The sequence below is a fragment of the Esox lucius genome, chromosome 16 (assembly GCF_011004845.1).
Source record: "Esox lucius isolate fEsoLuc1 chromosome 16, fEsoLuc1.pri, whole genome shotgun sequence".
In the NCBI taxonomy this organism is placed as follows: Eukaryota; Metazoa; Chordata; class Actinopteri; order Esociformes; family Esocidae; genus Esox; species Esox lucius.
The window spans coordinates 4,151,828-4,223,916 of record NC_047584.1 but is presented as its reverse complement, the minus strand read 5'-3'; the positions used below and the strand labels follow the sequence as shown (position 1 = coordinate 4,223,916).

At 40.7% G+C, this 72,089-nt stretch overlaps 3 protein-coding genes across 6 annotated transcripts; all 3 read right to left on the bottom strand.

Annotated features, from left to right (window-relative positions):
* Positions 1-25,896: 25,896 nt before the first annotated feature.
* On the bottom strand, positions 25,897-37,346 carry slc25a6 (solute carrier family 25 member 6). Its single transcript, XM_010905690.4, has 4 exons — positions 37,125-37,346; positions 35,479-35,965; positions 34,903-35,043; positions 25,897-27,317 (listed from the first exon to the last, which is right to left on the bottom strand). The coding sequence occupies exons 1-4, from the start codon at positions 37,233-37,235 to the stop codon at positions 27,157-27,159; spliced, it is 900 nt and encodes a 299-aa protein (XP_010903992.1). The 5' UTR covers positions 37,236-37,346; the 3' UTR covers positions 25,897-27,156.
* A 2,197-nt stretch (positions 37,347-39,543) lies between these two features.
* Positions 39,544-48,872, bottom strand: asmtl (acetylserotonin O-methyltransferase-like). Of its 3 annotated transcripts, none has more exons than XM_010905691.4 (15): positions 48,791-48,872; positions 48,082-48,190; positions 47,810-47,941; positions 47,641-47,688; positions 47,479-47,543; positions 47,313-47,377; positions 47,103-47,211; positions 46,152-46,455; positions 45,196-45,435; positions 44,765-44,933; positions 42,490-42,674; positions 41,648-41,780; positions 41,370-41,510; positions 41,136-41,258; positions 39,544-40,888 (listed from the first exon to the last, which is right to left on the bottom strand). In XM_010905691.4, the coding sequence occupies exons 2-15, from the start codon at positions 48,175-48,177 to the stop codon at positions 40,668-40,670; spliced, it is 2,031 nt and encodes a 676-aa protein (XP_010903993.2). In that variant the 5' UTR covers positions 48,178-48,190; positions 48,791-48,872; the 3' UTR covers positions 39,544-40,667. The 3 variants fall into 3 exon arrangements, with proteins under 3 accessions (XP_010903993.2, XP_010903994.2, XP_019910041.2); XM_010905692.4 differs by having other exon boundaries at positions 48,775-48,864; XM_020054482.3 differs by lacking the exons at positions 47,641-47,688; positions 47,810-47,941; positions 48,082-48,190; positions 48,791-48,872 and having other exon boundaries at positions 47,103-47,213; positions 47,314-47,377; positions 47,479-47,513.
* Positions 48,873-62,026: 13,154 nt separating this feature from the next.
* Positions 62,027-71,475, bottom strand: upf3a (UPF3A regulator of nonsense mediated mRNA decay). 2 transcript variants are annotated; one of them, XM_010905695.5, is made up of 11 exons: positions 71,194-71,475; positions 70,466-70,572; positions 69,774-69,880; positions 69,066-69,164; positions 68,750-68,860; positions 68,598-68,653; positions 68,060-68,218; positions 65,822-65,946; positions 64,834-65,137; positions 64,585-64,662; positions 62,027-63,781 (listed from the first exon to the last, which is right to left on the bottom strand). In XM_010905695.5, exons 1-11 carry the CDS (start codon positions 71,332-71,334, stop codon positions 63,608-63,610), a joined length of 1,461 nt encoding a protein of 486 aa, XP_010903997.1. In that variant the 5' UTR covers positions 71,335-71,475; the 3' UTR covers positions 62,027-63,607. The 2 variants fall into 2 exon arrangements, with proteins under 2 accessions (XP_010903997.1, XP_010903995.1); XM_010905693.3 differs by having other exon boundaries at positions 64,822-65,137; positions 71,194-71,473.
* Between the last annotated feature and the right edge of the window lie 614 nt (positions 71,476-72,089).

Genomic DNA, 72,089 nt, shown 5'->3' with positions numbered 1-72,089 from the left:
CTCCGCCGGTTTCCCCATCTCCTGCTCCTCCGCCGGCTCTTCCGCCGGCTCTGGACCCTCCGCCGCCTCCCCCGGCTCCTGCTCCTCCGCCGGCTCCTATTCCCCCGCCGGCTCCCCCGTCTCCTACTCCTCCGCCGGCTCTCCCACCGGCTCCGGACCCTCCGCCGCCTCCCCCGGCTCCTGCTCCTCCGCCGGCTCCTATTCCCCCGCCGGCTCCCCCGTCTCCTGCTCCTCCGCCGGCTCTTCCGCCGGCTCCTGACCCTCCGCCGGTTTCCCCGTCTCCTATTCCTCCACCGGCTCCCCCGGCTCCTGCTCCTCCGCCGGCTGTCGACCCTCCGCCGGTTCCCCCGGCTCCTGCTTCTCCGCCGGCTGTCGACCCGCCGCCGGCTCTCCTGCCGGTTCCTGTCCCTCCGCCGGCTCTCCCGTCTCCTGACCCTCTGCCTCCCTTGCCTGTCCCTGCGGCTCCGCCTCCCCGGCCTGTGCCGGCGGCTCCGGGCGCTGAGCCTCCGCCGGTCCGGGTGTGGTCGTCCCGGTCTTGCGGTCGGGAGCCCGCGCCTTTGGGGGGGGGTACTGTCACGTCCTGGCTGTGCCCCTAGCCATCTCTGCGCTGGGCTCGGGGCATAGCCAGGACAGGACAGGAGGTGGCCTTTAGCCACCTCTACTCCTTTTTTTGGTTTCCCCAATTGGAGGCAGGTGTTAGTCATTGCCTTCAATTGGGGACCCTATTTAAGTTTAGTTTGTAGGCCCCAAGGCGTGGTTCATTTTGGTTTTGTTTATCCTGTGTAAGGAATACCCACGTCACTGGTTGCTGCTTTTTGTTTTGTTGGAGTCCTGCATTCTTTATTTTGTATTAAATGGATTACCTTACCTACCTCTACTCTGCGCCTGTGTCCTCTTCATCCCACAACCGTGACACCATGGCTCAGTATCTAGCCTGCTCAGTGCATCCACGTGAGAGCTAACAAACTCATTGACTATTTATGCACAGACCCTAATTGCAATTTAAAAAGCCACAGGTGTGAGAAATTCACCTTTTAAAAAGACATAAGTCTATAATACAGCATACAAAAATCTGACATAATTTCATGCTGCAATACTCTGAAGTCTCGCATCCCCGCACACACACACGGGCTCACAAACACACTCACACACACTACTAGTTCGTAATCATCGTTGCCTGTTAAAGAGTTCTACCAATTAGTAGACAATTTTCTCGCATTAATCCCTGTTGTACAATCTGATAAGAGGCATTTACAAATGTTTTGTTTAGCAGAAATAACCAATCTTATGCTGTCAACGAATCAGCGTTGTTCATGCAAATTTAAACTCCACCTTCTGGGTATGTTTGTAACTTTTTGCCATATAATGAAACTCGGAGGTTAATGCTGACCTAAAATACCCATTCTTATTTCACGAATAATCATTTATTTTTTATTTTTTATCAGTTTTATTTGAACACAATTTTTAACCCATAACAGGATCAACCAAGCCATTATGTCTGCCCAACCTAGGTTTCATTTTCCTTGAGGGTACTAATATTACCCACAAGATGTGTATATTAAGTAGTACTATGGTGGATTACAAACCTTGTGTAACATGGGGGATGTTTATCAACCTGAATGTATTACAGTTATTTTTCTATTTTTTGTGGGCAGAAACTGCAAAATAGTAAATCTCTAACCCCTCTTTATATCTTACACAGGAAATTCTGTACTAAAATGGCACAAACCCATGTTACACAAGCATTATAAAACATGAAAAGTTATAGATCAACAGTTGTACACACTTAGAACTTGTCATAAAATGGATTGCCTGTAGGATTAAATATTCCAGAACCCTGGCGCCCTTTTGTTGAACAGCAAACATAATATCTGAGGAATATAACATTCCCAGAACTCTGGAGCCCTATTGTTAAATATCAAAGCCACCATAAATTACATACCACACACCCCCATACCACATTTCATACCCCAGACATGCATAAGTCATAAAGGAAGTTACAACCCCTAACATACGTCACACAGGAAGTACCACCCCGGAACACACGTCATACAGGAAGTCCCACCCCTGCATAAATCACACCTACCAAACCGGACATCCTGCCCACAAGCCGGAAGTCCCGCCTACTGTCAATCAATCGTCCAAAAGAGACACAATATGTCCTATATTAACTACTACCAAGGTCCAGTTCCAACATTTACATGCCCCCTGTAGGCGCTTCCAAGGTGGACAGGGTTCTGTGACATTTTCTGTGACTTGTGCCACAGTTGACCTTCTGTCAGTTCGGACCAGACAGGATAACGTAGGTTGCCCTCACACATCGATGAGCCTTGGGCACCACAAACCTTGCCATTTCAGAGACACTCTGACCCAGTTGTCTGGCCATAACAATTTGGCCCTCGTCAAAATCGCTCAGATCTTTTCTCCTGCCCCTTTTTCCTGCATCCAAACGTTGACTACGATAACTGTTTGTTTGCTAATCATCTAATCTTCCCAGACCTTGACATGTGCCCTTGTTAGGATATGATTAGTCTTGCAAGGCCTATTTTTTTAGTAGTCCTGAAGCCTTTGTTGGCACAGTGAAATGGCACCACTTGATTCAAACGCCATTATTCAGCAACTGTCACATCGGAATGGCCGTTGATGTGGTCCACACTGACTTTGATGGGGTTTTATTTGGCGATTTTGCTGTCATCTTCACTTATCTATCGACTTTTGCACTGAAGGCAATATTCTCATGAGCACCTGTATAAGCCCCTCCAAATTAATGGATTTGATTGGGTTAACGTGTTTTGAGACATTACAGAAAAAACCTTTCCCCACCCCTTTGCAACAAATATTTTATTCCCCAGGCCTAATAGGCTAGGAGATGATCAACTTTATTCACTTCATCTGTGAGTGGTCATAATGTTTTGGCATATTAGTGTATAGCTAAACAATGCAACTCTTTCCATTATAAACGTGAGCAAGCACTCATTCAAGTTCTAAAGCTGATGTGCTAGCCTATCAAATGATGCAACACGGTTGTTATTGTCATCTTGACTATTTTACCACAGTTTCACAGCCTCAAACAAGGACATCAAACAAACAGTTGCAGTGAAAAGTGAAAACCTACCAATTCAGGGGATTTTCTTTATTGTTGCAATTTGCGGAATAATAGTGAAAACATAAAAACTATGAAAGAAATACATGGAATGATGTAGATGCATAGATTTATATTTTGGATTCTTCAAAGTAGCCACCCTTTGTCTTGTTGACAGCTTTGCATACTCAGGGTTTTTCCTGCATTCAAAACTCAAAGGTGACTGCCTTCTCAAAATCTTGCACCACCTCTGTGTGTCTGCATGGTAAAACATGAAAAAAGCGCTCATATATAAAATACCAGCGAGATTCTGCAGAGAAGAAGGAGGAAACTTATTCCATATTGGCGGTGTTTCCAGATGGGGAGGTGTCCCAGAAATTGTTTTCATTTTTAATGGGCTTGGGTGGGTCGATTTTACAGCGTTTTTTTTTGTCCATAGGAGATTTGGCAGCTTTTTTATAAAGAGTTTGTGAGACAAATGATGACTGGACAAAAAAACTCAGATTAGGGTATGTACTGTCAGCAAACATTACATGCAAAACACTGTAAAAAATATACAATTAACATATTTAAGTCACTAACAATATAAATGTATGAACGTAAAGACACTGGATCAGCACAAGCAGCAGAGCCTTGTACAGCTGAAGGGAGTCGAGAGAGGGTGATAAATGATCTGGATAGACAAAAACTTTGCTGGCTACAAACTTCTGTAGCTATTTTATAGTAAGTTTAAAGTAAAACTGTTTACGGTTATAAAATATTGCGACTATTTCTGGTGGATTTTCGAAGTATGCATCCATACATGCTTTTTGGGGTAATATAGGCTTTATCAAAACCCCTTGGGCAGTAAAAGAGTAGGGCTTTCCATGATTCTGTTGTCTTTTCACTTGACGAAAAAGTCAGTTATCGTCACCTAAACTGATATCAATGACATTCACGAATGAAAGACAAACAAATGTTTTTGTGCCATGAAACGAAACAGCTTTGGCAGTGTAATTTTCAGTCTTGCTAGCAATTGCTAAATTCTTATTCTTAGTTAGTAGATACTAGTAAGCCTATTACTGGCTGATAAGATATTAAGACGGCCAGTGGCAAAAGCCATATAGTTCATAGATGCTATTTGTAGTGGAGGTAGACTTAAAACAAAGGTGACAGTTTAAAACAAAGGTGTCTAGCGAAATATTCAAACTCGAGATGCTATACCAACACTTGGGAAATGTATACTTTTCTGGTTTAGTGGTTAAAGATACAGCCTCTCATGCGGAAACAAGGCTTACCTGGTTCCTTTTCTGATTTTAAGTAATTCCTAGATTCTCGAACAAACAGAGCCAGTGGTTTTAACACTCAGTGGCTGAATATTTTTGGGTCGCTCCAACATAATACAAAAGGAATGATATGCTCTGTAAGCTGGAAACATTGTGGAGCCAATGTGATTGGGGGCTTAGTAAAACAGCCAAGAAGAAAATATAGGCTGGATGCACTTAAATCCCCAAAAATGAGAGGCTAAATACCTACACTATTATTCAAAAGTTTGGGGTCACTTAAAAATGTTTTTGTCCATTAAAATACATTTTTGATCAAAAATATGTGTATTTCTACGAGTAGATGTGTCTGTAAATGTAAATGACTATTATAGCTGGAAACAGATGATTTTCAATGGATTATCTACCTTGGCATACAGAGGCCTATTATCAGCAACCTAATCCAAGTTTATTATCAACTAATCCAAGTTTATCATTTTAAAAGGCTAATTTATCATTAGAAAAACCTTTTGTGATTATGGTAGCATCACTGAAAACTGTCGTGTTGATTAAAGTAGCAAACAAACTGCGTTTAGACCAGTTCATTATCTTCAGCTTCAGCATTTCAGGGTTCAATTACAGGCTCAAAATTGCCAGAAACGAATAACTTTCTTCTGAAACTCGTCAGGCTTTTCTTGTTCTGAGAAATTGAGGCTATTCCATTCAAGAAATTACCAAGAAACTGAAGATCTCATACAACGATGTGTTGTACTCCCTTCACAGAACAGTGCAAACTGGATCTAACCAGATTAGAAAGAGAAGCATTAGGCCCTGGTGCACAACTGATTAAGAGGACATACAATACATTAGAGTGTTTAGTTTGAGAAACAGACAACTCACTAGTCCTTAAATGGCAGCTTCATTAAATAGTACCCACAAAATATTAGTCTCCATGGTAATTGTGAAAATGTGACTTAGGGATGCTGGCCTTCTAGGCAGATTTCTTCCTCTGTCCACTGTGTCTGTTCTTTTGCCCATCTTAATCTTTTCTTTTTATTGGCTATTCTGAGATATGGCTTTTTCTGTGCAACTCTGCAAAGAAAAAGCCTTGGGATGGCGTGTCACTGCAGAATGATATTACAGTGTTAATGCTGTTATTAGTAGTATTGTATACACCATACAATGAAAGTAAGTTACCCCAAAGAACTGAACATAACGCCAAGACATCATAGAGTATATTTCAACATTGTTTTTCAAATGGTTAAACCAAGGTGTGGCATTTCCTGTCTGAAATTAAATGTGATTGGGATGGCTCCCACAACAGTCTCAATAATTCCTTATCTAGTATGGTGGTTTATTGAAGTCGGTCAGGGTAGTCACTCAGTCTGCTGCTATGCTGGTCGTCTCAGCATGCAGTTGTTATACCCATCCAACACCTAGACTCCATCGGTTTGGTTTAGTTTCCGTCTGTGTGGGAATTGGTACAGTGTACCTTGTCCATTACCATAGGTATTAACATGAATAATATTAGTGTTCATGTTTTTATTAGTTGTATTGTATACATAACCATGCAATGGTGGTTTCTCCAAAGAAACATAATCTAATGCCCAGACATCGTATGTGAATTGTTGTGCACTTGTTTCTCTAGTAAATGGTTAAATCAAGACGTGGCATTTCCTGTCTGAAATATATTATTAATAGTGTTTATTAGGATGTTAGAATGTTGATGTGTTTCAAAGGAGGTTAGTCAAGGCTAGACAGACAGTATACCATTAGGGTCTCCTGAAAATATTTGATGCCTAGCCGTTCTACTGAAAAATCCCCCCAGCTTTTCTGACTCACCAATAAAGTCACACAACATCACGCAGGGGGCTATCTGTGTCCCGTCAGCATCAGATAGTTCAGTGAACATCTCAACAGTACCTAGAATCTGTCCACAGTATTTGAATAAAGAGAGGGGGAAATCCTAAATGATAGCTATCTCTTTGTAGGCTGACAGCAATACACACTGCTCAAAAAAGGGAACACATAATCCTCACAATATAACACCAAATCAATTATACTTCAGGCATATCTATCTGTCCAGTTAGAAAGCATAAGTGATTGGGAATCAATGTCATCTATTTTGGTGCAAATGAAAGTGACAACAGGTGCACTGCAGAGGCAACAGCAAGACAACCCCCAAAAAAGAAATGGTTCTGCAGGTGGTGGCCACAGACAATTGCTGTCTCCTTATCCTTGCTGACTGATTCTTCTCTTTTGCATTTTGCACTCACTACTGGTAGAATGAGGCAGTACCTGCAACCCATTTAGGTTGCTTAGGTAGTCCAGCTCCTCCAGGATGGCACATCCATACATACTGTTGCAAGAAGGTTCTTCTGTGTCTCCCAGTACAGTTTCAAGAGCATGGAGGAGATACCAGGAGAGCTGGACAGGGCTGTAGAAGGGCATTTACCCAGCAGCAGAACAGGTATCTGCTTCTTTGTGTGAGGAGGAACAGGAGGAGCACTGCCAAAGCCCTCCAAAATGACCTCCAGCGGGCTGCTGGTGTGTGTGTCTGACCAAACTGTCAGAAACAGACTCCATGAGGGGGTCATGAGGGCCTGACGTCCTATAGTGGGACCTGTGCTCACAGCCCAGCACCATGCAGCTCGATTGGAATTCGCCGGAGAACACCAGAATTGGCAGGTCCGCCATTGGCGCCCCATTTTCTCCACAGGTTCACACTGAGCACATGTGACAGACATGAAAGAGTCTGGAAAGCCGTGGTGAACGTTATGCTGCCTGCAACATCATCCAGCATGACCAGTTTGGCAGTGGGTCAGTGATGGTCTGGGGAGGCATATCCTTGGATGGTCGCACAGATGTCTACGTGCTTGCCAATGGTACTCTGACTGCCGGTAGGTACTGTGATGAAATCCTCAGACCCATCGTCTGACCTTACGCTTGTGCAGTGGGCCCTGGGTTCCTCCTGGTGCAGGACAATGCCCAGCCTCATGTGGCCAGAGTGCATAGGCAGTTCCTGGATGAAGATGGCCTTGATGCCATTGACTGGCCCTTATGTTCCCCAGACCTGAATACAGTTGAAAACCTCTTGGACGTTATGTAGCAGTGCACTTGACACCGCCAAGTAACACCACAGACTGTCCAGGAGCTCACTGATGCCCTGATCCAGGTCTGGGAGGGGATCTCCCAGGACACCATCCGGCGTCTCATCAGGAGCATGCCTAGACGTTGTCAGGAGTGCATACAGGGAAGTGGGGGCCATACACACTACTGAGTCACATTGTGAGTTGCCGTGATTAAATTCACTCAGGTTGGAACAGCCTGTGATTTCAACTGTCTAATTAGATTTTAGGTGTGAGTTTGAATCCAGCCCTCAATCGGTTGGTGATTTTGGTTTCCATTGATCATTGTTACAACATTTTGTTCTCAACGAATTACACAATGTACAGTAAAGATTTTGATCTTTAATATATTTCCTTCATCAAGACCCGGTGTGTGATTTAAGTGTTCCCTTTGTTTGAGAAGTGTATATAAATATAGCTATAAATCGCAAAATGTCAATGTGGTCTGGAAATATTGTTCTCAAGCATGTGGCACTTCACCTCTATGTATATATCCATCATAGGTTGAGCGGTTGGTAATAAAATCGCATGGGAAAGAATACATAAAATTAAAGACATAGCCAGCTTTTGTTCCAGAAAGCTCTAACACACCTGTCTGAAATAATCAACTAATCACAGACAGAACAGGTCAACGTGGGGAGGGGAATGAAAGGGAGTAGTCGAAGGAAGATACCGGAGAGAATAGGCAAAGTCTTTTGAATCCAGAATTCCTCTCCTCCTTCGACTGCATGAGTCCTCTGGGAAGAGATTGGAGCCTATGGAGAGCGAGGTAAGACGGGCCCTGTCAGGAACAAAGCTCCAGATTCACATGATATGTTTAGCTAAAAGGGTGAAAGAGAAAATTAATCAAAGCTTTGGCGGGATCAAAGACAGAGCAACAATAAAGTCATGCCAGTTGCCGTGGGACCAGCAGGAGATGCATATCATTTATAAGTTGTTCTCTGGCTCCACGTCTGATGTGAGGGGAATTGATTGCTATTGTTTCACGAAGTGTAGAGTAGAAATCATAAGGGGGTTAAGAGCGGGGGTCACTGTTTCACAGCTAGAGAGAGAGCTACGTTGTCAGTTTTAAGAACAGAATATTTATTATCATGCCTGAGGGTCACACTACTCTAACACTCTTCCCTTAGAACAAAGACAACAAAAACAGATTCACAGATGCACTTTGTGGCCAACAACTATCTAATCAACAGAAATCACATAGGCTAAATTGTGTCTTTTTGTTTTGTGGCACAAAATGACACAAGATGTCATTTTGAAAATAAATTCACAGCATGTTAAGACTTGGTAAACAAACAAATGCTGTTCATCCACCTGTATATTTGATTTGTTGCTTCTTATTTTATTTCACTTTTTTGAGATCAGATTATAATCATTGTCATGGGAACAGTAACGTTATGACAACACATGTTCAGTGTATTTCCACAGGTGTCAACCACATCTCAGACCACAGGTTCCTCTTAGCAGAAAATATAGACGTTCAGTAAAACATTAACCAAAATCAAAAAAACAAGTCATACTGTTTCCTGTCATTCAGTAACTGGAAAGGACTATTTTTATTAAATATCCAGAAAAAGACAATGATGTTAGTCATTATTTGGTTACATTAGAAATGTAGTAGTTTTCTAGTTATAGTAAACAATTGAAATGTTTTGTATGTTAATGTGTGATTAAGAAACATATCCATAAAACACAATTTAGCCGGCCTCCTGAGTAGCAATGCGTCCTTAAGTTGTGCCATGATTAACCAGGCTCATCACAGGTCACAGAATAACAACCATCCCAGGAAGTCCCTAAAAGGGCTTGGCAAATTGCCCTTTGACATGCCTATTGACATCTCTCCATAACAATCCTTTTAGTAAGTAGGGCGCATGAAAGCCAGTTGTGGTTGTAAGCCAGTGAATTACTTTCCTCCAAGCATAGTGGTTGCTACTTACTTCAGGGGTTGAAAGAGCAGTGTGAAAAGAAGCAAAACAGCTTGGATAATATGCTGGAGTTTGTCTCAACCTTTGACTCTCCTGTGTACGCTGGAATGGGTCAAGACCATAAGCCCGATTTGGATATCACAATATTGGGAGTAAAATTTGTAAATCTGAAGGGGAAGTATTTAATTTAAAGTTTGGGAAAAATTACTATCCTGTTTATACTAAAATGTAACTATTTTAGTTTGCCATACAGTGCATTTGACAGCAATTTGTCAGTACACAAAACAACAAAAGATAACATTGGTGATTATATTGAAAGCGTAAAAGTGAGTAAAAAAAAAGGCTTGTTTGATTGATGTGGCAGTGAACATGTCACAGTGTATAGTCTGCTGGAGCATGTGAGTGTGTGTGTGTGTGTGTGTGAAGATAAAACCCAGTATGTCTGCTAGCAAAGAGTGCTCCTCAGAGAGATCCCAAAATAACAACAAAGGGCCCTCAGTGGGTCTGATGAAAGCCCCGTCACCAACCATTTCAGCGCAGAAACAGCTGGAAAGTCCCCTCCCCTGCAGTAGCTTTGACTGAATGACACCACACTTGTGTTTGGAGTGAAAAGTGAAGAGGAAATCTCTAGTTGACTGTTGACCATGATGTTGTTTCCAAATACCATTCTAACTAATCAGATAACATCAATATGAACACTTAATAATCTCCATTTAACTGAATTTTTACCATACTTCTATCTTATGACTTTTGTACCCCATTTTCCAACTCTTACATGGCCTTGCATTAACACCACAACTGGATTGAGTGAGCTGAAGTTCAAGATGTGTCCTTCAATGTAACAACAATATCTTTTTTTACCGCAACATTTTTTTTCCTACCAATTTTAGGATGTCAATCAATCCCTGATTATGGTTTTACCTCATTGCAGCAACTACAGAACAGGTGCATCTCCTCCAGGTATATCTTCCAAGCATATCCTCCAAACAGATCCTCATTCATATCGGAAGCTTTTAGCTGGTATATGCGCAATTAGGTAATGTATTCCCTAACTATACACTCACCTAAAGGATTATTAGGAACACCATACTAATACTGTGTTTGACCCCCTTTCGCCTTTAGAACTGCCTTAATTCTACGTGGCATTGATTCAACAAGGTGCTGAAAGCATTCTTTAGAAATGTTGGCCCATATTGATAGGATAGCATCTTGCAGTTGATGGAGATTTTTGGGATGCACATCCAGGTCACGAAGCTCCCGTTCCACCACATCCCAAAGATGCTCTATTGGGTTGAAATCTGGTGACTGTGGGGGCCATTTCAGTACATGTTCAAGAAACCAATTTTAAATTATTCAAGCTTTGTGACATAAAGGGATGGACATGGTCAGAAACAATGCTCAGTTAGGCCGTGGCATTTAAACGATGCCCAATTGGCACTAAGGGGCCTAAAGTGTTCCAAGAAAACATCCCCCACACCATTACAACACCACCACCAGCCTGCACAGTGGTAACAAGGCATGATGGATCCATGTTCTCATTCTGTTTACGCCAAATTCTGACTCTACCATCTGAATGTCTCAACAGAAATCGAGACTCATCAGACCAGGCAACATTCTTCCAGTCTTCAACTGTCCAATTTTGGTGAGCTCGTGCAAATTGTAGCCTCTTTTTCCTATTTGTAGTGGAGATGAGTGGTACCCGGTGGGGTCTTCTGCTGTTGTAGCCCATTCGCCTCAAGGTTGTGTGTGTTGTGGCATCACAAATGCTTTGCTGCATACCTTGGTTTTAACGAGTGGTTGTTTCAGTCAAAGTTGCTCTTCTATCAGCTTGAATCAGTCGACCCATTCTCCTCTGACCTCTAGCATCAACAAGGCATTTTCGCCCACCGGACTGCCGCATACTGGATGTTTTTCCCTTTTCACACCATTCTTTGTAAACCCTAGAAATGGTTGTGCGTGAAAATCCCAGTAACTGAGCAGATTGTGAAATACTCAGACCGGCCCGTCTGGCACCAACAACCATGCCACGCTCAAAATCGCTTAAATCACCTTTCTTTCCCATTCTGACATTCAGTTTGGAGTTCAGGAGATTGTCTTGCCCAGGACCACACCCCTAAATGCATTGAAGCAACTGCCATGTGATTGGTTGATTAGATAATTGCATTAATGAGAAATTGAACAGGTGTTCCTAATAATCCTTTAGGTGAGTGTAGATACTCATTGAGTTTTAGGCACCAAACCATATCACAGGTACACTAGAGTGTGACTTGATCAGGCAGTCCCATCCAACTATTCACCCTTCCCACCCGGGCAGTGCTGTACTGGATCCTGGCATCGTCAGTATGCCGTAACCAGGATGCGAAACCCTGGCCATGCAAACACAGTTGAAGATGTTCTTGTTCCACTTACAATGAGTCCGATAAGCTCTGAACGGTTTAGACAAGAAGTTCTGATAAATAGCACAATATTATTCACAAGAAAAACTCACTAATAACAAATCTTCCTGAGGATATTTTTTTTTTTTTGCAGAAAACATGAAAACATAAACCACAAAAAATGTATACATGTGAAAAGACAATGATGAAAAAAAAGAGAAATAAACCCAACCTAACCTTTGGACAGTGCTCTGAATGTATTAAATTATTTCTAAATGTCGAGTATTTGCCTATTTGCTGAGCCATAGTTTAGTTGAGGATACCTCAAACAGTTTCTTAAGCATCAATAAATGTATTTTGTAGGTGTAGGGGCGCTTCCTCTTTGACGTTTTGTGTAGCATTGTTGGTAGAGCAACTAGACTATGCTCACCACGTCAGGTCAACTCCAAAATGTAGAACGACTATACATATGTACGATAAATTAAGGGGTTTGATATAATCAGAGCTAATATCCCATTACCTAAAATGTGCTCTACCTGCACATTTTCTGTCCTATATCCTGTCTACCACTAGCAGCACCATTCCACTAAGTACAATTCTGGGTATGTTTAAATATAAAATAACATTTTATTGAGTACAGGTTTTTTCCTTTATTAAGTATATACAGTACAGTACCTTTTCAGCCTAGCGCACACATTATTTTTTTTTGTACTACTAACATTTGAGCTGATCAATCATCTCTCTTTTTATAACTATGCTGGGTGCCAGTACAAAAATGTATGCAATTGGTAATGTAAGTTGCTCAAGAGAAGAGTATGTGCTACGTAAATGTAAAGTAATTGTCACAAAGACGATTGGGTTGTAAAAACAACCCCCAGTCCTCTTTAACCTGTCGATATATATTCATAATACACATACAGTTGTTTTCTGTTGAAAATTCCCTCAATATTCCTGTTCTGTCCAACCTGAAAGAAACACAAAGAAGAGTACCAACAGCTGGTCTCCATTGTTATTTCAAACTGGTACAATCCCTCCGGTTATTTTTCCTCTATCTTTGAAATAAATCAATGAAACTGTACCCAATTTGAACAATTGTACAAATCAAATGATAGTTGAAGAGCTAGCTATCATCTGATATATTCTCTTTGTTGGCTGAAGTAGCAATCTGATCAGTGCTTTTTTGTTCCATTTTAGTGAATGATTACAGACTGTGTAAAAGAACAAATGAATACCAGTGATACTCTGTTTTACATATTACTGTGGAAGTGCTTGATCATCTTACAATTATTTGAATTTCTATTATTATATTTTTTCAAATTCCTCTGAAAGCTAGAAAAATATAGTATGACATATGACTGTCATTTTGTTATTGGGAAAACATTTGTTATTGGGAAGAAACTGCTCAAATCTGATCTGTCATTGTTCAAAACAATAATAAGACAAAAAAACTATTCACCCCCACGAAAGTCAATACTTTTTAGAACCACTTTTTGCCACAATTACAGCTGCAAATCTCTGGGGGGGATGTCTCTATAAGCTTTGCATGTCTAACCACTGGGTTCCGCTGGTATACAGCACTCTTTAAGTCATACCACAGAGGTCTGGGCTTTGATTAGATCATTCCAAGACATTTAAATGCTTCCCCTTAAACCACTCAAGTTTTTATTGCTTTAAAAGTATGCTTAAGTTCATTGTCATGCTGGAAGGTGAACCTACATCCCAGTCTCAAATCTCTGGAAGACTGAAACAGGTTTCCCTCAAGAATTTCCCCCATCCATCATTCCTTCAATTCTGACCAGTTTCCCAATCCCTGCCGATGAGAAACATACCCACAGCTTAATGCTGCCACCACCATGCTTCACTGTGGGGATGGTGTTCTCAGGGTGATGAAAGATGTTGTGTTTGCGGCAGACACAGTGTTTTCCTTAATGGCCAGAAAGCTACATTTTTGTCTCATCTGACCAGAGTGCCTTCTTCCATATGTTTGGGGAGTTTCTCCGATGAATTTTGATGAACACTGGCTTCGTGGTGTCCCTTGCTTAGTGGAGTTGCAGACTCTTCTGAAGGTAATTGGATGCAATTATCTTCAGCAAAGGGAGTGGGTAAATTCATATGACAAGGGGGTGAATACATTTGCATGCACCACTTCTCCATTTATCTTGAATTTTTTGTAACAATTTTTATTACACTTTGTTGGGTAATTGGTCACAATGGATTATCAACAAATAAGAACACAACAAATGAATTGTGAATATTTATTTCAATTTCAAAACCAAATTCAACTTAATGAATTAACTCTAGAGACAAGTCATGCCTTTCAATCAAAACAATAATGCTGGTAGAGCACACATTAATGAAGTGGCACGACCACATTTTTTTTAACTTTGAATCGACTGTTCTCTGTCGTGCACATAGATCCATGGTAATTGTTGAAATGGAATGGAATGCTGCAGATAACTTGCTGATATACTGTACTTAAAGTCTTAACAAAGCAGATGCAGTGTTTAACTGCACTAATGCTCAGTTTTGTAACAGCCTATATGAGGTACCTTTGTATCTGACTAATCAGACTCATCTTCAGAGTCACAGTTCTGGCAAACACAAATCTCACACACTTCACCCAAGTCTCCTTCGGAAGGCTGTTTAAAAATGGCTCCACACAGATGAGGCAGAATCACTCCTCTTCATCTGAAGAAGACTCTTCTACACCTTTTCTTTTTTAGCTGCCTTCTTGTTCTTTGCAGATCCAGATTTTGACTCCCCCCTTGCTTCCCTTTTTTGAAAACAGCCTTTTGCTAGATTGTGCCACTTTCTTTTCAATTTCTAGCGCCTGCTTCACCGGTGTGTCAGTTAGAATTGCTGTTTTGCAAAGTTTTCTTCCTTTGCAAGCAGGTTTTCGGGGGCCAGCTTTTGGATATGGCTGGATGTTCTCTGGAGTTGGTAGTCTGTGTCAGCAATGACATTACTGGACAAGGGTGAGATGGTGCTAGCATAAGAACTGGGCAGGTCTGGGCAAGAACTGAGCTCCCTGGGTTGTCTGGGTTGTTGCTAGGTCCTGGCAGGGTTGGGTTGTTGCTGGGGCCTGGCAGGGCTGGGTTGTTGCTGGGGCCTGGCAGGATTGGGTTGTTGCTGGGGCCTGGCAGGGCTGGGTTGTTGCTGGGGCCTGGCAGGGCTGGGTTGTTGCTGGGGCCTGGCAGGGCTGGGTTGTTGCTGGGGCCTGGCAGGATTGGGTTGTTGCTAGGTCCTGGCAGGGTTGGGTTGTTGCTGGGGCCTGGCAGGGCTGGGTTGTTGCTGGGGCTTGGCAGGGCTGGGTTGTTGCTGGGGCCTGGCAGGATTGGGTTGTTGCTGGGGCCTGGCAGGGCTGGGTTGTTGCTGGGGCCTGGCAGGGCTGGGTTGTTGCTGGGGCCTGGCAGGGCTGGGTTGTTGCTGGGGCTTGGCAGGGCTGGGTTGTTGCTGGGGCTTGGCAGGGCTGGGTTGTTGTTGGGGCTTGGCAGGGCTGGGTTGTTGCTGGGGCCTGGCAGGGTTGGGTTTTTGCTGGGCCTGCCAGTGCTGGGTTGTTGCTGGGTCTGGCAGAGCTGGGTTGTTGCTGGGGCCTGACAGGGCTGGGTTGTTTCTGGGGCGATGTGTAACGTAAGATGTCGCAAACTCAGTTTCCAGAAATACACCCCTGTGTAAGGTTGTACCCCAGTCACCCTGAAGCCAGCCTGAATATTTAAGGGTTGCAGCCAGAGGGTAGGTGATTGCCACAATCCCAGTAATGTCATAAATTGACCTGGTCTTCCCAGGATTGTTCTTCATCCAGGCATCACATGTGGCATTGATGTGCCCCTTTAGCGGCCCGTAGACTGACCTGTCCCACAATGGGGTGGGAATGACAGTGTAATTATTCAATTTTCTTTGGCATAATTGAGTCCATCAATGGACGTGAGACTTGTGGTTATCCAAAAGGAGTAAACAGGGCTTCTCCTTTGTGCACATTGCATGCTTGATTAAATGTTTCAGGAAGTCAACAAAGTGCACATCTTTTATCCAACCAGAGGGATTTGCCCCCTCCTTTGCTGCCAGGTGGTCCATTGTTCAGGAAATTATCATGGACATTGACAGGAGGGAATATAAAATATGGAGGTATACTATTCCCTGTGGCTGAGACAGCACAGGCCAGTGTGACAAGGGTTCCCCTTTAAGCGGAGGTCAGTGACCCTACTTTTTTGAATCCATATTTGCCTACCACTTTGTTTGGTTTATGTACAGTGGCCACGCCAGTTTCATCCACATTCCATATGTCTCCTGGTTCAAACTGATATCTCTCTAGCACTTCTGCTACATTGCCAAAGGAAGCATTAACATTTTATCTGTTGAAGCTATTTGTCCTGGCAAGGCTAGTTGCCTCTGGCTTTCTCAGTGAAAACGTTGGGTGCCGCTTTAACAAGCCTGTAAACCACTCCGAGCTGGCCTTTTCTTTTTCTGCCCACATTAGTGCAAACTTCAGCTGGTGTGCTTCAGCAAATTGTTAGTTAAGTTTTCTGACCTCCCTTGGTGACAGACCAAAATAAATGTCAGCTGACATAGTAATATAATGAACAAGCTGCATCTCCAAATCATGTGAAGAAATATGCCATGGCTTTGTATAGCCAAACACTGTTGTTTGCATGGCTGTCTGACTTTCAACTTCTCTGGTAACCTTTCTACAATACAGAGTCAGAGTACAGTAATTTATTTCAAAATGTACTCCAAATATGGAGTAACTCCTGATTGATTTGTACTCCTGATTGATTTGTTCTGCAACTTCACCTTCCTCACTGCCTTTAACATTATGTATGGCGGTGTTGCTGCATTCTCTGTCTTTCTTTTATCATTTCTAACTATCTTTCCTCCCTTCCTTCCTTTTTTCTTTCCTTCAAAAACAAATGTCCACATTCCAATTACATATTAATTACAGGTTTATTACACCCACCTCCTTGTCTACTGTCCTTGTTGCCACAATGCAATTCATTACACCACACTTAATTCATGACACCGTACACACCAGAGCCTGTCTTGTGTAGTGTAGGGATATGTCTGCTGCTCTAAACTATACACATATACAGTTGTGCTCATAAGTTTGCATACCCTGGTAGAAATTGTGAAATTTTGCCATTGATTTGGAAAATATGACTGACTCAAAAAAATAAGGATGGTGAGCTTATGAAGCTATTTATTATCACATAGTTAAATCATAATAATAACTGAAATCACCCAAATGGCCCTGATCAAAAGTTTACCCTTGAATGTTTAGCCTTACAAACACACAAGGTGACACACACAGGTTAAAATGGAAATGAAAGGTTAAAGGGACACTCTTGGACTTTCCAGCATGACAATGACCCTAGTTGACCGTCCAGTGGTTACAGCAGAAAAATGGGAAGGTTCTGGAGAGGCAATCACAGGCTCGTGACCTTAATACCATTGAGCCACTCTGGGGAGATCTCAAACGTACATGCAAGTCGACCAAAGACTTTGCATGACCTGGAGGCATTTTGTCAAGATGAATGGGTAGCTATACCACCTGCAAGAATTGGGGCCTCATAGGCAACTTTTACAAAAGACTGCACGCTGTCATTGTTGCTAAAGGGGGAAATACACAGTATTAAGAAATAAGTGTATGCAGACTTTTGAAAAGGGTCAGTTAATTATTTTCTTTGTTGCCATGTTTTGTTTTATGATTATGCCATTCTGTTATGACCTACTGTTGAATATGAACCCCATAAGAAATAAAAGACGTGTTTTGCCTGCTCACTAATGTTTTCTTTATAAATTGTACATATATTACCAATTCTCCAAGGCTATGCAAACTTTTGAGCACAACTGTATAATAATCCATTTATTGTAACATTTAATACTATTATCAGAAATGATTACACAGTATCACAATGTTTTTTGAACATATTCTATATGCCTATGTATGTTAGAGCAAGTTGTCACATGTGAAGACTTGCCCCAAGATTATTGAGACAACTTGCCTCAAACTGTCCAAATGTTGGCTAAATCTCAAGATTAGCTCAACATAGGCCTGCAGCGGAAGTATCAAAAGACATTATTGTCTCATCTACTCAATGCAAAATTATAGTTTGGAACATTCATACCAAGCAATGTTTCATTGCATAAAATGTAACGTGCAATTTTTTACCTTTGAAGGGGGAAAATTAGAAACTTCACCAGAGGAAGATGACCATAAAACATGTAGTCAGACAAAGTAGCTATTAGATTTTTGTGATAGCGCTTCTAGTGTTAGAGGTATGAAGAGTGTGACAACTTGCCCTGCTCCCCCCATATGTATCATTTTTGCTATTTAATATAAGAACATTTCCATAATATACAGCGGGTATAGAAAAGAATCACCCCCCTTTAAAATAATCACATTTTGTTGCTTTGCAGCCTGAAATGAAAACGGACAAAAACAATTTTTGTTTTATTCAGCTGTATTTACAACTTATAACATCCAAGTGAAAGATATAATACCAACTTGTCAGAATTGTTTTTTTACAAATTAAATTAAATTACTGAGTTGGAAAAATAATTACCCCCCCCCCCCCTCCTAAAAATGACTTGTAAACCCAACCAGGTGTAGTTAATCACCTTCTCAATAGCACACAAAGCCAATTGACTTTCAACTGTGATCAGCTGTGGTCATTTTGATTAGCTCAGCATGAGACAAGCTTTTCCTGAAGCATTTCAGTCCTTTGTAGTGCAACTGAAGAAGACAATCAACTATGGGTGACAAGGCATTGTCAAAAGATCTCCGGAATAAAGTTGTGGAGATCAGTCAGGAGTCAGGAGATGGATACAAAAAAAATGCAAAGGCTTTTGGTACAACACAGACCCTCCCTGGGTCAGGATGTCGCTCCAAACTGGATGAAAGAGCCAGGAGGAAACTGGTCAGAGAGGCTACCAAGAGGCCTACAGCAACTCTGAAGCAGTTGCATGAATTCATGACAAAGAGTGGTCATTTTGTGCATGTGACAACAATATCACAAATTCTCCACAAATGTGGCTTGTATGGGTAGGTTGCAAGAAAAAAGCCACTCCTCAAAAAAGGTCACAACTGAGCTTTGCCAAAACGCACCTTGAAGATTCTAAGGCCATGTGGAAAAAGGTGTTATGGTCAGATGAGACTAAAATTGAATTATTTGGCCTTAACTCTAAACAATATGTCTGGTGAAAATCCAATACAGCTCACCATCCAAATAACACCATTCCTACATTAAAGCATGAAGGTGGTAATATCATGTTATGGGGTTGTTTCTCTGCACCGGGGACTGGAGCACTTGTCAGGATAGAAGGAAAAATGGATGGGGCAAAAATACTATCAAATTCTTGAGGAAAATCTGCTGTTCTCTGCCAGAAAGTTGTCAATGGGAAGAAGATTTACCTTCCAACATGAAAATGACCCAAAGCACACAGCAAAAATGACCACAGAGTGGTTGAAGGAGAAAAAGGTGAATGTCCTTGCATGACCTAGTCAGAGAAATCTATGAAAATCTATGGAATGACTTGAAGACAGCAGTCCACAAACGGTCACCATCAAATTTAACAGTTGAGCAGTTCGGCAAAGAAGAGTTGTCAAATATTGCAATGTCTAGATGTGCAAAGTTAGTGGAGACATATCCCAACAGACTAAAGGCTGTAATTAAAGCAAAAGGTGGTTCAACAAAATACTGATTATCCATCCATCCATCTTCTCCCGCTTATCCGGGGCCGGGTCGCGGGGGCAGCAGTCTAAGCAGGGATGCCCAGACTTCCCTCTCCCCAGACACTTCCTCTAGCTCTTCCGGGGGGACACCGAGGCGTTCCCAGGCCAGCCGGGAGACATAGTCCCTCCAGCGTGTCCTAGGTCTTCCCCGGGGTCTCCTCCCGGTGGGACGGGACCGGAACACCTTCCCAGGAAGGCGTTCCGGAGGCATCCGAAAAAGATGCCCAAGCCACCTCAGCTGACCCCTCTCGATGTGGAGGAGCAGTGGCTCTACTCTGAGCTCCTCCCGGGTGACCGAGCTTCTCACCCTATCTCTAAGGGATCGCCCAGCCACCCTGCGGAGAAAACTCATTTCGGCCGCCTGTATCCGGGATCTTGTCCTTTCGGTCATGACCCAAAGCTCATGACCATAGGTGAGAGTAGGAACGTAGATTGACTGGTAAATCGAGAGCTTCGCCTTGCGGCTCAGCTCTTTCTTCACCACGACAGACCGATACATCGACTGCATTACTGCAGAAGCTGCACCGATCCGTCTGTCAATCTCCCGTTCCATCCTTCCCTCACTCGTGAACAAGACCCCTAGATACTTAAACTCCTCCACTTGAGGCAGGCACTCTCCACCAACCTGAAGTGGGCAAGCCACCCTTTTCCGACTGAGGACCATGGCCTCGGATTTGGAGGTACTGATTCTCATCCCCACCGCTTCACACTCGGCTGCAAACCGTCCCAGTGCATGCTGAAGGTCCTGGTTAGAAGGGGCCAACACGACAACATCATCTGCAAAGAGCAGAGACGAAATCGTGTGGTCCCCAAACCTGACACCCTCCGGCCCCTGGCTGCGCCTAGAAATTCTGTCCATAAAAATTACAAACAGAACCGGTGACAAAGGGCAGCCCTGCCGGAGTCCAACATGCACTGGGAACAAGTCTGACTTACTGCCGGCAATGCGGACCAAGCTCCTGCTTCGGTTGTATAGGGACCTGACAGCCCTTAGCAAAGGACCCAGGACCCCATATTCCCCAAGCACCCTCCACAAGATGCCGCGAGGGACACAGTCGAATGCCTTCTCCAAATCCACAAAACACATGTGGATTGGTTGGGCAAACTCCCATGAACCCTCCAACACCCCGTAGAGGGTATAGAGCTGGATACTGATTATGTTTTTGTTTTTCTGACATGTTGGTGTTATATCTTTTACTTGGATGTTATAAGTTGCACTGAGTAAATACAGCTGAATGAAACAAAAACTATGTCTGTCTTAATTTCAGGCTGCAAGGCAACAAAATGTGATTATTTTAAAGGGGGGTGATTATTTTCTATACCCACCTGTATATGCAGTAATAGACGATGTTGTGTGTCACATTTACATAAATCAAATAAAATAAATCAGCAGCTGTCACAAAGTGCTTTTACATATACCCAGCCAGAAACCCAAAAGAGCAAGCAACAAGAGTTAATGGCACTCTGGCTAGGACAATTTCCCTAGTAGGGTCCAAACTTAGGAAGAAACCTACAAAGGAACCAGACTGAAATTCAACACTACTGTTGTTTGCTCCTTGGGGTTTAAGGCCGGGTGTCTCCGTGAAGCACTTTGTGACAACTGCTGTTGTAAAAAGGGCTTTATAAATAAATTTGATTGATTGATTTGACTGAGGGTTGGTCATTCATCTTCTGGCTGTGCCAGTTAAAGATTTTAAGACGTGACGTTTTGGGCCATGTCAATATTTTTGCATGATCAGGAGACAAGCATGTCAATAAATGTGGGCTGTGACCAGAGTCAGCAGCATTATCAGGTGGACAAGTACAAGGACAACCAGGTGGGGTTTGGCAGTGGCCGCAGAAAACATCAGGCAGTAATTTGATATGCAACCCATCCAGGAGGACTTTGGACAGGGACAGCTATGGGTCTTTATTTTTTCTCTGTGTAGAACAGTCATTAATGTCAACCAAGTCAATGCTGAATACTGTCATTAATAGCATCATTTCTGCACCGCCTCGTTTTTCCCTTTTTTTTTCCTTTTTCTAATGCATATTTTCACTCATTCACACACACGCACAAAAAGACACAAAATACAGACAGACAAACACAATAATATGTAAACGGTGCATTGTCCCTTGCTTTTATACCCGGGCAACGTGAGGGCCCCAGCTCCATGAAAACCACAAAAACAGTTGGCACGCGGGTTGGTGCACTAGTCTCCAGTGAGAATGTAACATTGTGTGTAGTTAGAAAACCAGTGCATTTGTCTCAGTGACACTTGACAACCTCCCAGGTTAACCTGGAAAGCACCACATGTTCTTGATCTAGTCACTGTGCTCTTTGTTCAGCACAGATCCAGTTTCTGGATTACGTACACACGTACAATGTGGATTGTGACCAGATGCACGACAGTGCCTGCCTTAAGTTGTTCCAATATCACAGTTGGGATCTTACCCGTCATTGGCTAACCAGCCCTCTTCACTGGCCACACTTCAGGTCACGTATCGGGTAGGATTGGAGGATGTAATATACGTTGCAACATTACTTCTCGAGCATCCCAAAGCACACAGCAGTTTTATCATGTGTGCACCACCCACATGCCTCAGCATCCAAAGTCCCCCAGAGTACGAGACAAAAACTTGAGTGCAACACTGGACTACAAAAACTTGAGTGCAACCAAAAACCAGTTTGCCTGTTCAGACACTTATATAATGAAAATATTTATCTGCCCGAGATTACCAGCGAAATCTCAATGGGATTAATCCATAATTTTTATTCACAAAAACACACATACATTCATACATACCTGTACACATATTGTATACACCTACTTATACATACACTAATTTTATTGTAGTAATTAATTAGTTCCATCCCTCTAGATTCCAAAGAGGCAACCGTCTTTCCCAGTAGACTCGGTCTTACTATGATTCTTTACAACATATTTGAATCTGTTGAGGCTCAAGGTGTCCACTGATGCGGTCTTGAAAATGAATGTTTTACCAAGGAAAAGAATCATGTTTTCAAATGATTGAGCAATTGCCTCTCAGGTCACCCAATATGACTCTCTGTAAACTAACTTCCAGGGAGACTCTGTGACACAATAACCAATCATGAACTAGAATCCAGAATTTTGACACTATAGATAGATTATCTATTGTTTCTGTTTCGTCCTGGCATAGTCTGCACTCGGGCAACTGCTCAATTCCCCATCATCTAAGCATTTTTTTGGTGGCCAGAATTCTGTACAACAATTTAAACTGAAAGGCTGTCAGAGACACATCAATAGTTGTTTTACATATTAATACATACACTTGGTGCCATGTGATTGGAATATCAAAAAGATTTTCCCAAATGTTTTATATACTGTAGGGTGCCCTCAGTCAGAATTTTTGTAGCAAGATGGAAGAGATACATTTTACAATTTATGTTAGTCAGGTTTAACCATGCATGATCTTTAATTAATGGGCGACCAGGAGATTCATTGCTTTCTAGAGATTACATTTTCTTTCTCCATTTGTCTGGTATGGCTGCAATGAGCTGATTATACCTCTGAAGTGAGCATGTTTCACCATATGCTTGTTTGAGTTGCTCATGAGTGAAAAGTGTCCGCTATGTTTCAGCCATGGGTCATTTGGAGCAGACAGTCCTGAGGCATGGTCAAAGGGCTCATGTCCTCTAAGGTCAAATAGACAAACAGGAGTTAAGAGAGAGCATTCCAAGGATTTACAAGGATTCCTGTTTACCTGAAAATATTTCCAGTAAATATTTGCATACTAAAGTGCAGCCTAAAATGTAGAAATCAACCCGTAAACATGAAAAACAATGTTGAAGCAAAATCCTCTGTTTCTAAAATTCAAGACAAAAAGTAATATTTCTGTTGGCCAGACAAGCAATGAACTTTGTTACCTAAATTGCTTTTTTATTAAGTATAGTTTTTACAGCTTTTTTAAGCTGGTCACAAAAAGTGAAACATTTATGGCTAGTGTTTAAGCCGGTCTCAATGGATAGACGTAAAAAACGTAGTTCTGGAACACTATATTAAGTAGTATGAAATGTTGTGTTGCCATTTATTTCATTTCATTATAATTTTCAAAATGTATGAAATGTTAACATTTTTGCAAAACGTAGGATATGTTATGAATTTGCAAAAATGTGATAATATGAGAAATTGGACTGAAACTGTAATTCGTTGCAACTCACCTAGTTTCCACATGGACAACTAAATATACAAAGTGGTCCTTTAACTCTAAAATATCCAGATCTTGTTCTAGATTTTTGTTGTTAGGTGGCTTAATACTTTACAGTGTCTTTTAGATACAGGATGAGCAAAGGGGATGAATAAGCACATTTAATGTTTAGTGAAGTTAGATGGCCATCATGATATGAAGGCCAGAATGGAAATGTAGCCAAGACAATGGGTTAACACTTATTTAGTAAGTGCCAAATTATCTTTAGTGACCACAAAGAGTCAGGACATTTAATGTCCTATCCAAAATTTGGCACTTTATGGAGGGCTATGCCCAGTTCTATGCACAGTGGCAATGGGATTTGAATTATAGAACAGAGTGCCCGCTACTGGTGCTCCAACACAGCTTCCAGCATCTGGTCTCCCATTCAGGGACCCATCAGGACTAATTGTGCATATCATAATTAGGCAAGCCAGCAGCGCAATGCAGAGTGTTGTTTTCCTGGTGAACATTGCCCTCATGTGGGTACAATATGTTGTGCACCAAATACCTCTACATGGCAACAAAACAAGTCATTTGCTCTATATAACATTTGAATTCCATGTTTTGGAGGTTTACATTTAAGTATATATATCATGTAATTCACAAGAAAAAAGGGGCATTCCATTAAAGTTCAAAATGGATTAACATTTTCTTATTGTAATAAATTATGTAATAAATACATGACATACCAATATTAATAAAAGTAAAATCTTCTGTTTAGTCTGCATATCTAATATGTTGGTGTAAGCAGCTGACATGTAATGCTTGTGTCCCATAATCCCCTCTAGTTCATAAACTCGTGAGTTTATCCCTGCATATCAACATATGGAAGTAGTTGTGAATGTCCTGCTATCTACAAGCAGCAAACTGTTTTGAATCAGTCATTTTAATATCAAAGCACTTAACACGAGTATGATAATGACTAGCAGGTGGGATGTCCATGGTTCTTGTCAAAGCTTCATTTGAAGAAAATGACTGGATATTTATCTAACACATACAGTACATTTGTGTTGGACAAGCAACTAAGATCGCATTACAGAAGATTGCCCTGGAGTTTTCTACCATTTTCCTTAATTACAATCGGCTTTGATCTCCGGTAAAGTTGACTGACTTGAATGGTTTTCATTTCTAAGTTCTGTGTATTGACGCTGGTAAACAAATGGCAAGACATTTGAGGCTGAGTGGGAGCAGCTGGTATAGTGAAGGAGAATGATTGCAGTTTTTAGGCAAAACTTATTCAGTTGCATCTGTGAATCTTACTGGAACTTATATAGACCCAAAGATTCCCACCACAACAAATGCAGTGGCTTTGCATCCGGTTGTTGGACCTTCTGAGATTCTGAGCGTAATGATATTCCTCCTTATGAGAATATCATATCCTTTTCTGAGTATTCAGACACTTGACCTCTATTGGCAGATGAGTCACAGTATTATTGTTTGGTTATTGTTCTTGAAGAGCTTTAAAATTATTAGAATTTTTAACCAGTTACTAATATTATATAATTGGTCTCAGTTTGGAGAAATAAAAACATCCATTGGTGTGATGCACTTTTTACTGGATATGACTATCATTGTGATGACATCAAAGGTTATGACATCAACAAAAAAAATGTAAGTAAAGAAAGAGGTTTAGAAATGTTCATTTGAGACTGTTTGAGACAGTGAATTAGTTTTCCTCCCAAAAATGGAATAAGCTTGTCTTTGCTTGTGATTTAAAATGTTTTATAATAAAGGGGAGCAAAAAGCAATCCTACCAAAATCTTACAGCGCTGGGAATATTTTGAATACAATAACGTGATCTCTTAAATCTGTTAAAGATGTCTGTTAGGTGAATAAAGTGCCTAAACTAAGTGTCTAAATACTGTCGGTCCCCAAAAATGCTCTGTTCAAAACTCGCTGCAATTTGGTAATAGTTCATCCTCAAAAATCTTAGCTGATAGTCTTCACTTTAACCTTGTAGTCATTGTATAATATGAAATCCAAAGTTATGGGGAAATAAACCCATTTAGTTTTTTATTGTCCAGACACTTTTGGACTTTGGACACAGTTTTTATAGTATTATACAATGAGATAGTTCTAGTCTCCTTTTGCTTTCAGCGAATATTCTGGATTTCTCGAACATTCTTCCTTTCAACAAGAACAATAATACATCTCTGACGTAACGTTGGGTGTCAACAACCATACAAATTGTGTTCAATTCAGGATGTGATTAGGTATACATTTATTTAATTCTTACTGGCTTTACATTGACGTCAGTGAGAGACCACAGGATTGCAGATTTCTGAGCTATTAATGCATTCATTGTGTCCATATCACAGCACATTCATTTTATATGCAAAACAAAGTGCCAAGTTTGAACTGTACAAGTAACCCTTCCTTGTTGGGTGTCAACAAGCATACAAATTGTGTTCAATTCAGGATGTGATTAGGTATACATTTATTTAATTCTTACTGGCTTTACATTGACGTCAGTGAGAGACCACAGGATTGCAGATTTCTGAGCTATTAATGCATTCATTGTGTCCATATCACAGCACATACATTTTATATGCAAAACAAAGTGCCAAGTTTGAACTGTACAAGTAACCCTTCCTCAGTCTCTTCCCATTACTTAGAATAAAATTTCTGAATAATAAAATCAACTTGAAACCATCAACAGCCCCATCTTAGAGTGACAGGAAAGCCAAGAATAATGACTCTTATTACCCATCCAAGGGTAACACTTACAATGAGATCTAATACAAATAATAATGGAGATATACATTCAATGTCACAAGAGATGGAATTGAAAAAGCAATGTATTCTGGGTAGATTTTTGTCTGTGCTGCTGTTAACCTCAAAGCTAGCAGACAAAAAACATGTCTGTAAAGAATTAGACTTCTCAAATATTTTCATGTTGCTGTGAGCCTATATGACATCATCTGCATCCTACACTTTTCCAATCCCAAACGTGACAACATAAAACTCTTAATTCCCTTTATTGTTAAAAAAGCAAGGACTCTATCACTTCAAAGGAAATAGGAGAGGCATAAAAGTAGTTTGGTTCAATGATACCATCTTCAGGATCATTTTGGACATAGCAAAACTCTACACAAATGGCTGAACTGCCAAGAAAATATTTATGGGAACATTTTAGGGATCTGAAGTTCAGAGGAAATTAAATAGTTTAAATGATTATGTGCAGAAGAAGACACGTTCACAGGATCATCCTGTACAAAAATGACAATGCAGTAAAACAATTTAAGGACCAAAAAGAGTAACAAAGAAAATAATGTCTTAAAATGGAAAACAGTTCAATAATCAGGTAATGTCCCCCTTAAATCTCAGAATCTACAATAGCCTAGAACCTAATTCAATACTGCACAGAAAAGATTGGGTTTGAGTTGAAGCCTAAATTACATAATTGTAACAGCTAGTTTACTTGGTCTAAAACAGTGGCTTGGGGGCAGCAAGAAGGGTTTCTTTTAGTTAGTCAGTTTCTTAAACTCGTCATATAGAACCAATACAAAGGCTCCACCCATGCCTCGCAGAACGTTGGAGAGGGCTCCCTTAAAGAAGGCTTTGGGTCCCTCATCACGGGCAATCTTCCTCCAGCAGTCCAAAGTCCCAGTGTACATAATGTCAGCTAAAAACACACACATTTATAGTTACATTTTGACTTTAGAAAATGCTTTTCACAGAATCATTAGACTATTAGAAGCAAATGGGATCAATGAACTTGATAAAAAAACAAGTACATAATGGCATATCACAAATGTTAATAGATATTTTATTTTTATCTCCCCAGTTTTGTCATTTACAATTTGCAACTCTCATTATACTCAGGAGAGTCAAAAACAAATCACATCTGATGCTTTTTTTGGTAGCTACTTTTTATTTATTTTTTAAAGCAGCAAATTGCAAATGACATGTGCTTCTTTTAATTCTAACCAACAAACAATGGAACTGATTAAAGGCAAATTTCACACCCAGCTTGGGGTGTGAGGGCTGATGCACAAACAGCAGCTTCACAATAAAAAATGTTGTTTGGTCATCTAGGGGGCCAAACTATCCAAATAAGAAAGGCGAGGCTACCAAATGTTTACAACAGTGAGTAATTTATCGATATTGAAACAAGTATCTTTATGGATATGAAATGAGGAAACTATCAAAAACCCAACATTCTCAAGTCCCTCACACAGTGCCAAAAGCTGAACACTCAATTGTTCGAAAAGAGGGGAAATCTGTGACGAGGTGTTTCTTTACAATAACAATATTTTATCATACAGGAGAGAGGTAGCAGACATTGCAAAGCATACTGTGCAATACTCTTGAAATACTGCTGAATTTAGAGTTAATCTGGCAATTATTAATTTTTTCAGTAGACATCTGTATTTCAGTGCCCAGTTCTTTTTCACAATTTGCTTTAAAGGATTTTAGGGAGGGTAGATTAACTAATAATCATATAAATGGGATCACTCAACCAGAAAGCAAACATTCGGACCTATGGCCCGTTTTATCAAATAAAAATTGTTGATATCAAACATTTAATTATTGATCTCAAAAATTTGAATTGTTGATATCAGGAATAGTTCTTAATGTGTGGCAAGCCATTTTATCATATTCAGTGAATTATTGAGATCAACAATTCTATTTCTTGAGATCAGTAATTCATTAAATTATTTTAATTATTGATCTCAATAATTCAAAAGGCATTTGAGATCGATAATTCACATTTTCGATCTCAATAATTGCTTTTTTGAGATAAAAAATGCTATGCTAATGACCTTCACGTGGGTGGGAGTACATGTGCAGGCTCCATCCTGTTTGCAGAGCCGTAACATTTTGCTACGTTAAGAGTTCATATATATATATATATATATATATATATATATATATATATATATATATATATATATATATATATATATATATATATATATATATAGTGGGGAGAACAAGTATTTGATACACTGCCGATTTTGCAGGTTTTCCTACTTACAAAGTATGTAGAAGTCTGTAATTTATATCATAGGTACACTTCAACTGTGAGAGACGGAATCTAAAACATAAATCCAGAAAATCACATTGTATGATTTGTAAATAATTAATTTGCTTTTTATTGCATGACATAAATATTTGAACACCTACCAACCAGTAAGAATTCCGTCTCTCACAGACCTGTTAGTTTTTCTTTAAGAAGCTCTCCTGTTCTCCACTCATTACCTGTATTAACTGCACCTGTTTGAACTCGTTACCTGTATAAAAGACACCTGTCCACACACTCAATCAAACAGACTCCAACCTCTCCACAATGGCCAAGACCAGAGAGCTGGGTAAGGACATCAGGGATAAAATTGTATACCTGCAAAAGGCTGTGATGGGCTACAGGATAATGGGCAAGCAGCTTGGTGAGAAGGCAACAACTTTTGGTGCAATTATTAGAAAATGGAAAAAGTTCAAGATGACTGTCAATCTCCCTTGGTCTGGGGCTCCATGCAAGATCGCACCTCGTGGGGCATCAATAATCATGAGGAAGGTGAGGGATCAGCCCAGAACTACATGGCAGGACCTGGTCAATGACCTGAAGAGAGCTGGGACCACAGTCTCAAAGAAAAACATTAGTAACACACTATACGCCATCATGGATTAAAATCCTGCAGCGCACGCAAGGTCCCCCTGCTCAAGCCAGCGCAGGTCCAGGCCCCTCTGAAGTTTGCCAATGACCATCTGGATGATCCAGAGGAGGAATAGGAGAACGTCATGTGGTCTGATGAGTCAAAAATAGAGCTTTTTGGTCTAAACTCCACTCGCCGTGTTTGGAGGAAGAAGAAGGATGAGTACAACCCCAAGAACACCATCCCAACCGTGAAGCATGGAGGTGGAAACATCATTCTTTGGGGATGCTTTTCTGCAAAAGGGACAGGACAACTGCACCGTATTGAGAGGAGGATGGATGGGACCATGTATCACGAGATCATGGCCAACAACCTCCTTCCCTCAGTAAGAGCATTGAAGATGGGTCGTGGCTGGGTCTTCCAGCATGACAACGACCCGAAACACATAGCCAGGGCAACTAAGCAGTGGCTCCGTAAGAAGCATCTCAAGGTCTTGGAGTGGCCTAGCCAGTCTCCAGACCTGAACCCAATAGAAAATCTTTGGAAGGAGCTGAAAGTCTGTATTGCCCAGCGACAGCCGAAACCTGAAGCATCTAGAGATTGACAGTTCTTTTGTGTTTCTTCCATTTGTGAATAATCGCACCAACTGTTGTCACCTTCTCATCAAGCTGCTTGGCGATGGTCTTGTAGCCCATTCCAGCTTGACAGATTGACAGTTCTTTTGTGTTTCTTCCATTTGCGAATAATTGCACCAACTGTTGTCACCTTCACACCAGGCTGCTTGGCGATGGTCTTGAAGCCCATTCCAGCCTTGTGTAGGTCTACAATCTTGTCCCTGACATCCTTAGACAGCTCTTTTGTCCTGGCCATGGTGGAGAGTTTGGAATCTGATTGATTGCTTCTGTGGACAGGTGTCTTAGCCAGTATCCAGACCTTAATCCCATAGAAAATCTGTGGAGGAAGCTGAAGGAAAATAATTAATTTGCTTTTTATTGCATGACATAAATATTTGAACACCTACCAACCAGTAAGAATTCCGTCTCTCACAGACCTGTTAGTTTTTCTTTAAGAAGCTCTCCTGTTCTCCACTCATTACCTGTATTAACTGCACCTGTTTGAACTCGTTACCTGTATAAAAGACACCTGTCCACACACTCAATCAAACAGACTCCAACCTCTCCACAATGGCCAAGACCAGAGAGCTGGGTAAGGACATCAGGGATAAAATTGTATACCTGCAAAAGGCTGTGATGGGCTACAGGATAATGGGCAAGCAGCTTGGTGAGAAGGCAACAACTTTTGGTGCAATTATTAGAAAATGGAAAAAGTTCAAGATGACTGTCAATCTCCCTTGGTCTGGGGCTCCATGCAAGATCGCACCCTCGTGGGGCATCAATAATCATGAGGAAGGTGAGGGATCAGCCCAGAACTACATGGCAGGACCTGGTCAATGACCTGAAGAGAGCTGGGACCACAGTCTCAAAGAAAAACATTAGTAACACACTATACGCCATCATGGATTAAAATCCTGCAGCGCACGCAAGGTCCCCTTGCTCAAGCCAGCGCAGCTCCAGGCCCCTCTGAAGTTTGCCAATGACCATCTGATTCCAGCCTTGTGTAGGTCTACAATCTTGTCCCTGACATCCTTAGACAGCTCTTTTGTCCTGGCCATGGTGGAGAGTTTGGAATCTGATTGATTGCTTCTGTGGACAGGTGTCTTAGCCAGTATCCAGACCTTAATCCCATAGAAAATCTGTGGAGGAAGCTGAAGGATTGAGTTGTCAAACATCAGCCTTGAAACCTTAATGACTTGGAGAAGATCTGCAAAGAGGAGTGGGACAAAATCCCTCCTGAGATGTGAGCAAACCTGGTGGCCAACTAAAAGAAACGTCTGACCTCTGTGATTACCAACAAGGGTTTTGCCACCAAGTACTAAGTCATGTTTTGCAGAGGGGTCAAATACATATTTCACTCATTAAAATGCAAATCAATTTACTGGATTTTTCCCTCACTATGTGTGTAATAGTGTATATATATATGCAGCCCTAGACCATGACACTCCCACCACCATGCTTGACTGTAGGCAAGACACACTTGTCTTTGTACTCCTCATCTGGTTGCCGCCACACACGCTTGACACCATCTGAGCCAAATAAGTTTATCTTGGTCTCATCAGACCACAGGACATCATTCCAGTAATCATTTCCTTAGTCTGCTTGTCTTCAGTAAACTGTTTGCAGCCTTTCTTGTGCATCATCTTTAGAAGAGGCTTCCTTCTGGGACGACAGCCATGCAGACCAATTTGATGCAGTGTGTGGCATATGATCTGAGCACTGACTGGCTGACCCCCCACCCCTTCAACCTTTGCAGCAATGCTGGCAGCACTCATACATCTATTTCCCAAAGACAATCTCTGGATATGATGCTGAGCAAGTGCACTCAACAGCTTTGGTCGACTATGGCGAGGCCTGTTCTGAGTGGAACCTGTCCTGTCAAACCGCTGTATGGTCTTGGCCACCGTGCTGCAGCTCAGTTTCAGGGTCTTGGCAATCTACTTATAGCCTAGGCCATCTTTATGTAGAGCAACAATTCTTTTTTTCAGATCCTCAGAGAGTTCTTTGCCATGAGGTGCCGTGTTGAATGACCAGTATAAGGGAGTGTGAGAGCGATGACACCAAATTTAACACACCGGCTCCCCATTCACACCTGAGACCTTGGAAAACTAACGAGTCACATGACACCGGGGAGGGAAAGTGGCTAATTGGCCCAATTTGGACATTTACATTTTAAATTTTCACTTTTGTTGCCAGTGGATTAGACATTTTTGGAATTATGGCCAAAAAGTTCAACCTTGGTTTCATCAGACCATAACACATTTCCCCACGTGCTGCCTCTGCTGCACATGGAGAAACCCTTGTCTCCTGGATCATTGACCATCTAACTGGCAGACGACAATTTGTACTTTGATGTACTCATTACACTGCTGAATATGTTCTGCCAGTCTGTGATGTGTAGCGCCATCTTCTTTGAGGTGCTGTAATGGGCTTCCCACCTCATGTCTGGGGATGCTGAAAAGATCAATAAACTAATCAGGAAGGCGTGCTCTGTGCTGGGGATCATGTTGGACACCTTGGAGGAGGTGGTTAAGAAATGGATGCAACGTAAAAAAAATAGCAAATCTATACCATGTATACCATAACCTTATAGTAACTGAATTTAAATCTAAGCTTTTGGAATAGAAAACCAAAATAATTACTGAGGCAGCACCACAGACTGATGGACCTTCTATACTTATTCATTTAAAAAGACCAACTTTGAAATGTATTCATTGTTTTTTGGGATAAACATTTTATTTGAGTCATTTGACTTTATTCTCCAGCAAATGTACAGTCTTAAATTATACTCTTGGACAACTTCAAAACTGATGTCCTGAAAGGTGCTACCGCAGAGCCTCTGGTGCTCAAAATACATTCAGTTGTGCTAATAAGTTTGCATTCCCAGGAAGAAATTTAGAAATTTTAGCATTGATTTTGAAAATATGACTGATGATGCAAAAAAACGTATTTTATTTAAGGATAGTGATCATATGAAGCCATTTATTACCACATAGTTGTTTGGCTCTTTTTTTTTTTTTAAGATAACAGAAATCACTCAAATGGCCCTGATCAAAAGTGTCCATACCCTTGAATGTTTGGCCTTGTTACAGACACACAACGTGATGCACACAGGTGAGCATGGCAATTAAAGGTGAATTTCCCACACCTGTGGCTTTTTAAATTGCAGTTAGTGTCTGTGTATGAATAGTAAATGAGTTTGTTAGCTCTCACGTGGATGCACTGGGCAGGCTAGATACTGAGCCATGGGGAGCAGAAAAGACCTGTCAAAAGGCCTGCGTAACAAGGTAATGGAACTTCATAAAGATGGAAAATTATATAAAAAGATATCCAAAGCCTTGCAAATAACAGTCAGCACTGTTCAATCACTTATTAAGAAGTGGAAAATTCGGGAATCTCTTGATATGAAGTCAAGGTCAGTAAGACTAGAAAGAAAGATTTCAGCTTAAAGTGCCAGAATAAATTTTTGGGATACAAAAAAAACCCACAGGTAACCTCAAGTGAAATACAGGCTGCTTTGGAAAAAGATGGTGTGGTTGTTTCAAGGAGCACAATATGAAGATTACTTGAACAAAAATGAGCTGCATGGCCAAGCTGCCAGAGAGAAGCCTTTTATGGCCAATGCCATAAAAAAGCCTGGTTACAATATGCACGACAACACGGTGACACGCATCACAGCTTCTGTCACACTGTAATTTGAAGTGACGAAACCAAAATAGAGCTTGGAGGCATTTTGCCAAGACGAATGGGCAGCTATACCACCTGCAAGAATTTGGGGCCTCATATACAACTATTCCAAAAGACTGCATGTTGTCATTGATGCTAAAGGGGTCAATACACAGTATTAAGAACTAAAGGTATGCAGATGTTTGAACAGGGGTAGGTTCATGTTTTTCTTTATTGCCAAGTTTTGTTTTATGATTGTGCCATTCTGTTAAACCCTACAGTGAACTATAAATCCCATAAGAAATAAAAAAAATAAAAATCATTAACTTATTCCTTCTGATGATATCCATGCCTGCATTTAATGGAAAAAAATAGATATTACCTAAAAGTCACTACACAGGTGCATGTACAGCGAAAGATAGAGGGATGCATGTGTATCCAAGTCAGGACTGTGACTGAAACGCTCAACCATAACCATTGGAAATTCCCATATCCTAGGAACTCATGTTTGCATCTTTTGTTGTTATAAACAGCATTATTACAATATATTTCTGGAACAGTAAAACATAAGTTTTTTTTCCACTTTATAAAGAGCTGTAGGCGGAAAAATCCAACTTAATCCCTTTGAAATCCAACGAATAACAAGGTCTACAATGGCCACAGTGCACAACGCTCTTAACGTAGCAAAATGTTACGGCTCTGCAAACAGAATGAAGAAGCCTGCACATGTACTCCCGCACACGAGAAGGTCATTAGCATAGCATTTTTTTTTTCTTCAAAATTCTTGAGATCCAAAATGCACATTTTCGATCTCAGAAATTCATTTTTTGGGATGAAAATGTGAATTTTTGAGGTCAGTAAATGAATTACTAAGCTCAGAAAATATTGTTGATCTCAAAAATTCATTGAATATATGATAAAACGGCTTGCCATATGGATCTCTCTAAATTCTTATGCAGAATCCCTAACCTAATTATCAATAAGCCAGCAAAAATGGTTAAGCTAACACGTACACAACCCGCCACAAGGAGTCGCTAAGAGCGCTACCAAGTAAGGCAACTAAATTCAATACTCAGAGACTGTGCTGGCCAAATGCCAACCATCCGTGGGACATCTGTGGTAATTTGTGAGCAGGATTTGAAACCTGGTCTCTCAATGATACCGTGACTTTACCTCTGCGCTATTTAGGGCCCCCGGTCATATAACAGGTTCAAAAAAAGTAATTTTTAAAAACCAAAACTTGGTGTGCAATGCCTTGATGTAATGGCAACACAAATCATATACAAGCTTCCCTTCCGACAGTTCTCCCATGATCCTATTCCATCACCCTTACCTCCTTTCCGGCCTGACTGCATCATCATGCGCCGTCGGACAGTATCAAAGGGATAGGAGACCACGCCAGCTACAGCTGTCACTGTTTGGGCGATTGCCCAGCTGATGACAATGTGTGTGTTCTTGGGATCAGGAAGCATGCCTGCATGAGTCATTGAGGGAAAGACAGGATTTAGTAGTCCCACACAAAGTGTAAGTACAAAATGTTGATCAACAGGTTGAGCTGAGTGTGCAGTCTTTATTTAATTATTTATATAAAATCCTATTACTAATAATACTTTACCTTTTGATATGTTTATTTTTATATTAGGACCTTACTGCAGTGATTGTGATATTGTACTATTCCTCTAATCTGTCCTCCAAGTTAATTTTTCACACTATTTCAAATCTGTCTGAATCGCAAAAAATTCATAAAAAAACTAAGTGACTGAAGCTCCTTGGTGTCTGAACTCTCTGTCTAGAGACTACTGATGTTCAAATCAAACACTTAAATACTGCGTATATAAAAAACAATGCTACTACCAATAAAAGTAGGCCTACAAGCTCTCCAGCAAGCAACCCTGTTTTTTTTTTATACCTTTAGCCGTGTCGTAGACGCCAAAGTATGACGCCCTGTAGATAATGATGCCCTGCACAGACACGCCAAATCCCTGGTACAACCCCTTCATTCCATCTGACTTGGAGACCTTCTTTATACAGTCCACCAGACCAGTAAACTCCCTGGTGTCGCCTGCCTTTCCTACATCTGCTGCCAGGCGGGTACGGGCGAAATCCAGTGGGTACACGAAGCAGAGTGAGGTAGCTCCGGCTGCGCCACCAGACGCCAAGTTGCCGGCAAAGTATCGCCAGAACTGGGTGTGCTTGTCGACTCCCCCCAGGAAGATCTGCTTATATTTGTCTTTGAAAGCAAAGTTGAGGGCTTGGGTGGGGAAGTAGCGGATGACATTGGCCGTGTTGCCACGCCAGAATGCAATGAAGCCCTGCTCTTTGGGAATCCGAACAAAGCAGTCCACAATTCCCTTGTACTGCTTGTCAACTGTGATCTGTTTGCTGGCATGTTGTACCTGATAGAGAAAAATAGGATGATGTAGAGAAACACAGGAGGGTCAAATATCTGTTCTGAATAATTTTGGTGCAATGGAACATAATCGTGACAAAATATTATTATAATGCCTATTAAGTTATTTCTAAACCATAGGCTTCTACCCTGGGGCATAGTCCATATTCTAAAGCTGCATGCACTCAAGATATGGCTATATGGTGGATTATATTTAGTCTTCGAAAAGCCATGCACCACATCACTAACAAAAATCTGCTACATTTTTACAACTTATTTTGTAAAACATCTATGGATTCAGAAATTGGACAAATCTGACACATGCGACTGCCATGCACCAAACTAAAATGAGTCGGCTGGCAGGGGATGGACTTCTGCCTGAACGCATACTGTACCGAATGCTGTGCCAGGGATGTACGGGGTTTAAGCGCTCAGTATGTAAAATGTAAGAATGCTACGCTAGGACTATGATAAATGGAAGGTACACAATAAAAAACTACGAATTTAAAACAATAGGATATAGGCGTACGCTCAAATTTGTCTACAAAATGTATCTGCACAATCAGAATTATTTGCTACGCCACTTCAGATGCAATATGTGGACTGTTTGTAGAGTAATATTTTGGCATGTCCATCCATCCTTTTCGTCAGCAACAGCTAAATAGGTTGAAATAGAAAGAAACGGTATTTATCCGACATTGATCTCTACTAGCTATACTGGAGGGGAGAACTCGAGTTTATCCTAAGTTTCATGTTAGAGAAATGACATTGCAGCTATTACTGCAGCATCACAGAAAGTGTCACCTGTGGGGGATGCAGACAAAGCACTAACGCGGTTAGCATGCATTGCTAACACGCGAACTAAACCGGCCTAACAGTTATAAAAAAGTAAAACTGCCCACGTAAATATCAGCCGTATATCATTTTCCAAACGTGAAACAATGTCCCGAAACACGCTGTGGACTACTTCACTGGAGCATCACTAGGATGAACACCCCGGACCAACGCAGGCAGCAGCAGTCATATTACTTAAATATGGCTCCCAAAATTAGACGCTAACAGGAGCAACCCACCGACTTGTGATGATGTAAACTAAATAATAAAGTTGAGCCACATGGAAGAACAAGCACATTCAAACCACTTGCATTGGTACAGTCTCACTTCACCTGCAGAAGAAGTTTCACCCTTTCAATTGGCGCCACTGCTGTTTTGGAGATAGCAGCGGCAACCCCACCTGCCAAAAAGTCTTTTGCAAAAGAAATAGCGCCTTCTGCCATGATAGTGTCTGGAGATAACAAATAGCCGAACAAACCGATAGCGTGTGGATCGCTGGGGCTGGGTACCAGAAACTGTTCGCTGTAAGAACAGCCTCATGAAGCAAGTGACACTAAAGTCACGTAATCATGCGTCGGATTTCCTAAATAAAAGTCAACCTGAACTAAATAACTTCGAATATAAACAAATTAGTTAGAAAAATAGGAAAAATACAAACCATATATTATTGAAATGAATTAACGAAGATCCATGTATTTTTTGTAACATGTACGTTTTTGCTATTTTTCCCCAGAGGTAAAACACTGTGGGACATTATTAACCATGTCATCACTGTGGATTTTTGTGGTGGATATGTGATGGGCTGCAGTTCTGTTTTCAAAATCCATGGTAACTTTGCGAGTAAATATAGCGTCATGGACTCTGTCAGGTACAAGAACATTTTAGAGCAGAAACTGTCTGTCTCTCAGTGTGGTCGTCTGCTACACCAGGCCGAGACAGGCATCTATGACAAACGTTTGGTTGGTTGTTGCGTAAAATTGGTTCGTTTCCTGTTGTTGTTTTTACTACCAGCCTGTTGGCTTGTACGATTTTTCATTCTCTACTACTCTGACCTCAATTATCAACAAGCTGTACTCCCCGGTTCTGTGGTCAGTGAGCCATTTTTGTGTAAATCTGGAGGAATGCTTTGCATCACGGTCATGCGGGTTTCACACCAATCTGCTATGCCACAATGAAACAGCTCCAATGTGCACGCGTTTCTCTATTGAGAAGCGGAAAACACTGCATTGTCCGAGAAATTCCCAGTTCAGTTTAGATGGGGATCATATCACCTTTTTAGTTTTTTTTTTTTTTAGGAGCTTTGCAACTTCAATAAGACTATTATGTGGACAGATTGCGCCTTTAAGAACATGGTACTTCTATTTTTGAAGCTGTCTTGTCTTAATGTCAGGGGCGTCGTATGGGGTGAAGGACGATGGCCCTAAAAAATATTAGAACATTAGGTAATAAAAAATCTTCAGTTATTAAAACATTAAATTATTAACCCATCCACCTATCATATGTCCTTGTTTTTGGCGAAAAGGAAAGATCCAGAGAGCCCCTGTATTGTGCATTGCGCACCTCCCCCTCCACATGACATGGTTTGGTACTGTCTCCAAACCAGGCGCAAATGGTATTGCTAGCACTGAATTGCAAGTGTGGTGTGCAGGTGGAACATGAAGGATATGCCCCGTTCACTAAAGAGAAATCTTGTTTCCTAAAACAAAAGGAAAGAAATGAGAGGAGAATAGAAAGAGCGATAGTATGTTACCCAATTTTTCAAAAAGGAAGGTGGGTGTAGTCTGTCAGTGGTAGAAATGAACCTGTTAGCTCAGTACGATGCACAGATCTTATCGAGGCATGTGCTGAATCGGAAAAAGTGAGCGGAGATGTCGGCCCACAAGAACGGATGATGTGTTGCCAATAGGAGTGACGCACATGAAAAATACACACAACTCATGCCGGTCGGTGTGCGCGACGCACGTCACCAATCCAGACGGGCACGTCAACTGGAAAGGGCGCAAGATAGTAAAGGGGCATGTACTCTGCACAGGTTGAGCTTAACCTGTGCATATGCTTTAGCATACTCCATATAGTGAAATAGGCTACTTTTGCACCGGCAATGTTAGTTGGTTAATATCTTCTCAGAAAATTCTTAATGTTTACATTTCGTTCCTCTTTTAGCCAACATTTAATCAGTGCAGGCAAACGTTTAGCAAACCATTGATACAAAATCAGTTGTCCCTGCCCCTGCCTTGTGCCAGGCCCAACAGATGCAGCTTCTGGCTTATCAGCCCTGTTTGCCCTGAACCAGCACTACTCCCAACTGAAAGAGGTGAGCAGCATTGTGCTGAATGTCATGTCATTTGGCATAATTGCAGGGGTCTTTGGGTTTTTTTTAGACATTGTTATGAAAAAAAGAAAATTAATTAAATCCTTTTCAATATGAATTCAAACCTATCATTCTATAGATAATGTTACTTTTTTTTAATTGAATAGGTTAATGTATATTTATTTTAAAGATTTAATATTTAAAGTTATTCATTAATGTTGCGATTTTTCCAGTATAGACTTATACCATTAAAAACATTTATACTGTTAAAGATAGCCTTTAGTTTATTTCTTAATGGAGGGTATCAGTCTTCCATCAAAAAGTGAATTCCACTTATAGAGCTAACGGTGCTTTCAGCTTTGTTGATAGCATTCTGGCAACAACTCCTTGACTTGTGTGTATGCTAATATAAAGAAGACTTTCACAGGACTCCAAATAGGTACGAATAATAAAATGTATTGTGTTTATTCCGTTTGCTTTACAGTTAAAGGAGTCTTAGACAAAGTAAATTAATTCCAACATATAACTTATGCAACAACTGACAGAAATCAGTTTTGCTCTGCCGTGCAGAACACAGCTGTTAAGTCCAATCAAAGTGACGCTAACCAAATAAGAAAGATATTCAATGACAGTGCATCCCATTGCCTATTCAATGTGCATAAATCATAGTCTTTTACCATTGTAGTAATGTCAGAAATTATGATAATTATTGGAAAATTTATACCCAATATTTAGTATATACGTTAGTGGTACTATTCCCTGTGCACTCACACCCAATATTAAACAACCAATGATTCATTATTTAAACACCAATCATACATTTGTGTAACGCAAAAAAATAAACAAACAATGTAGTGTTTTTGGTTGGGGTCTTAAAATTACATATTTTTTGCAAAAGAGGCCAAGCAAACAAGTTGGTTGTCATTTGTTGTTATCAGTTCATGGGTGCTTTATTGCAGAGATTACAAATGTTGCAATGATTTCTAAATCAGAAATAGAAAATGCCTTTGCTGTAGCCAATTGAAATATACATTGTGGACCATTTGATCAAACATTGGAAACCGAAAATAAAGTGGCTTAGTAATTCTGGGGAAAGGTCACATGCCTTACAGTCAAGGCAGGTGCCTGTTACCTAGTCACAATCTATGGTACCAAGTAAAAACCATTTGGAGTTTGAAAAGAAATAGAAGTTTCCATCAAGCCCAGTCAAGTCCAGCCCTGTTTGAATTATTATTTAAAATAGTTATTTCTGTGTGGACCGTGGTCCAGTTGTAAAACTCCCGTCCTCATAAACATCTGTACTCCCCGCCGGAAAGCACCTGTCTCCCAATACCAACTTTCAATCAAAGCCGTGGAAGGAAATGAAAAATTACGTAAGGACAGTGTATGTCCACTTTCCTTTGAAAATAAAATAAAGGATTCTTCCTTCCTCTCCTAAAGTAATCATTCATGTGCCATAAAAGGGTATTTGCAAGCAGTTTGCAATTACTCAACGTGTCACCTCAGGTATTTAAAAAAAAGTGCAGAGATGTTGGGACAACGGGCAAGTCAAATTATTTGTACTTCATTGGTTTCCAAGTCCCTCTTTGACACATAACATGGCGTCCAGGATGTTGTGTGTGTGCTTGACATGTGTCGTAGTGAAGCCTTGGCTCTTAAGTAGGAAGCTGTATTCAGATGCACTTCTCTGTATCCCCTCTGTCATACTAAGGGCCTGGAGAAGGCCCCTGCCCGGGCCCGTCCGGTCCTCATCCAAGAAGATCTCGCTGACCAGCACACAGCCGCCTGGGATGGGGTGGCGTACACAGAATGTGTGCATATTATAGATTGCGTCTAGAATACCCATTTTACATTACCATGCAAAAGTCTCATTGATAATATCAAAGAATATGATACCAGACAGACAAAACTGAAAAGCATCATAAAAATGACTACTTAACATGCGAATCCTTAGAATAATTAGAAAAGGGTCAGAAATCTGATTCAGAATGACCATATTGTTATACATTCCATAAATTGTTTACACTCTTACCTGAACTGCATGCTTTTGAAATTTTACTCAGCAAGATGTGAACTTTCTCATCGGACCAGTCATGTAGAATTCTCGCTAAGATGTATATATCTGCCTTGGGAAGCTCATCTTTAAAAAAATCTCCTGTATATACAAAAAAACTGTTTACCAAGTGTCATTTTTGTTATTGAGCATCTACAAACTATAACAGTATTATGAATGCTATTCCAACTTTTTGTTTATCATTGAATGCACCTGCTACAAACGATACTCTGTTATCTGCATCGTGTGGGCGGAAGTGATCGCTCATCTCAATGACTTCAGGCAAGTCGAACACGGTCACGGACAGCCCAGGATGAACTTTGACAAACTCATACGCCATGGCCCCAGTGCATCCTGGTTAAAGGAATTATTTCTGATAAACAACTACCGCATTCCCAATTATGGACAATATGTCTGGCCAGAGAATTTGTAATGTACAGCACATAGTAATGGAAGGGTAATTTAAGTTGCAGTTATTAGTTTGACCTCACCTCCCAGGTCACAGGCAGTCGTATATTGGGAGAGGTCGAAGGCCATTGCCACGTCTCTACTGGAAACAATGGCAATACTGTGCATTGCCTTCATGAACCGCAGCTTCACCTCATTTCTGCTGTAGTAGGTGTCCTATAGCAAAAACAAAATACAATTGGTTCACAAAACCATTGCAGTTGACATTGACTTGGGTGATGCATGTATTGCATGGTTTTATTCCCGATACAGCCAATGACATTGTCTGACAGTTTAAACAGAAAGTTGTAGTACTAGCTACCAACAGGGCCCAACGATCTAGCAGAGGGCAGTGCAAATCGTTCAACGCTTCCTGGGGGAATTTGTCAGGGTTACTGAAAGGGTTGCCTCTTGGAGCACACTAACTCCTCCTTGTGGTAAACCTGGGTGCCTGCAAACGCCACTGTGTTGGAAATTGCATTTGGTAAGAAACACATTGGCTTCGTTTAAAAATGTTTGACCACATGATTCAGTGTGTTTTATTACATAGTTTCGATGTTTTCACTATTATTTTACAATAACAGTAATATAGTAAAAATTAAGAAATTCCCTTTTATGTGACAATGTGTCCAAACATTTGACTGGCACTGGTAGTATGTCATACTGTGGCACTCCATATTGACCTGCTGTCTAACTACCAAGGTAACTAGAATTTAACTGGGTTTTAATGTTATTTTATCAGGTAATTATTCTATTCTCATATCAACAAGGTCGCAAATTAGCATTAATGATCTTGCTCAGGGATGGGAAAACAAGGCTTTTCACCTTCTCGGTTCAGGGATTAAAACCTTTTGTTGAACCACTAGGCTACTCTGCCACCCGTTACCTGGAAGAGGTTATCTGAGGTCTTTCCAAAAGCCTTCTCGTGCTGGTTGGTCCCCTCCTTTACAGCGCTCTCCAGGTAGCTGAAGAGAGGCCATACCATCTCATTACAGTGTTGGATGTAACCCTGTAGAGAGTATGAAGCATCCGACAGCAGGAAACGCCTAGAAAGCTCTGAGTTTGTGTATTCTGGGGAGAAATTGGCATGTAAGAAGCAGACCTGGGCTCAAAAACTATTTAGGATATCTCCATTACTTCCCCCACAATAAAAGTATATACAAATATTTTATTTGAAAAGTTGTTTTTACGTTAATATACAGCTCTGGAAAAAATTAAGAGATCACTGCACCTTTTTCTTTCCTTTCCAAAAAAGTTGAAAAGGAAGGTTTTGAGTGAGGAACAGAAAGGTTAGAATTTAGAGACCACTGCAAATTTAACGCTTCTGATCCTCACTCAAAACCTTCCTTTTCAACTTTTTTGGAAAAGAGAGAAAAAGGTGCAGTGGTTTCTTAATTTTTTCCAGAGCTGTATATATATGAAACCTAATGGAGCATTTCCCCCCCATTATTTTACCAGGTAAGTATGCAAAGACAACATTATTATTTACAGTAATGACCTTGAAGAGAACATAAAATGAAATTAATGACATTTTTCTTGGGTTGACTGAGCTATTAAAATACTACATTTTAGGAAATACCATGTGCTTTGGCTTGCTTGATTACAATGTTGCCAATAATCTTAAAATGTTTAACTATCTCACTGGTTCTTTGAGTTGTTAAGTGAAAAGGACAAAGATGATTTACATTCACGGAACAAATCATGAAAGTTGGAATGAATAAAAAAAATTCAAAAGGTTGCACTGGTGCAACAAAATAAAAGTTTAATGCAAAAAGCCATGAAAATAGGACTCCAGTTACTACCATGATTTGCAAATACTGCAATCAAATCACAAATGTTAACTTCTACTACAATGTTTACCTTACTGGCTCAGGGATTTGATCTAGAAGCTTTTCGGTTATCCTCTAACTAGCAGCCTGCACTGCGCCAATAAAACAATATACACTCACCTAAAGGATTATTAGGAACACCATACTAATACTGTGTTTGACCCCCTTTCGCCTTCAGAACTGCCTTAATTCTACATGGCATTGATTCAACAAGGTGCTGAAAGCATTCTTTAGAAATGTTGGCCCATATTGATAGGATAACATCTTGCAGTTGATGGAGAGTTGTGGGATGCACATCCAGGGCACGAAGCTCCTGTTCCACCACATCCCAAAGATGCTCTATTGGGTTGAGATCTGGTGACTGTGGGGGCCATTTCAGTACAGTGAACTCATTGTCATGTTCAAGAAACCAATTTGAAATGATTCAAGCTTTGTGACATGGTGCATTATCCTGCTGGAAATAGCCATCAGAGGATGGGTACATGGTGGTCATAAAGGGATGGACATGGTCAGAAACAATGCTCAGGTAGGCCGTGGCACTAAGGGGCCTAAAGTGTGCCAAGAAAACATCCCCCACACCATTACACCACCACCACTGCCAGCCTGCACAGTGGTAACAAGGCATGATGGATCCATGTTCTCATTCTGTTTACGCCAAATTCTGACTCTACCATCTGAATGTCTCAACAGAAATCGAGACTCATCAGACCAGGCAACATTCTTCCAGTCTTCAACTGTCCAATTTTGGTGAGCTTGTGCAAATTGTAGCCTCTTTTTCCTATTTGTAGTGGAGATGAGTGGTACCCGGTGGGGTCTTCTGCTGTTGTATCCCATCCGCCTCAAGGTTGTGTGTGTTGTGGCATCACAAATGCTTTGCTGCATACCTCGGTTGTAACGAGTGGTTATTTCAGTCAAAGTTGCTCTTCTATCAGCTTGAATCAGTTGGCCCATTCTCCTCTGACCACTAGCATCAACAAGGCATTTTCGCCCACAGGATAGCCGCATACTGGATGTTTTTCCCTTTTCACACCATTCTTTGTAAACCCTAGAAATGGTTGTGTGTGAAAATCCCAGTAACTGAGCAGATTGTGAAATACTCAGACCGGCCCGTCTGGCACCAACAACCATGCCACGCTCAAAATTGCTTAAATCACCTTTCTTTCCCATTCTGACATTCAGTTTGGAGTTCAGGAGATTGTCTTGACCCGGACCACACCCCTAAATGCATTGAAGCAACTGCCATGTGATTGGTTGATTAGATAATTATATTTAATGAGAAATTGAACAGGTGTTCCTAATAATCCTTTAGGTGAGTGTAGGTAGACAGCCTACCTTTTCCCTTTCTTTGCAGGAGTCCCAGAGAGACACAGGCCTCCAGCAGGCGTTCTGTCCCCTTCACAGATGCTTTGATCTCCCGGGCCACGTCCTCAACCTGCAGCTCCCCGGTCTTACTGCTCCTTAACATGTCAAACACATGCAATTCAGAGGCTGTGAACAATGCCTAGGAGACAAAAGGCAAAGTTAAGGGGGATTAGAGAAATACATAGAAAAACTATTAACAGGTATGAAAAACTATAAGCGGGATGATTTAATCTAGCTCAGAAAAAGTTTAATTTATACATTTTAAATAAATGTAATGTAACCTAAACAATTAGATGGACAACAGGAAGCCTATAAGTAGCTACAAAAAACAGGAAGTCTAATACAGGCATTATTCTATTATGGCATGTAAACACAAGATTTCATATCAATCCAGTAGATACCTTTGAGGCTTTGAATCCATCAATGAGCTCAGTCATCTTTCTCATCCCTTCTATGCAGTCATCCTTCTCGCTGTGGTTTGCATTTTGTGTCCACTTGGTGCCCTTGTTGGTTGCGCCTGGTGCCATAAGGCCACTGTTGTCCAGATGTTTAACCTCCCCATTCTCAGAGCACTTGGACAGGCTGCTGACCAACGTCTGGGGAGCATCTCTCCCTCCCACCGCACTCTCCCCCTGCTTTACCTTGACCGATGAATGGGTGGATTAAGGATGTATTCAGTACTCAAAGCTTTATTATTCAGTATTTTTTTTTTTAGATATTTAAGTGCATTAACAATGATGGGTGACAAATTAAAGGAAAAACCAACACAGTGTCTCAATAAGGTATTGGGCCACCACGAGCCACCAGAACGGCTTCAATGTGCCTTGGCATAAATTCTACATGTCTGGAAGTCTACTGGAGGAATTGAACACCATTCTTCTAAAATATATTCCTTCATTTGATGTTTTGATGGTGGTGGAGAGAGTTGCCTAGTACATCTGTCCAATATCTCCCAAAGGATTTCAATTGGGAGGAGATCTGCTGACTGCAAAGACCATATCATATGATTCACATCATTTTCATACTCTTTAAACTATTCAGTGAACACTTGCGCCCTGTGGATGGGGACATTGTCATCTTGGAAGAGACCCAATAATGAACCCTAATTCAAAGTCACTTAGATCCTTTCCTCTGGCCATCTTGATCCAAAATCAAGTTGAACTTGGCCTGCTCAGAATTTCTATGCATGCCATAGAGCATGATGTGATGTTAATTGCTGAATTGAATCATGCAGTACACCTGCAGAATTTTATCATGCCATATACTCGCCCATGCATTTGCTATGTTTCTCCACTCATTTATTCATTTTTCCCCCCTTCAATTTGTCACTCATCTCTCCGTAGGTATTTGTACTGACCTTATGGACTGGGCTGGCCGAAGGGCTGTGTTGTCCCTCGCTGTCCAGAACACTGTTATAGGCTTGGGTCGCTGAAGGGCTGCTGGCGACTGAAGAGGCTGTCTCAACAGGTCTGGTCTGTGAGCCATTTGGTGTCAGGCTGCCCTGGGGACTTAGGCCCAGGGTGTTTGGAGGACTGAAGATGACACCCAGCTTCTTACAGAAGTGGTTGAGTGGGAAGCCTACCACGTTCAGGAAGTCTCCGTGCACATACTCTACCAGCATGCCACCCAGAGCCTGGATGCCATAGCCACCGGCCTTGTCCCTGACAAACACACACCCATTACAGGACAAATTCGCAGAAAGGGAGAGCGCAAGAGGATGCACAGAGAGATACACAGGACACATACGGACATGTCAAAGCACGCGCACACGCCATTAATGTCACGTCAGCCCATACTGTCAGTACTGACCAGAGTATAACATGGTGCAAAGCAGAAGAGACTATGACTCGGGGCACCATATGTGCTGCTTTGAATTCCAGAGCAGACAAGGTAAAAACAACCCTTTATCCTATTTGCAACTGTAAATCACTCTTGATAAAAGAGCCTGCTAAATTCCCCTTGATAAAAGAGCCTGCTAAAACTGGAGTAAGGCTCATCAAATGTTGTTTCTTTAACAGCCTAAAAAGGCTCATTGAACTATTGCTCACTGAACCCCATTCATTTGTTATAGCCTGAAAGGAAAAATAATCTAGAACATATTTAAATAAGGTTACGCAAACTTGGACTGGTTGGCTGTTTCAAAGTCCACAAACCTATGCGTTCACTATATTTGAATTTCATGAAGCAAATGAACCCAATTACCTCTGTGACAAGTGAAGTCAAGTTGTTTTATTTAAGTTCTAATTCTAATCTATAAGCATTCCACCCAAGCCAGTAATGTAAACAGAACACAAGAGTTAAAACTCACATAGGTTCTCCACTATTGATGTACTCCCAGAGCAAATCATCAGACAGATTAGCAAACTTCACTTTGGTCTCCTCATAGAAGTCAATTACTTGGTAATTAATCTCTCCATCTGGAAAGAAGTAAAGAACCACTGAATATTCCAATGAGGTAAACAAACTTACAAATTAAAGCAGACAACTTTGCAACATGTTGTTCTATTTTTTTTCTTACCTTTTTTCTCATGGCAGAGAATAATCGCCACTCCAGTAAATACACTGTGTTCTTTACCACTCAGCCTAATCAAAAACACCAAGAACACAGGTGTAGGGATTACTATAGTTTTCCTTGTAAAATAATTTATACAGAATTAGGCAGAAGTAATGCGAGTGTCTCAAACCTAGAAAGCATTCGGTAGGCATCTTGCTTGTCCACTGGCTTCTCAAGAATCAGTCCATCAACAGTCTGAAGGTAAAGGACAGCCAAACATATTGTAAAGGATATGGTAACCACAATCACATCCGAAGCAGAAGAAGACAGTTATACAGCAAAGTTGGCTTACTACAACAGTGTCTGCTCCGATCACAATGTCTGGAGTTTTCAGGTGTTTCTGGAAGAATTGAACAAAAATAAATGGAACACAATAAAACTTTAAATGTGGTCCATAGTAAGGTAACACAAAAATATCAATGATATAGCAATAATTCTAAGAAAGCCAAGGCTTTACTGACATAAGGCATCCTCTTTGCCACCTCCAAGGCTTTCAGTTTGGCATTCTCCACAGCATACTCATGGGGTGTTTCAAACAGCCGCTTGTCTAAGGTTTCCTTAAACCAGGAGGGCACAACCTCAAATCGTAAACCCTGTCATGAACACAAGGAATCATCTTCACCATCTGGTACTGCATGGATTGTATGAGGTTTGCAATACTCTGTCTTATCAGATCAGGGGTTAAGATCAAATAGAAAGAGGACAGGGCTTTGATTAGCGACTATAGTCTTACCACATTGGTGAGTATTTCCAGCCTCCTTGGAGAAGAGCTAGCCAGGACGACCAGTTTACCAGTCAGCTTGGAAATTACAGGGTTCATCAACACCATTGTGAACTTGTAACTGCGCACATAACAGTTAAACATCAGGCTACTAGTTAATCGCAGTCTGTCTGCTGTTTGGTATCAGATGCCCTGTGACTTTGCCTTGTGTAGTGCCAATACAGTATTTTGAAGGCAGACACACACTTTAAAAAAAATAATTTGAAGTATGTATGACCCAATGTCCTACGGTGTTACTGTAGCTGGTTGTGTCGTCCACTCGACAAAACCAGAAATATGTGGCAACTGGTGCCTCAAAGGCCACAAGTAGCTTATGTCCATGAATTTAATCTGCCGAATATACTTTTGTAGGCTCATTGTTCTCGTATATATAAAAAATACCCTGTTAGAATGTGGCAATACGAGAATAATCAATGAACAGGACAATTTGTTACTAAAGCTGTAGCCTAAAGAAGTGGTGTAGATTTGCTAGGTAACTGGCTGGCTAGCGTTGGTTATCGGCCGGCACTGTTACTGATGTAATAGAAGTACGAGATTGCACATATTTAACTATTCAATAACATCACAACCACATGAACGGTTACCAAATGTGGCGATTTACCAACGTTGCATTTAATCTACGGCAGTTAATAAGTACAACATTACCTGCAGAAGAACTCACCATAAACGAACTCCTTACAGCGCTATGATACAAACACAAAAACGCATGCGCAGAACTGCGCGTCAGCCATAGAGATGGTTAGAGGCCAAATGGGATAATACGTTCTAATATGTATTTTTAGTAAGCATAACTATACACTGATGAGCCAAAACATTAATACCAGCTGTAGGGCCGTAACTATGAGGTACCCGAGGTTCGGACTTGGGTAAAATATATGTATAAAATATAATATATAATATGTTCCTTCAACAAATTGTAAAATGTCCTATGATTTACGTTTATATCTGTACAGTTATATATAACTGTAGCTACGTAGTTGTGTGGTGACTCATTTGGAAGATTAGCTTTTGCTTTTATGGAGCACGTCCACTTATCCTTTGCGAATTCGCCTGCAAACGCGTTGCTTTGCCCCAGATGGCCATTTATGGACGTAACCGCATGAGAACAGCTATACCTCTCGTCCGAACGACCACGCCCCCTTTGGGTGACAGCTAGCGCTGTAAAGTGTAGAACACAGGTGTCAAACCGGTTCCACGGAGGGCCGAGTGTCTGCAGGTTTTCGCTCTCACCTTGTACCTGATTGATTAATGAGTTCACTAATTGGTTAATTTCTACCCCACCTGGTTGTTCAGGTCTGACCTGGGAACCAATTTAAAGGAAAACCCAAAGACCTGCAGACACTCGGCCCTCCGTGGAACCGGTTTGACACCCCTGGTATAGAAGATAACCGCGCAAAATTGGAAATATTAATGGTACCATTCCTAAAAGCTGCTGCGTTCTGTTTTGCGCGTCCAATAACAGGAAAAAAACGCTAGTTTACGCTTTTCTTTAATTCCCAAAAATCAAAAGACAGCAAAAGAAGAGACCGGTTGCTTCATTAAAATTAAACACATTGGGCGGGTTTAGCAGACACAGATTAAGCATAGTTTCGGACCACAAATCAAGCTCAATGGAGTTCTCTATTTAACGAGATGTTTTTTTAACTAGAAAATGGTCAACTATTGGACCCCTCCTGTCAACATGTTCATGTCTGTGGCAAACACTCCATCACACGTTAGTTAATGATGCTAAAGTAAACAGTTATAATGTTAAAAGTCAAAGAAGTGAATGTTGATGCTGCACTGAAAAGGCAGGACATAGAACATTCTGAAAATTCACTTCCCTGTGATTTTATGTCATGATTATAGTCATAATAATGCCAATTAAAAGTGTATGGCATTAAAACCATGATAAGAAAATGATAGGGAATTGAATCATCAAAAATGTTATTAAGCCACAGATGTAATTGTTCATTGCAAACTATTGTAGCAATACACATCATTCATTTGTAGCCTACCTTATAGTTGCAGGGTGCTAGCTAGTTAGCTGGCTAAACATTAGCGATTTAATTAGTTTACAGTAACGTCACATTGGACAGACTACCAAAACAGCAAAATTAAGTGACAGGTCTCATAAATACATTACCCGGAGATTCAATAAGGTAGTTGTATATAGTCTATCACAGCGTTCCCACTCTAAGTTAATTATCAAATTCCCTGACTTTTCCCTGACTTTACCTGATTAGAAACCTGAATTCCCATGACCTATAATGAACAGAAAAACAAGCACAGAGCGGAGCACTGAGCAGACAAAAACCAGCTCACAATATTTTAAACCCATCAATTTTGTGATCTTTATTTACAAGTTAACAGACATTTTCATAAAAATGTTTACAAAATGTATGAATTAACACAGATATTACTTTCTTTAACTCACTCTGTGCCCCAGGTGGATATATGCACCCAAACTATGAACATTCTAGATTGCGTGCTTTAGAAGAAAACAAGTAACTGATAAACATTTGAGCACAGGACAGTTCTGAATCTTTAGAATGTTGGACTCTGGCGCTCTATGGGGACAGAGTTCCGGAGTTCCATGGCAGTTAGTAAGTTAATACTTACATGAATTTAGCTCTGAATTATCAAATGCTTTAACATTAACATTAAACACATGGGGCCGGTTTAGCAGGCACAGATTAAGCATAGTTTAGGACCAGAAATCAAGCTCAATGGAGTTCTCTATTTAACTAGATTGTTTGTCCTATACTCTGCTTAATCTGTGTCTGCGAAACCAGCCCATGAAGTTCTGATAAAACTGCCTTAAACAACAAATTTTTATATCAGGCTTTTTTTTATACCAGGCTTGATAAAACTATTCATAATTGACGTGAAAACATTAGAAATATCTGCAGCCAGAAAAAGAATCATAGGTCTGTCTTATATAGATTCAAGAAAGGTGCAACCTCTTTTGAAAATGACAAGTTAAAGGCCAACTTTGCAGGCATCGGATGGTCTTTGCACCCTTCTTTGACAGTAGTATAGGATGTAGTTCCAGGGTTGGGGAATTTGCCTACCTCTACTGCATTCATATATTTCTTCAAGTCTGGCAATATCTTGATAATTCTCTCTGTAACTGGAACATTCTCTACTTGTTTTGCAGAATTTGAGTGGCATAAGAGATTTTCCTCCAACAGCTTTGCCATAATCTTCTTTTCGGGCAGGGGAATTTTTCAGTAACCAATAAGCATTACTTAAGAACTGGTATACATCCCAATCTGAGTCATCTGCATCTTTTTTAAATGTGCCGTGCTAAATATGTAGGCCACGGCTACCCACATGTAGTAACACAGTATTGACAGCTCGCTCAAGTTCTGTTAGTATAAGGTCTTGAAATTTAAAATTGACATCAGGTCCATCCATTGAAAGCTGTACAAGCCCTTTGTAATTTAACCCCTGTGTCGACTTGTGGAAGACCTCCACCATGTCCTCTGCTGTGGCGTGGTCCATGAATTCAGAAGTGAAGAAGCGTGGCAACAGCGTCAGTGTCCCAAAATCTTAAATGAATGTCCATTTGCTTTGTTTGGATTTTATGATTCAAGCTTTCATCAAAAACCCAAACACATCAATTCTTAAGAGACCTTATCCTGTCCATCAGAAGTGACTTGCAGTATGGTGCTCTGCCATAAACAGTCAAATAAGAGGATTTAGTCTCTCCACATTTAAAGTTCCCAGTAATGTCACTATCTGGGAACATTATTTTGAACAAAGAAAAAAAAGAAAAAATTACCATACCCCAAATATAGGCTATTCTTAATATTAAATTAATCTTAAGCACAATCCTATGAATAACTGTATTTCAAACTGCAATTGTGTCATCAAACCAGCTGTCCTCCGATATAAGCACTGACTGAACTATTATAATCATAATCATAGACTAGGCCTAACAGTAGTGCAATTTAATACCCAGTATTATAACTACACCACGACTGGAGTACCACCAGTATTAAACTCAGAACATAGCGGGTGTAGTCAATCTTTTGAATTACAGCTCTTTGGTAGATTCAAAAGAAAAAATAATTACTTTACACAAACCTATGAGTTTCCATACAAATAAATTCCGGTTGCAGAGGCTAAGAATTTGTCTGGCGTTAACGGTAATTAGCTTGCAACCTATAACTCACATTTTCAGTTCTGTCAGCGACCACTACAGGACTTACCTAACATAAACTGAAAAAATAACTATCTAGCTATGTTATGTTGACCGGTACGACATGTATGACCAGTGGGACTCAGTAAGCTTCAAGCACCACAAGATTTCAGCCTCCAGGGTTTTGCAGGTGTCAAGCCAAGACCTGCGCCACTGTGTCTCATACTGATGTCAGTGGTACTAGGGGTGGGAGCGGCTTCATTAGCTTACTGCTGTTCTCTTGGCATGGGCTGCGGTAGAGCAGTGATGGGCACTTAGCATGCTTCTTACTGTTAGCATGGCTGCGATCTATTTGACAGATCGATAAAAGTTTTCCAAACATTTTACTCTTCTGTCGTCTACATTTAATACCCGATCTTTACAATCATTATTCTGTAATGATTAGCCAAAGCTCTTGAAATTTGCATTTTCCCGGGATGTTTGCCTTTGTTACCAGGTAAAGGTAACTGCATATGTTGACTTAAGTGATTGCCAGTTGACAAGCAGGAAAGAGATAAATTGGCACTAAAAAATTAAGTAGCTTAACCATAACAATATGCAACACAGGAAATACATGAAATAACCCATTAAAGAAAAATACTGCATGAAAAATATTACATATATAAATGGCAACTAAAATGTAAACATGCAACAAAATTCCCTGATATTCCATGATTTGTACAAAAAAAAAATCCCTGACTTTCCATGTCTGGAATAGACTTTTTAAAATTCCATGATATTCCAGAAATTCCATGACCCGTGGGAACCCTGCTATCAGGATGACACCTTCGGCCACTGGGTTGGGTTATTCGCCCACTTTGATGGAGGCCGCCTGAATGGCCACTCAAATCCTATTTCTTGAGTTCTCTCTATATAACGTACATAAAATAATTATTTGCCTGACTGGCCATAGTGTTTGTGCTCCTAATAGCTAAAAAGCAATATGGTTTTCTTATTTTGTATGAATGAATTGGCAAAGATGTCAGATTTTGTATTCACTGCCAGTCAAATTTGATGGGCTGCTTACCCCCATAAAGGGGAGGGAGCATGACGCGAAGGCAAAGTACCCGGATGGGCTGCTCTCAACTCTAGGTGTTGTACCAATCCCAATGTACCCCCTAAACCCTAAGCCCTGAACCCTCACAGACTTAACTGATGTCACCTGGTGAGCGATTTAGTGCAAGAAGCTGCAAGGTAATGGGACAGAATTTATTATGTTACCTTGACGAAGCTGAAACATGTTGCACACTATTGTGGGACTGTTTATTTTAAGTTTTTTACTTTCTTCGCAACCAAGGCACTAAATAGATCGACTGCTTGATTTTTTGTCTTTCAGGCTCTTGCCCTACAGAGTGGACAAGAGGTAACTGTAAAAAACAATCTATATTTGTCAATAATCTATGTACTATTTTTGGTCAAAAAAGCATTGTTAAACAAAAACTTAAATAAATAGTTGGATATACTAGGTGTGTAAAAAGGTGATTACATTCCTCTCGTTTCATGTGTTCTATGTGCCATCTTAAATCCTTGTTAATGTAGTGCAGTTTACCGTTTTTCTCTTATAAAGGGGATTTGACAGGATTTTTCTCTCGCATCCGGGCTTCCCCTGGTAACTATAGACATTATGTTTTTTTTAATTATTATATTGCAAATAAAAGGGAACAAATTACATGTGAATAGTCAAAGAATACAAAACATATAACAATTATGGGATAAATAAAATATAAATAAGATTGCCAGGGGAAGCTTAGGGCATTACAAAAAAAATAGAGGCCTTTTTGTTGTTTGAGGCAGAAATAATAATTAATAAAATTTTCAACTTCATGGAGAAAAAGTACAAAACTAGGTTTCTTAGAGCTGAATTTACACTTATGAATGAGAAATTTTGCCAAAATAATTAATAATTTTATAATGAAGTACATCTTTTCTTTATTATGGCTTTTATAAAAGCAAAAAATAACATCCTTCCACAATAAAACAAAGTCTTTATAAATATGGTCAATGATGAATCTGCTGAGGTTTTGCCAAAACTTTCTGGTGTGTGGGCAATGCCAAAAGAGGTGCAAAAAGTTTCTGGGTGGTCTTCACAAAAAGAACCGTTTGTGTTGATGTCTCTTTTAAATGTAAACTTGTAATGATTAGCAGGGTAATATCTGTGAATTATTCTGAAAGGTACTTCTTTCACCTTGTTCACTATCAAATATCTGTGAGGAATCATCCAAACCTTTTTCCAATCAATTTCATTTACATATCAATTGCAATAAAATGTAACATTTGGAATAGAAACAATTTATTTCTGAAATAATGCACAAATGTTTTTATTATTATGAGGAAGTTGGGAAAAACAGATTCTTCCAACTGGTGATTCAGCCACATCGGGGAGGGAGACAGAGGTATGTGGAAGTCTGCCAGTATACTTAAAAAGCGTGATTGTGCCTGATGGAATGGCGTCAAATACAATTGCAAATTATTTCGGCATAACTGGAATGTCATATGTTGATAAAAGATCTCTGTATGAGAAAAGTCGCCCCTCTACATTGAATAGCTGGTCCACCAGCAGAATCTGATTGCGTACCCAATTCTCAAAATAAAATGACTTGTTCTTTATAAAATATCTCTGTTATTCCAAATTAGATACCTGTGAGGTGAGAAATTATGCTTGTAAATAAGAGACTAAGCTAAGAGGACCTGCTTGTGAAAAGTGGACAGTTTTACAGGGAGTTTGTCTACATTGTAGTTACAATTCAAAAATAAAGCCCAGACCACCAAAACGAGAGAATATATAATGGAGAATAAAATTCCAATTCGAGACAGGGTTTTTAAGAAAATGCTTAGGCCAATTAATCTTAAAGGTATTATTTAGAGTATTGAAGTCCAAAAAAGTTAGCCCAACAGATTTATATTCATTCATAACAACACTTCTTTTGATATAATGGATATGACGTTCCCAGATGAAGTCAAAAAGCATTCTACCAATGTCTTTACAGATTTTACTATCCAAGTGTAAAAAGAGAGCTGCGTATGTAAGCCTGGATATCCCTTCAGTCTTGGTAAGCAACACTCTGCCTTTTAGAGATAAGTCCCTTTGCAACCACTGGTTCAGTTTGTTCTGAGTTTTTTTATGATTGGAGAGAAATTTAACAGACATCTCACTTTCTGATCTTTAGAGATAATAATACCCAAGTACATAACGTTTTTCTTGATCGGAATGTTGCAAATAGTTTGTATATTACAATCTTTTAAAGGCAACAGCTCACAGTTATTAATATTTAGACATAAACCAGAGGCCTCCGAAAACTGGTTAATTACTTGAATGGTAACAGGTATCTGTCTTTTTTTTTTTTTTTTTAGATTGTGGTATCATCAGCAAGCTGACTGATGATGATATCCCTACCCGCAATAGAAATTCCTTGTATAGCACTATTACATACATAAGTTGTGAGAATTTGTGTACAAAGTAAAAACAAATAAGAGGAAATCGGGCATCCCTGATGAATACCCCGTTCCAGATTAAATCTAGAGGAAGTAAAATGTTTCAGTTTTATAGAGCTATTCCCGTTAACATATAATGTTCTAATTGCGGAAAAAGTACCCAAAACCAAATTTCTCTAAAGATAGAAAAATAAATTGGTGTTCTATTGTATCAAAGGCCTTATAGAAGTCTAAGAGGAGGATGAAGCTATCTTCAGATATTAGGTCAGAGTAGTCAAGTATATCTAATACTAGTATAATATTATTAGCGATATGCCTTTTTCTCATAAAGCCTGATTGTGTCAAGAGTTTCTTTAATTCTTCTGGCAAATATTGATGCCATAATTTTGTAATCATTGTTAAGCAGACAAATGGGTCTCCAGCTGTCAATAAAGAGCGGATCTTTTCTATGCTTGGGAAGCAATGTGACCAGCCCTTGAGTGAGGCTAGGAGGAAGGGAATCATTCTCTATACTCTCTGTAAAAACCTGTAGTAAAAAAGGGGCCAAATGCTCAGAGAACGCTTTATAAAGTTCTGCAGTTAACCTGTCAGTGCCGGGGGATTTATTGTTTTTAGGTCGAGCAATCGAATAAGTGACCTCTGCCAAAGTAAGTGGGGTGTCACAATAATCTTTGTCTGCCACATCGATCTTTCTTACATTATTTATGGAGTTAACAAAATGAGACGTAACTTCTTTATTATATTTTGAGCTGTATAAATTGCTATAGAATTGTGAGAAAAAAATTGACATTTATTTAGCGTAATCAGTAACGACCCCATTAATATTTAGATTATGGATGGAATTGATTTTAGATCGGTATCTTTCAAGACGGAAAAAGTAAGCAGAATTTTGCTCCCCCTCCTCCAGCCAACTTTTCCTAGACCTCACAAAGGCTCCCTCTGCTTTTTGTCGATATAATTAGCCTAATTTGTTTTGGAGTTGTAAAAGAAGTAGTCTATTCTCCTCTGAAACTTCCTTGGGTGGTCTCTGATAAAATGAGGAAATTGTATTTATGACTTCATCTTCTTCTGCTCTTTTAGCTTTGGCAATAGAGGTTCCATACTGTCTCAAGAATTTTCCTGACTCAAACTTAAACAGCTCCCAGTTAGTGTTGTAGGGTTTTTCCTTTTTAGCCTTGTTGTAATAATGAGTAATTATCCTAATAATTTCAGCCTTATCCTTTTCATGTTTTAACAGGGAATTGTTTAATTTCCAGTAGCAAGATCTATGGAATGTATTAGATGCACGAAATTGGATGTTTATATGAATTGCTCTATGGTCAGTAAGGGGTGTGGCATGGATATTTACTGTAACTTTCTCTTTTTCAATGTTACTGGATAATAGCCAAAAATCTATGCGAGACTGGCTGGATCCTGACCTGTTTCTCCAAGTAAAGGATCTTCCACTAGGAAATTTCTCTCTCCATACATCTACAATGTCAAATCTTCCCATAAGTCTTTTAAGGTTTTTGCTGATGGAGGAGGGCCGCCCAGGGGGCCACCTGTCAATATCATTATGTAGGTCAATATTAAAGTCTTCACCAATCAAAAGAAGAGAGTCTGGGTATCTGGTGAGCCAGAATGTAATTCTTTCCTCTATTGAATCAAGTAATTTATCATTCTCAAGTTTGTTATTGTAACTGTAAATATTAATAACAATGCTAGAAACGTTGTCAACTCTAAATTATAAGACATACGTAGTGTCCTAGGGAGTCACAGTGTGAGTGTAAGACATCACCCGAGAAAGTATTTTTAAGCGTGGTTACCCCAGTAGCCCTGAGAGAACGAAATATCGTTACCCCATTGAGATTTCCAAAAATTGACATCAGCAGATGTGGAATGACTTTCTTGAAAAAAACTAAAATCTGTACGAAGTTGTTTGGCAAAATAAAAATAAGGCTTTCCTTTTACAAATCTGTCTTAGTCCCCTAGCATTTACCCTCCCAGGTCGAGATCCGCGTACTGTGCTCATTTGCATAAATATTTATGAAAATCAAATCGCCATAATCGTCCGGTTTCAATGGTATATTATTTGTAGCCACTTTTGTGAAGCGTTCCGTGTATAATTTGGGTTGTCTGTGTATAGTTTGGGTTGCTATGGGAACTTTTCACCAGGCAACGACACTGACCATGCATCTTAGAAAAGCTAATGTGTAGACAAGAATAGTGATTACAAGGGTGTACATCACTATATATGATGTTTTGAACCATAATACATCGTTTGTATTATAAATATGATATAAAAAAAATAAAATTGTCAACATAGTATGGGGTTGTTCTTGAGTTTTTGGGAAGAAGTTGGTCATTTTTCTGAGTTTATAAATTATATAAGTCCAAATGTAACTAGCGATCTAGTGATTGCGTCATTACACCCCAAAATAAGTGATATAAAATAATTCTTTTTCATTTATAGTGTTTATTTCTAGGTAGGAGAACCCAAAATGTCCAACTAGTGAAATCCGTCCGAAATTCCCACCGACCACTTAGATGAAGACAAAGTTATTAACAAACGCGAGCAAGGAATAAACTAGAAAGTGATCAATAACCAATTGATTAGAAAGGTAATATCGGATAAGGGGACCGAGTGCTGCTTCATATAAGAGAGAAAAAAAAAAACATGGTAAAGAGAAAAGGATATAGTTCCGGCCAACTAAAAAGCATAGCGTTTCTAATCAACGGTCTAAAAGAACCCCCCCCCCCCAAAAAAAAAGAACATATAATAGAAATGGCAGCGATTTTGTAAATTAATGTGCCTTTGTAAAGACCTACTAACAGTCCAACAAAACCTATAACATTACAACATCAACTCTGAATGTAGTACAAATCAAACCCGTGGGTATCCTTGTGTTAACAGGCAGCAGGCAAGACTGTTTCTTAGGTGGGCAGAGGGACTTCTCCGTAGACAAATCCGCAACCTCCAATGAAGAAGGCTGGTTTGCCCTCCTCTCCAGCTTTTTTTTATCACTGGCCAAAGTTTGCTCCTTCATTCTCTGTCTTCTTTAGATAGATCCTCCACAAATCTTAATCCGTTGTCGCGCAGGTGAGGTGACGTCTTCGTTGAGTCCACCTCTGAGCCCTCATCCTCTGCTTCCTCAATGGAAGACGTGACAGCGGGATTGAGGAGATCCTCAAAGTACTCCTTCCACCGCCCGACGACATCCCCAGTTGAGGTCAACAGCTGCCCACCTCTACTGTAAACAGCGTTGGTAGGGCACTGTTTCCCTCTCCTGAGGCGCCGGATGGTTTGCCAGAATCTCTTCGAGGCCAGCCGATAGTCCTTCTCCATGGCCTCACCAAACTCCTCCCAGGCCCGAGTTTTTGCCTCCACAACCACCCGGGCTGCAGTCCGCTTGGCCTGTCGGTACCCGTCAGCTGCCTCAGGAGTCCCACAAGCCAACCAGGCCTGATAGGACTCCTTCTTCAGCTTGACAGCATCCCTTACTTCCGGTGTCCACCACCGGGTTCGGGGATTGCCGCCTCGACAGGCACCGGAGACCTTACGGCCACAGCTCCGAGCGGCCGCTTCGACAATGGCGGTGGAGAACATGGTCCACTCGGACTCAATATCTCCAGGCTCCCTCGGGATCCAGTCGAAGCTCTGCCGGAGGTGGGAGTTAAAGATCTCTCTGACAGGAGACTCGGCCAGACGTTCCCAGCAGACCCTTACAGTACGCTTGGGCCTGCCGAGTCTGTCCAGCTTCCTCCCCCGCCATCGGATCCAACTCACAACCAGGTGGTGATCAGGTGACAGCTCCGCCCCTCTCTTTACCCGAGTGTCCAAGACATACGGGCGCAGGTCAGATGAAACAACAACAAAGTCGATCATCAACCTGCGGCCTAGGGTGTCCTGGTGCCACGTGCACTGATGGACACCCTTATGCTTGAACATGGTGTTCGTTATGGACAAACTGTGACTAGCACAGAAGTCCAATAACTGAACACCACTCGGGTTCAGATCAGGGGGGCCGTTCCTCCCAATCACGCCCCTCCAGGTGTCACTGTCGTTGCCCACGTGGGCGTTGAAGTCCCCCAGCAGAACGATAGAGTCTCCAGTCGGAGCACTTTCCAGCACCCCTCCCAGAGACTCCAAGAAGGTTGGGTACTCTGCACTGCCGTTCGGCCCGTAGGCACAAACAACAGTTAGAGACCTATCCCCGACCCGTAGGCGCAGGGAAACGACCCTCTTGTTCACCGGGGTAAACTCCAACACATGGCGGCAGAGCTGGGGAGCTATAAGCAAACCCACACCAGCCCGCCGCCTCTCACCATGGGCAACTCCAGAGTGGTGAAGAGTCCATCCTCTCTCAAGGAGTGTGGTTCCAGAGCCCAAGCCGTGCGTAGAGGTGATCCCGACTACCTCTAGTCGGAACCTCTCAACCTCACGCACGATCTCAGGCTCCTTCCCCGCCAGCGAGGTGACGTTCCACGTCCCTAGAGCTAGTTTCCGTGTCCAAACATTAATATATACTTTTTATAATCATGGCATATCTATTGTAGGAGCTATTAAAATTAAGAAGTTCTGTTAAATTGTGAAACTTCAGATTTTGAAAAAATAAAAGGTGTGCATTGTTCCTCACCCTCCAATTACTAAGAATATACTGTTTGTACAGTCATGGTATATCTAATGTTGGAGCTATTGAAATGAAGAAGTTCCTTCAAATTTTAAAACCTCAGATTTTGAAAAAATAAAGGCTGTGCATTGTTCCTCACCCTCCCCTGATCATGAATTGATACTTTGTTCAATCGGGGCATATCTGTTGTTGGAGCTGTTGAAACGGGCATATATGTTGGCGTAAGATTTTGCTTACACTCCTCTCACCGCCTGATTTATGAAGCTGTGCGTACCTTTAAAATCCAGGTGTACGCAATACCTGCCCTTAAAAAATGCCGCGGCTGAAAACGATCGTTTCCGCTTCCCCCACGCCCTCATTTTACACCATGGACACACGGAAGACGGCAAAAAAGAGAAACTTCTCTGACGTGGAGATTGAGACGATCACCAGGGAGGTAGAAAGAAATAAAATTGTTTTATTTGGCAGTTTAAAAAGCGGAATAAAAGATGATGATGTGATGTGGAGTACCATTCATTCACATTAATAATTGCATGACAATTTGTAATATTCGTCTTATTATTTTATGATATTAATTATTAATGACGTTTATTGTTATTTAGAAGAATAATGTTGTTATTATTATTATTTCTATTATTATTATTTATAAGAAGAAGAATGTCATTTTTATTATTTTGTCAGTCTGAATTATATTTTGGTCATTAAAAGCCTTTTATTACTGAACCCAGTCCGTGCGCAACTGCCAGGCCTACCCTGAAACGTCATGTAAAGCGCACAGGCTCGCATCTGAAGGAATGCATATAAATCAAATGCTTTGGTAAAGTCACACAAATTAAACATTAAAGTCCATGTTGCACAAAAATAAACACTGAAGTTTGTAATTATTATGTTGTTGTTTTTTTTACAGTGGGTCATAACATATTATATCTTTTAGTTTGTCAGTGCGTTAGGATTTTCTTTTCTGCGCATTTCCGCACTAACTCAAAACGTGCGTACACCACCTCCTGAGCTGGAGTAGGATTTGAGTGCCGTACGCCAACGTCCATATTGATAAATCTCAAAGTCACCGTGGTTTTGGGTGTACGCCAGGTGTACGCTGGAAATTTGGTGTACGCACTTTTGATAAATGAGGGCCAATGAGACTAATATTGGATTATATGAATACTTCGTTAAAGAGCTATTTAGATTTGAAGAGCCGAACGTCTGTCGAATTTCCAACCTAAAACTAACTTCACCGCAGTATTGTAGCTTCATCTTTGTTGATACCGGAAGTCAAATCTTGCCGGAATTCCCTACTCTGTGTAAAACCCTCCCTCCGCCATCCAACCAATCATCGTTTGTGCGGCTCGGCTTTTGACATACGCGTAGCTACGCGCTTTTAGATTTCTGAGCTGGTGCGTTCACACTACTTATGCGGCCTGGCTATGCGGGCCTGTGTGGCTCTGTGCTATGTCCGCGGGCCCTACGCAGTCGCGTTATGAAGTATAAATCAGCCATTAGCCAGCAGAGGGCGTAGGCAATATTAAGTAGTAGAACAAATGGAGTTATAAATTGCCTCCTACTGAGAGTAGTTATATATAGGGCTTCCCTAGCGTCAGGATAATTTTGAGTAATGAAATGTGACAATGTTTCATTTTATAATATGTAGGCCAGGATATGAGGTAATTTATGTACATAGGACGTGAGACCATTTGAAGACAAATGCTCTTTATTGGATTTTTTTTAATCTCTTAATGGAAGCAAAGAACAGAAGGAAGGTCTTTTAAAGCTATTAAGAATGTGATGTTACCATGTGCAAAGCAATATCTAAGGCATGTTCAACACAGCTATAGCATAATACGCTGCCCAGTCAAAAATGTGTTGAATCCATTTTTGACTATGTGATCTGACCAGGAATAACTCTATGCCCCAAATCCATGTCAGTTCTTCCTGGCTCAAATGTGAAATAATACTATAATAGATGGCTCATGTCACCTACAAATTCCTGCTGTCATCTAGAAAAAAGTGATGTTTATATTATCATAAATCAGGGAACAATTGACAAATCATATTGTAAAAAACCTAAATATTGTCCCCTCTGTCTTTTGATTGCTGACACATGCCCATACACACACTCACTTATGCACATGCACACACACATCATTATTTACTTTACAGATTCTAAAGGTTCTACATCCAACACTTCAAATACATATCTTAAATACAATTGATACTAATTCAGAAATTTTCTTCATGATAAAATCTATAGACTTTCTTTTAAAAACATCCCGGTCAAATGGAATCACTAAAAAGGCTTATAAATATGAACTCTGTGGATGATGAGGTATTCACAGGCAACTAACAGATGGACACATATGCGTGGTCTTGCGGACACAAATTAATGTTTGCCCTAGACTAACACAGTTTATTAGCCCAGGACACTGTGTACAGTTACAACTGGCCCACAATGTGCCGTCGGGTACACTTCTCATGAAAAACAATAACACTGTCTCAGGTGGAGGTTACAAAATATTGAGTTAGCTGTTATCAGGCAGTGGTTTCTGAAATTTAACAGACTTGTAAACACAACGGTGGACGCATCATGTCCTAAAACAACAATACATAAAAAAAAACACCATGAATGGAGGTAATTATTGTGCTATTGCAGAAGTGGAAAACATTTTGTCTCAAGGGCCACACGTTCCTTTTTTATGTGTTTTGTTAATCAAAAATCAATTTGTGGGCCATAAAGGAGCAGTAATTAAACAATGTCTAGTTCCATGATCATTTATCCATACATTTAGTCTATTTATGTTTAAGAGTGGGCTGGAGTACCATGGGCTGGACTGATTTGCCGCAAGCCAGATATAGCTACAGCCAGTCCCCGCCCCTTAGTTTGCCTAACCCAGTGCTATTGTATCAATGAGGGACACAACACTGGATAACACATGGGCTAGAAACATAAATCTTTGTTTAGCTTCAGTCCCATTACGCTTGCCTCAACATGTTCTAATCGTGTACGGAGAACATTTTCTGTTTCTGAACAGTATACAATCAAATCGGAATACAATACAAAAGGTTTCCTTTTATGTTTTGGGAATGTTTGATACCTTCCCAATCCCATCAGAGGCGGTCCAATTTTTCAAGCCCAAACATATTATTTGCACAAAGGTTGTAGAGCTTTACCGAAAGTGCTGCTCCATCAACCACAAACCACAGTCTGCTGTTTTGCGAACCTTCAATCTGGCAGGCGTAAAGAATGTAAAAGTCCAATCAGCTCCGATGGACTGAACTATTCATCTCCACTCTTCTCTGAGCTTGTTCCCATGGCGACCGCCTCGTAGCAGCGCCCCGCAGCCCCATGCTCTGGTGAGTGGCCGACAGGGAGCTCGTAACCTTTGCTTGCTGAACCCATGCGTTTTCGGTTGCGAGCGCCAGGCTGGTACAGCTGCATGGCTGGCCGGTCCTTTATGAAGAGCCAACGGAAGGGGAAAGTGACACAACTTGGGTTACTACAACATCAGCAACAGCAGCACAAACACCAAGACTAGGCCTTTACCTTTGTCAGGGAAAACCTCTTTAAACATGAATTCCAGAATGGTCTCTAACCCAGATCCTCTGCTTCGTAACACAAAAGACTGCCCACAGCGTTTCTACTGTTTGAGCTATACAAGAGGTACCATCTAACCACTGTCAGCTTACAATAATAACATTTTCAGTTTCAGTGTTTTAAAATAAAATATCAATAACCAATATCTGACAATGTACCATTTGTAATTCGGTAATATAAAACAATATGGTCAGGGGTTTTAAAATCTTTTGCAATGAAATGTATAGCTGTGAGTTTCTTGCAAAGAAACTGCTAGGTTTGCTTCATTTACCGTACAATCATACTGAATTAAAATAATGCATTATTTTGTCATTCACTTTCCTTAAAATAGACAGTATGTCGTGTACACTGTCTTGTATGCACAGGACCTTGGTGTATAGCAGGTCCCTTAACCCCTGCACCCCACATATCTGACCGTAGTATTTTATTTTTATTCATCACGAACAATAGGTTACTTTAAATCCTTCAAACCCTGTCTATCCGGCAGGCCAGCTGGCTCAACTGAAACAATTTTAATGGCTACAAATAAGTTTACTTTTGAAAGTCTGGGACATAAACAAGAATTATGAGTAGTTGTACATCTGTACACCATCCTCCATCCCAGATGCAGAAATGCTAGCTTTACATTGGCTGGTAGTAGAAAGACTAGCTGAATGTACCTTGTTTGGCAGAGCCCCTCCTATCTGGTGTGGCCCCTCAGATTGGGTCATCCCTCTGTCCTGATGGTTTAACACAGCCTGGGAGACGTGGTTTGGATCACTCTGAGTTACTTGCACATAAGTCATATCATGTGGCTGTTATTTACATGTGCCGGTTCCTACATGTTCTGATGTGTAGTGCATATTACTGCCATTGAAAATGTGAAAACTATCTACGCCTGACCTTTTCTTGCTTACCTTGTCACTAACCTTGTTCCGCACACGTTCCTTCCTACTACTGCCAGTCTCCTCCCTGTCATCCTTGCTTGGCTTTTCGCCCACCTTTTCACTTGTTTCGGGGCAATAAGAATAGGTGCTGGGGTGCTGGCTGTCTTTCTTTGCACGGTCCTGGCAGTAGCCTTTGCCCCATTTCGTCTCCTCCTTGCGCCGCATGAACTTGTCAAACTCGTAGTGGTGGCGCTGTCGTTTCCTCTCCTCGTCTCTTCCTCTGTGGTCTTTGTCTCTCTGCCTGCGGCCGTGCTCCCTCTGCTCCTTATCGCTCTCTGTCTGACCCCTAGTAGCAGAAAAGGGATGAAGAGTTAGGAGGGATTATGGCAATATGCCATTTGTGGCAGACTGGCATATTACAATCTGTCTACATTAATTAGATTATTCATTATTAAGCAGTCATTCTGAATGGGGCAGTGAGAGAATATCAATCAAGATTAGCTTAATCCTGAAACGGTTTTGGACACACCCAGTCAAGTGAATAGGTAGGTGTGTCCAAACTATTGACTGGTACTGTATTTTTCTCTATAGTTTCAGGATGACTTACATTTCCTCATTGCACCATTCAGAAATCTTGATTAATAATTAATGATCTATTTAAAGGTGTCACTTTTGACATTTAAAAGGCCTATGCGTATTCCCAGTGATAGCATAGTGTATTGAATAGAATAGGCAAACCTCTCATTGGATATTGAAAAAGTATTACAGTAACCACATATATCCAGCCTGTCCAAAGAGAGGAATAAGTGCTTACAGACTCAGTGTTCTTTGGTTCTGGTATCATTTCAGGACATGGCTCTGGCTAGAAATGTCAGTTTTTCATGTGATGTGTCTGAGACAAGGTGAGATAGCTTTTTTGAAAACAGTGTGATTTTAGCAGAGCTTTACAATTTTAATGGGGTGATCATGTGAGGGATTTTAAATAAAACTCATAGTAATCTACATGAATTATTCACTGAAAGATTCTTACTTGTCCTTTGACTTAATGTGTCCAGAGGTTTTGTCCCACTTGGACCTCTCGGTGTCCCCACTGTCTCCTTTGTCCTTGAGCCTGTCAGAGTCCATGTCATCGTCCCGGTCACTTTTCTTCAGGAGCTGAGGAAAAACCAAAACACACTCATTACACAACAAACAACAGTTCTTAACAAAGAAATAACTAAAATATCTCATGACAGCCTACGTTATAGGTGAAACTGGTGAAACCCTACTGTATTTTTTCTGATTCATTCTTCTTTTTTTTTTATGCTAATACTTGTGTGATATAAAGTCCCAGAGGGACCTAAATATGAATAATAGTAAAGGCCACAACCCACAGCCTTTCATTATTTGACATGCCTCATAGTGGCACTATAACAAGCCTCTGAACATGCAAGATCACTACATTCACCCTGTGTGATATAGTCTGGTAAGTCAATACATAAATTGTGTGAAAAATGCTTCAAAGCCTATTCCTTTAGTATGTGCCAAATAAACAATGTTCAAGAAACTTGATACTGGTCATATATGGAACAAAGCCTCTCAAAACAACATTTTGCAGGCTAGTAGGTCAAAACATATGGTCACTCCAGACCAATAAACATTCAAGTGGGTGTGGTTTTTTGCAAAAAACACCAAAACCCTAACCCTAACCACATGGTGGACAAGTTCCAACTACATGGTAGCATTAATGAACAAAGATGAATTTGCAAGCTCACGCCAGGTGATCTAGAGTCTTCACAATTGTTGCACAGGTCAATCTCCTCACAGGGAGCATATTTGCTGTTGGGACCCAATAACCCACACAAAAAATTGGGTTATAATATCAATTGATTCAAATATCCAAAACACTATTAGAAATTCCTCAAATTAAACTGTGACAAAACAACAAATCCACCCTCACCAAAAACTGAAACTTTTACTGTCAGCATCGATGACACCATTGTTTCTCCATCCCACCATGCACATAACCTTGCAATCATTCTGGACTCTACACTCTCCTTTGATCAGCACATTAAACAGACTGTAAAATCTGTATTCTTCCATCTCCGCAACATTGCCAAACTCAGACCTTCCCTCTCCCGTCCTGCTGCTGAAATCCTGATACAAGTTCTCAAAACCTCCCGTCTTGACCACTGCAACACCCTAGTCTCCGGCATCAAATTTACATCCCTCCATAAGCTCCAAATAGTTCAGAAATCTGCGGCCAGACTACTCACTCACACCAAGTCCCGGCAGCATATCACCCCTATCCTCTGTGAGTTACACTGGCTTCCAACGCATTGACTACAAGATCCTTCTAATGACATATAAAGCCCTAAACAATACTGCCCCCACATACCTCTCCTTCTTCTTCCATATCAGCCTACACACTCACTCCATTCCAGTACTGCAGGCTACCTCATAATCTCCAAGTCCAAGCTCAAAGGCTTTAGTGACAGGGCATTCTCAAGGGTTGCTCCTAGGCTCTGGAACTCTCTCCCCAAAACTATCTGTGACTCTGAGCCTATCCCCATCTTTCAGCAATGCCTCAAAATCGCCTACTCCTAGCCATTCCCATACTCTCAATTTTCTTTGTTTTCTTATGGTATTTTTTTGTTTGTTCCTGTTCCATGTCCATTTTGCAAAGCGTCTTTAGGTCCTTGAAAACCGCTATATAAACATATTGCATTATTATTTATTACTATTAAGATGTAACATATGTAAACACTATTAAGACATAACACTGAATTTGGCTAATTTGGCCTTATGATTACATCACTTGGTCCTTGCCACTCAGTGTGATTACATTTGGCACACTTTGTCAGGGTTTTGATTCTACCACATTGATAAACTATTCAATTTGGTCACATGGTGGCACCATTGGAGAGGAAATAGCATCAATGCAACATATGATGCATCTATGGAAATATTGCACAACTGCGTCTCAACTCAAAAGTGGAGCTTTAAAGGTAACTTTTGCATTAATGCTGAATCCTACTGCTTGCAGCATTAATTTAACTTTTTATTTTACACGTTTGTTAAAAAATAGACTTACTATACAATGTAAGTATGACTGAAAACACACTGTCATTTTTAGCAACAATGTGGGAACTACTGGATTTAACCTCAGGGACAGAACAACAGATTTTTCACTTTGCTTGTTGAGGGATTTGATCCAGAAACCGTCTAGTTACTGCTCAGATGTCATAACACCTTGAACACCCTGCAACTTGAATAAACCAGTGTCCACCTTTATCTTGATCTCTTTCTCTGACAGTTTCTTCTGTTTATCTGCCTCCTTGCGTTTGCGTCGCTCCTCCTCTCTTCGCTTCCTCTTCTCTTCCTCTCTCTGTCTTTTCTTCTCCAGCTCCCTGCGCCGCCGCTCCTCTCTCTTCTCCTCTCTTATCCTCTGTTAAAGAAAAACGGTCCTAAATCTTAGATTTCATCTATATCATGGGTGGGCAACTGTTTTGACTGGGGCGCCCATCTGATCTGATTTAAAAAACTATTCATTTTTGAAAACTAGTTTCTTCTTGAAAGTTGCATGTTGTAAAATTTGAAAAAGTTAAACATTAGACAGTGAGGAGAGAGAGTTGTTGAAGAGAAACCCATGCTACAGTAGGACACTGGAGGAAGTGGCTGAAATTGGACCACAGTCACTAATATATTTATTCTAAAAAACCCTTCCCGGCTCCCATTACATTTTGCCAAATTTTTATCTATAAGGATGGGAGTCCAGAAAGGGCAACTAAACATGCAATATAACAATGCTGTAACACTGTTCCTACCTGCTTCTCAAGTTTTTTATTTTTGATATACTCCAGAAGAGGTGTTGTTCGTTTGGCTGCAAGTAAATCACATATAAAAACCAAAGTCAGAGAGATTGACCCACTGGACTTATTTGTTGTTTTACTGACTGATTTTCTGATTGATTCAACACCTATGAGTTCCCTAGTCTTGGCCTCTATCTCTCCCAGCAAGGTTTCAGGGTTGGCCATGGACTTCTCTTCATCACAGGAGTAGTTCTCCAGAAACCGCCGATACTCTGGATCTGCAGAGGGACGAAAGTAAAGCATGATGAGTCAACAAAAAATGTGTTGCAAATGTTACATTGTTACCAAGGCTGTAGAGGTAAAGTCAAAGAGTGGTAAGAATCTAGACTGAAAACTTAAGATGACAGGCAGTAAATTATCATGAACGTTTTGACATTGAACCCATCAACGGTCAGGCATTCAGACTGTATGTCCAGAACCTACCTTCTTCAATACTTCCAGCTTTTGCATCTTTCTTTTTGAGTTTCTTCTTGGAGACTTTCTGAAATGGGGCAAACTCTACCACAGCAGGGTACTCCTGGCCTGAACAAATATTGACATGGAGACAGATCATCACTAGGCAACACTGGACTCACTGATCAAACCATTACCATGCCACATCAGGTGTCTCATGAAAGACAATTAAGAGTGCTTAAGGTGTACACACACAGACACAAACATACACACACAGAATGTGCATACATATACAATGACATTTTATAGCACCACACATACAAACAAAATCACAAGATAGCATTACAAGTGGACAACTGAGAATATGAAATCTGTTGACTGCTAAGGCTTTGTGTTTCATTGGATAATATTGCATATGCAGCAGTGTTATACATTGCAAAAAACTAATAACATTATGTCAACACTAACCACTTACACTTTGGTAATTGGAAAGGAGTAGATTTCCCGGATACAGATTAAGCCCCATTCACTACAAAGTAAGTTCACCAAAAACAAAGCTTTTTAGTCCAAGGCTTGCACTGTGTCTGGGAAACTGCACCTTAATGTTTAAATTAGGCAGTGCTTCCACAGACAGCCCAATTATGGGCAAAGAGGTCTGATGTGATTGGTAAAAATACCAAAATCTGGCAAAATAACAGAACTGGGCTACTTGTGTAAAAGTCTACAGTGAAAACGTACCTTTGTTATCAATGAAAACATAGCCATCAAAGCGATCGCTGAAGAGCAGGATGTCTTCCGGGTTTTTGAAGTTGATGTATGCTCTGGAGAACAGGTGTGGGTAGAGGCTGCAGGGAATTGACATGAAGATATTGTTATAGAAAAGCCATTTAGCCAGAGCAGCCTATTAAGAATGTGGTTGTGGTTTTAACAGGAATTTTAGGTGGTAGGGTAATGATAATGTGACAATGTCTAGAGTTCCAGCGTTGTTCTTGTTAGTTAAATAACAGTTAATCCACTCACGGTGAACAGCAGAAGGAGTATGACTGGAGTCTTAAAGGGACTGACTGTACTATTATATGGAAGTGACCTTAATAAGTAATATAGCTGTCATCTTTTAAGTCGATTTTGAGGAGCTGGGTACACAAGACCTGTGGAGGAAGGTACTATGGGAGAAGGTATTATTTGCTGTCTAACCATAAGATATTATGGTCAGACAGCAAAATTGATTATCGTGCAGGGATTTTCTCACAACACTGCTATTGGCTAACAAAAGCCAAGTGTGACAGACTTTTCCACAAGACCTTCCACAGACTTAGGTGGCTATGTCTGGGAAAAAGATGAACAGAATAATAGCACAACGCATCATTAATCTGTGATTTAAAGTCCCAATATAACAATGAATCATTGCATTGACTCCAGCAAATATTCACCTTTGATCAGCAGGGAAGAACTCAAAGTAGTCATAGGATGGAAGAGGACTGAGCTGCTCTTCCAGCTGGTCCTTGGACAGGTTAGGTGGAAGTCGCCTTATTACTACCTGGAACCAATACATACATGCACAACCACAAAATGGTGGGTAAAAATTACAAATGTGGTCTAGGGTGGCCCAGTGGTCGGGGCAAATATCTCCAAGCACATGAACTGCTGTAGCATAGGTTTATTATCGAGCGCACAGCTTTTTCGGCAAAAAGCTTTCCCCATTTTCCTGTCTAATAGAGCATCAAACATTTCTGAAAATGTATATACTGAACAGCCAAGCACTTTCAAAACATTCAAGGACAAGCCCGTAAGTTGGATTTACCAGGCTATTTATTATTGAATACGTTTGAGTCGGTTGTTTGATTACATAATGACGAGGTTATTTCCTATAAAATATTTCCTATAAAATACTTTGCCCTTTTATCAACATAGCATAGCATAAGCTAGTTACATGCATAAGGCTACTAGCAAATTACCATATTGTTGTTTACAAACAAGCATTGGCCTACGACATTAGATATGTTGTTGACATATTGCATGCGCCTGACAATTGAGATCGTAGCATGCCTACGCATATCCTGACAACGTTCGCTGTCTGTGGTGCTGATTATCTAGCTTCCATATCGTCCATATCTACAACAAGACAAGTAAAAACACGCCATTACAACGATCTGCCTACCTTTGTAAAGACCTCTTTCTTCTCTTCTTTCTGCTTTGAATTGACGGATAAGGCGTTCTGTTCCCTGGGAATGTCTCTGAATTGTATTTCGACGACACTTTTCTCCCTTGCTCCGGTGATTTGGTCCTTTTCAGACCTCATCTCTCTCCATCTCCCTTTCCTGTGGAAGTCACTTTCCCCTCGCGAGAATTGTAAGCCAAGCACCGCGAGTCTACCGCGTATGGAGCAGAGGCGCTGTCCCTAAAGAGCTAGTGCTGCTGTGCAATTTATGATGTGTCTTCTCCTTTCTGCTACACACATAGAGTTAAACATATAGGTTATAGACCAATCAGCCATAACATTATGACCACTGACAGGTGAATTGAATAACACTGATAATCTCATTATCATGGCACCTGTCAGTGGGTGGGATATATTAGGCTACATTCTGTCCTCAAAGTTGATGTGTTAGAAGCAGGAAAAATGGGCAAGTGTAAGGATCTGAGAGACTTTGAAAAGGGCCAAATTGTGATGGGTAGACAACTGGGGTCAGAGCATCTCCAAAACTGCAGCCCTTGTGGGGGTGTTCCCAGTCTGCAGTGGTGAGTATCTACCAAAAGTGGTCCAAGGAAGGAAAAGCTGTGAACCGGCAACAGAGTCATGGGCAGCCAAGGCTCATTGACGCACGTGGGGAGCGAAGGCTGGCCCATGTGGTCTGATCAATCAGACGAGCTACTGTAGTTCAAATTGCTGAAAAGGTTAATGCTGGTACTGATAGAAAGGTGTCAGAATACACAGTGCATCACAGTTTGTTGCGTATGTGTCTGCGTAGCCACAGACCAGTCAGGGTGCCCATGCTGAACCCCGTCCACTGCCGAAAGCACCTACAATAGGCATGTGAGCATCAGAACTAGACC

Bases quoted from the DNA above. Each gene is read 5' to 3' on its own strand.
- slc25a6 (XM_010905690.4), bottom strand. From the start codon at position 37,235: ATGGCAGAAGGCGCTATTTCTTTTGCAAAAGACTTTTTGGCAGGTGGG. The intron at 35,044-35,478 runs GTATAAAAAAAA...TGACTCATGCAG, and splicing joins CGTCTACGACACGGCTAAAG to GCATGCTTCCTGATCCCAAG. The intron at 27,318-34,902 runs GTAAGGGTGATG...GTGTGTTTTTAG, and splicing joins GCAGTCAGGCCGGAAAGGAG to CTGACATTATGTACACTGGG.
- asmtl (XM_010905691.4), bottom strand. From the start codon at position 48,177: ATGGTGTTGATGAACCCTGTAATTTCCAAGCTGACTGGTAAACTGGTC. The intron at 47,689-47,809 runs GTCAGTAAAGCC...CAATTCTTCCAG, and splicing joins TGGCAAAGAGGATGCCTTAT to AAACACCTGAAAACTCCAGA. The intron at 46,456-47,102 runs GTGAGTTTTAAC...TGTGTTTGTCAG, and splicing joins ATCAATAGTGGAGAACCTAT to GGACAAGGCCGGTGGCTATG.
- upf3a (XM_010905693.3), bottom strand. From the start codon at position 71,334: ATGAGGTCTGAAAAGGACCAAATCACCGGAGCAAGGGAGAAAAGTGTC. The intron at 70,573-71,193 runs GTAGGCAGATCG...TATTGGTTCCAG, and splicing joins AGAAAGAGGTCTTTACAAAG to GTAGTAATAAGGCGACTTCC. The intron at 63,782-64,584 runs GTACATTCAGCT...CTCTTCATAAAG, and splicing joins GAGGGGCTCTGCCAAACAAG to GACCGGCCAGCCATGCAGCT.